General features: G+C 42.7%; 1 protein-coding gene across 3 annotated transcripts; it reads right to left on the bottom strand.

Annotated features, from left to right (window-relative positions):
* Positions 1 to 39,374: 39,374 nt before the first annotated feature.
* arhgef37 (Rho guanine nucleotide exchange factor (GEF) 37) lies at positions 39,375 to 62,725 on the bottom strand. Of its 3 annotated transcripts, none has more exons than XM_072663579.1 (13): positions 62,210 to 62,725; positions 57,442 to 57,803; positions 55,109 to 55,238; positions 54,361 to 54,508; positions 52,858 to 53,057; positions 52,564 to 52,694; positions 51,488 to 51,592; positions 51,102 to 51,215; positions 50,402 to 50,719; positions 48,692 to 48,820; positions 47,267 to 47,462; positions 44,593 to 44,765; positions 39,375 to 41,506 (listed from the first exon to the last, which is right to left on the bottom strand). In XM_072663579.1, the coding sequence occupies exons 2-13, from the start codon at positions 57,790 to 57,792 to the stop codon at positions 41,297 to 41,299; spliced, it is 2,205 nt and encodes a 734-aa protein (XP_072519680.1). In that variant the 5' UTR covers positions 57,793 to 57,803; positions 62,210 to 62,725; the 3' UTR covers positions 39,375 to 41,296. The 3 variants fall into 3 exon arrangements, with proteins under 3 accessions (XP_072519680.1, XP_072519681.1, XP_072519682.1); XM_072663580.1 differs by lacking the exon at positions 62,210 to 62,725 and adding an exon at positions 59,469 to 59,937; XM_072663581.1 differs by lacking the exon at positions 62,210 to 62,725 and adding an exon at positions 58,133 to 58,878.
* Positions 62,726 to 72,089: the final 9,364 nt, after the last annotated feature.

Here is a 72,089-nt window from a genome sequence, read left to right as displayed (position 1 = left end):
TGCAGAACAATGACCTTCAGTGGGCATGTGAGCATCAGAGCTGGAGCAATGGAGAAAGCTGGCCTGGTCTGATGAATCATGTTTCCTTATACATTATGTCACATGGACAACCAGGTGCTGATCTGGGGAAGAGGTAGAGGCACCAGGATGTACTATGGAAAGAAGGTAAGTCAGCAGGGGCAGTGAAATGCTTGAAACCTTGGGTCTGTGTGGATGTTACTTTGGCATTATGCATGTTAACATTAAATCCTTAATGGCAGTGGCCTCTTTTAGCAAGATAATGCACTCCGGTAAACTGCAAACAAATGGTTTCCGAATTGTTTGAGGAACATGGCAATGAGTTCATGGTGTTGACTTGGCCTCCAAATTCTCAAGATCTTGGTCTGATCAAGCCTTTGTGAGATGAAAAAACATATCTGATCCATGGAGGTCCCACCTTACAACTCACAGGACCTAACAGTGCCATATACCACAGGACATCTTCAGAGGTCTTGTGGAGACCATGCCTGCTGTTTTGTTACTATGAGGGTGACCTACACAATATTAGGCAGGTGGTTATAATGTTATGGATGTTCAGTGTTCAGTCATCTGTAAGTACCTATGTACCCATATGCATCACTGAATATCCTGACACTGTATATATAAACAAACACATGTCCAAGCGTCTGTGTGTGTGTGTGAGTGTGTGCTCATGCTAGCTGCTACCCCAGCTCTGTGAGGGATGGTGCTGTAAGTCTCTGCTGTGCTGCAGTGGTTAGTCATATGAAGATTATACAACTACTGGTACTCACTCCATTCCACCTCATGCTCATAAAAGGGGGAAAGAGCTAAATATAAATGTGGGCAGCAGCAGCATCTCTCCTGCAGTTCCCTGCAAAAGGTAAGCGCCACACTTCCGGCAAGAGCGGATTTCACATGCAAACGTGACTCTTTCACTGCACGCACTGTAATAGCACAGTAGTAATGGGGGAAATATGGATAACTTTCAGAACTGTGTTGCATAAGTCGCCCTACCAGATTAGTCTTTTTCCCTAAAGAGTTTTTTTCTCCTCACCCACAGAGTCATTGTGAGAAAATGCCTTTTGTAACAGCTGAAAGCAGCTGCATTATGGTGCATTTACATGAAAGGGAACCAGCGAAAGTTGGGCCCCAGTTTACTGAAGGGAGGCCTCCAGGTTTAAAAATCCCCATTTCAGTATGGGGGCGCACAACAAAAAGATGGCAATGACAGAAAGTCAGTTCGCTTATCGTCTTCCCTTTTTTCTTTTTCTTTGTGCAGCAAAAGATTCACAGCGCTCCTTTGAAGATAGCTTTGCCAGAACAAGCTTTTTTCACTGCAGAAGGAAGAAAATAATTAAAAAAAACAACAGAAAACAGAAGAAGTGATAAATGAACTGAATCCTCCTCATTCCTCATTTTGACTTGTGAGCTTCACAGCGAACATCAGAATCAGAATTGCTTTGCCATGTGACTAGCTCCAGGAGAATCTTTCTCAGGACAAAAAAAGCTGTTTCAGCATCCAGTCCTCAGCTGACATGCTTGGTGGACATTCCGCTCACATGTGCACATATACACACATGCATGCTGACACACAGGGTCTTGTAAAACGATTTTATGGGGTATTTGCATTGACTCATGTGACACAACATATATGATAATGGCACGTCTGCACCTGAACCTAATCCTAACCTAAACCTAATACTGTTAGGTAGATGCTTGCCAGATGTCTTTTGGAAGATTTATAGATGTCGGTGTCTATATAACTCTATATGTATGCTAATAAATTTGTTGATATTAGCTGTTAATTTGTTCATTAATTTGTGATAGGTGTGAACTCAAGTTGGAGTAAATGTTAGCTAGCTAGTGCAAGCATAGAATAAATGAGAATAAACTTAGAGGGAAGGGTGGGAGGTGGTTTGAACAGGAGGTGGGAGGTGGTTTGAGCAGTGGCTTGTTATTACTTAAAGGAACAGATACTCAAACCGGCCGTTCCGAACAGGCCTGTTTTAGACAGAATGAGAAAAGGTGCTGTGATGCTGGATGAGGTATTTTGACCAAAGCATGTCATACGTTTCATTAAGAGAAAGACACAGCAACTTATTTATGGGGATTTATGCACAGTTCTAAGATGGACATAAAGTGCACTGTTTACTTATGAAGTGTAACAGCTTTGAGGGTTGGTTTGTTTTTTGGAAGCTAACTGTTTTTTGTGGGTTTGGCTAGAACCGAGTCTATTTAGCTTGATGCATTACCTCCAGCATTTGTACTTGCTGTAGCCAGTATTGTCAGCATGAACAAAAAGCCACATCCATACAGCGGATGAATACATTCATTGGACTGAAGTGCAACGGCAGGAACTGCCTGGATGGTCTTTTCTGAAAACGATCGGATTGTCAACAAAATCATAACAAAGCACATTAAGGTCAGTGTTTGCCAAAGCATGCGCACACAATATGTGTAGCATATCCTTTGCCATTCAACGGACTTCTGCTGGGTTTTATGTAAATTATGTAGTGGTTTTATGTTATTCATTAATTTCAAGAAATTAATTAGATAATTGACGTTACTAATAATTCATCCTGGACTTTATCATCCCAGATGTTGCAGTTTAGTTGCAAATGGGGTTGACGTCAAAACCCAATGTTGTACACATCAAAGTCACAGATTGGTCAAAGATCATCATTGGATGTCAAGCTTTAACGTTAAATAGACATTTATTTTGGTTACTTAACACCACAACAAAAAACCCACAACATATCTAACAGTGTTAAAACATTAGGAAGTTCACTACTACCTTACATCACAACATACAAACAACAACATATCAACGTCAGCTGTCGTCACTATTATACATCAAACCGATGTTGGCATTAGACCTAATATTAGACCTGATGTAGAATTCTGGTCACCCAATATCACAGCCTACAAAAAACCCACTAGCAAAGTGGGTTGGTGGACAGCTGTGGTATACATGTATACACACACATAAACACAAGCACTTCCACACACACACACACATGCATATCGTCAATGTCATTCAGAAATCCTGTATCTCTAAAATAGCAACTTTACAGCAGAAGGAAAAACCCTGATGTCAATGGAGAAAGATTTTATTCCAAGTCATTTTGGAGCATTTCTATTGGTCCATTCATTATGAAATTCTGACACAACGTGAAGAGCAACTAGCGGGTTCACATAATGCCAAAAAGTGAAAAACAGCAAAAATGGAGATATAGGATTTTTGCATGATGGTGACAGTATTCACACAGCCAGTGCTTCCACTAAGCACTGGTCCTTCAACTAATGCAGCACATGTGTCTGTCAGCTCTAGTGCCAGTCTGCCAGGGCACTGATCGAAGCAAATGCCTCCCACTCTGCTGGCTCAAATGTCAGCCTATGGGCTTTCCACTGGGAGGCCTGCTACAGACACGCAATGCCAATGGACAAGCGACTTTAGTGTGTCACTAGAGAACTAGGCAGTAAAGAAAAGCCTTTTCCTATAACCTTTTTGGTGCTAAAAATGTCAAATTACAATGCAAAAGCAATCTAATGAAGCCCTTTTCCTTTTGTCCCCTCACCCTCTCCAAACACTCTCTCTCTCTCTCTCTCTCTCTCTCTCTCAGACACACATACACAGAAACAGCTGTTGTTGGAAGCGCACCAGAACACCAGCTTACTGGATCTGCTTAATGTGAGCACTGCCCTCAGGGGGCGGGGCTTCACTGAGCACAAGACTGGCAGTTCGGCCTTGGCAGAGGATCCCCATGCACACGCTAATGTGTTAAGGTTTATCATCTGGACTTGCACTTCATATCTCTTCGTTCATGGTTTTAAAGGGCCTGCATCATGGAAAATGCCATTTTCACTATATTGAAATATTAAAACCTTTTGATTAGGAATTTGTAAGAAATAAATATAAAATTTTAAGTACATATACTCATATTTTTCATAAATGGAAACTAAGCCACAAAAAAGCTGTTTATTCGGCACCTATTCAGCTTACAGCTGTTTAATGCCGTTCATTACATTGATGATTTAGACAGTGTTTAAGGAACGATTGCTTGTGGAATGAGGCTCAACACATGACAGCCAATCAAAACAGGGAACGTTTACAAATATCTTTATGTCTTAAAGGCGTAGTAATAAAAATAATAAAATAATAGAAACGTTTTTGGTACATAAACCTATAGAAATGCCATACGTGGAGGTCAGGAGAAAAATGTAGAATATGGGCCCATTAAAAATAAAAATGTCTTTAAATATGATGTCCTGAAGGCTCTTTATACTTTAAAAAAGCTTCTTCGTCTCTCTTTTGAGAACCATCCATCAAAAGGTTCCTTAGGGAACCAAAAGTGGTTCTTTGCTCCAATGAACCCTGTTTTTTTGCCACTTTTATTTTTGTATTTTTTAAGAGTCTGGACTAGGCCTGCACTGAGGTTTTGGGAAGAGGGAAAAAAAAGAGAGAGAGCGAGAGAGAACCGGGGTGGGATGAGGCCGAGTATACCAATGAGACAGAAGAAAGAAATGGGCTTGTGTAAGATAAGGATTAGTCATCTGCTGTAACCCTGAACACACTCCCAGTGAAAGACTCCTCTCTACTGCAGCACTCGCGCTGACCCGCTGCTGAAAAATAGAGGCTTCCGAATGGCACAGGCACAAACATTATGAAGCTCAAGACCACAGTTAATGCTCAGACACTTACAATCCCTGAAACCCACAGCATGCACACCGCTGTGAGATTGAGAGAAGCAAGAAGCGGACTGCTGTGGCTGTATGGCTGGAAAAGTTGTGTGGTTAGGAACAAAGGAGCCATGCAGATGCGAAAACCAGGACTTTCCCTCTAGAGACCAGCCGAGAAGCTCAACTGGGCCATGAAAGAATGCGCTAGTGCATGCGCGGCCTCGCTGAAGGCTGTGACACACATTCCCACAGAGGAGGAACTGAACCTGATTCATGAACCAAGGAGGAAGTGCTGCAAGTTTACGCGCCACTACCCCCTTAACCATGTCAGACACTCACATGATGCAATGCTCCACAAAACTCATGCAGATGTACAGTGTCTTCTGTCTATGAATTTGTACAAATCCTCAAACTCATTCTAAATGGAATAGTTTGCAGTAGATAAGGTAACGAGCTTTCTCTGACATTTTGGTGTTTTCACAGTTCTTGTACAGCTAAAGCAAACAGTCAATAAGCTAACAGCTCACCAGAAAGGAGAATTAGCAACCCCATCACAGTCTGTGGGTCCGTTCTGCTGCGTTCATCACTCAGAACTTCCTACTTTCCACCTCAGAGTGCTTATAAAACTTGCTTGAGGTTGAAAAAAGCTTGGACTTACTGTTCCCTATGAGCATCACTGACCAATTTGTTTTTATTTTATGGTATTTTTTATAATTATATTTAGTCACATCCTTATAATTGGTCATTTCAGGCTCCTGCAGGTGGCGTTGCACGAGAACGATCTGGAATTTTCGATGTGCCACTGCTGGTAGACCCATATGACCACATGCTTCCATACACCTGCAAATCAAATTCAGCTCCTTCCCTCACACTATGACCTTTGGCATGCCCAAATCCTATCACTCCTTTTAGCCAATCATTAACATCTGCTTTGCGACCCATTTTCTACACATTCAACTTGACACTCACTGCGCTGTAGTATTCTCAATGTATTAGTCTTTTAAATGTTTTAAGAAGTGTGTGTAAAGGTTGTAATAACTAGGGTTACTAATTTAGAGGTTCTTCATATTAAATCACAATTTCCTTTAACAAAAATGGTTCTTTATGGAAAAGCAGTTATTCTATGGCATCACCCTGTTTAACACACTTATTTTTAAGAGAGTAGGTCTAGCTGGGCTCAGTCTACTGTTCTGTTAATTTATCGCGGCTAACAAATCAAACCACATTTCAGAAATGGGCACTCGAATCCAAGGTCTGCAAACACAGCAACCAGTCACAGAGCTTTCAGTCACTCTGTATAGTGATGAAGGAACTAAGATCTGGATCTGAATATCACACCAGATAAAATTCAGCCAATAAAAACAAGCCTAACCCTACTTTCCATCCCTCCATCTCCTTTTTCACTTCTGACTAGTCAGGGTCACAGTGTGAATCCCACAATCCACCTGGAATCACTGGGTGCAAGGCAGAAATGCCCCCTGGACAAGGCGGCAGTCCATTGCAGGGTACCACAGACATCTATTCATTCACACCTAGGTGGCAATTCAGCATAGCCAATTCACCTACCATCTGTTTTTTTGGGAGGTGGGAGAAAACTGGAGTACCTGGAGGAATTTCACATGGACACAGGGAGAACACACCAAAATCCTCATGGTTAGAGACTGGAGCGAGGATCGAACCCACAATCCCAGGCCCCTGGTGCTGTGATGACCAAAACCTAAGATGTAAACATTTTTGGGGGGCAAAATAAAGCAGCGGTTTCAGTTTGAATGATGCAGTGTGTGACTCAAAATAGCCACATGTCACATGGTTGCCTGCAACACGGCACTGAGTGGCCTTCTGGTTGTTTTAGGCATTTTTATGACAGCGTTTTTGTCGAAAGCTCAATTCTTTCATTTGATTCATTCATCGGTTAGGGTACACTGCCTCAGCATCACAGCAAGGAAAACACTACAATGTGCAGGACAGGGCAGCACAGGATTTGTTAAACTGCTATAGGCTGTTTACTTCTGCCACAGTGAGTGAAGCTCTGAGATCTCATGAATCATGACTTGAGACTGGCAGCAAGGATGAAATGTGGCCCTGCCACACCAAAGGCTAACATGGTCTAGATCACGAGATGGGTTTAGTGTTCATTTCCTGTTATTAGTGTCACACTGATACGCCTGGAAGACACTGATAGTCCTGCTATGTTGCAATATTACCAGGCCAGTATATTCCAACATCCCACTCGTGAAGTCCCTGCGGAGTGGATTGCTTAGCTTCCTGCCACTCAAGATGATAATGAAAAACTAGGACAGACAGTGAAGAGGCACTGTTTTTCTTAAGAAACCCTTTGACTTTCATTTGCTAGCCCCAGTATTCATGGAACGCTAATCAGTCAGGTTTCACAGGCCTATATGTTCCCAGGAATACTAAGATAAGGATTAGATTACTACTAGAATGGGGCAAAAGGTTAGAAACATGTGTGCCAAGCAGGAAATGGGCACACAGTACTGTACTGTGTTGGCCACATGTTTTGTTGGTATTAAGATTAGGCTATTCAGTCAAGGGTTTGGATTGGTTCATCATCATTAATCAAATGTCCGGTGATGAAAGTGGTTAAGCACAGGCCAACATGGCAAACAACCCTTAATGAAGGCTTAGGCCTTCCAGAGCCTGCAAAGCTAACACCTGAAGCTGCCGTAGGAACTAAGGCATGGTTGACATCTCATTCTATCCCTAGGAAAGCAGCTGTCTGGTTGACCATTTGTCATAAGTGGCAAAGTTCTTAAGTTCTTCAGACACCAATCAACACACACTTAAACTCTTAAGCTCAGAATTTGTTGAAAGAACTAGCTGTATCGTAGCTTACTGCTGCGACTGCTTTTGTTTTTTTAAAGTTAGTCCAAGTGAACTGGCTGACCCTCGTGTAGTGTGGATCACTGACCTCTCTCTCACAAGCGGTAAATCTTATCAGTCTCTCAATCCAGAGAGACCTAAGACCTGCCCAACCTACCCAAGTCGGAGTAAGCTGCCTAAATCCTAGGTGACTTTATTCTGCTCTGGGTTCTGTGTTGTGATTCCATCTGTGACAGAACAGAACACATCCCGGGGCACCTTTGCTTTTCCCACATCCTACTTGTTCTAAGCCCTTCATTTAGCTTTCTCAATCGTAGTACTATTTGTGAATCGTACCACCTCTTCTTTAAAAAAAGGTGGGTAAAGTGGTGGGGTCCATAGGAGACGGGTACAAATCCTGCCCCAACTACCTCCAGTCGGTTTCTCTCCAGAGGTCTTTGCATTCCATTCCATTTCTTTCCATCCATAGCATGACCAGTGTGGTGAGCAGAGAGAGGACAGAGTCCATGTCCATGTAATGCAAAACTGTTGAGCCAAGCCCTGCTACCCTCTTCACTGTGCTATCACACAAAATTGGAATGTTTGCATTAATTATCTTATCTAGCCCGGGATAAACTGGCTACTTGATAAGTTCTGAGGCCTTGACGAAATATTTCATGTTGTATTGCTGCACTTCAAAGAGGAGACTGAACTCATAAAAATGTTGTTTGGCAATTAGAACAACTGGAGCTGGAGCATCTCAAAGGTCTTTCTGAGGATCTCTGAGCAGCTGAACAGAGTGAGCAAGTAAAGTTCTTACTGTGTTTTATTCTGTTGCATACTCTAACAAGTGCTCATGTAACGTGAATGACTTGTTGACCATTATAGCCACCTAGCCACACTCCAATGCTTTAGGAAATTTCAAGATCAGCCTGATTTATACTTAAGTTGGCTACCAACACTCACCACAGTGATTACCGGAGTCATTCCCAATTAAGCATAGCTTTACCTCTGCAATCTGGACTTCTGCCAAAAAATAAAAGCTGAAAGTACCAGACAAGAGCCTGCTGTTTTGGGGTTGTTTATGTTGCTAAGGTTAAAATGCCCACACAGTCCTGAGCAGACATTTTCCAGGTTTTTATTAAGATAAGTTAAATAATTAATTAAGGAAATTAGGAATTTGACAGACACTTTAAAGCAATGTTATGTAGCATTTCACCTCAAAATTACAGTCTCAAAATCATTGTGATCCTCCATTGTTTGTAAAAAGGAGAATAGCATCTCTATCATGGCAAATCCAGGCTCAGCATGCTGCTGGCTGCAGTATGTAACTGTAAAGTGGGCAGGACGACATTCAAAAGAACTGAATAATGCTGCGTAACGCGAGTCATATTTGAACAACCACATGCCTCTTTCACTTTCAGTGATGGTTCTGTAGCTCTCACCCTGTCCAGAAATGCATGTAAGTGTTTCCTAGTGGTGGCTCAGAGCGTGAATTTCAACTCCCGCCTGTTGGGGGAGGCCAGGAGTAAGAAATGCCAATTCTTGCAATGTACTTCTTTAAAAACAGAATGGAGACAGATCATGAGTCATGATACTACACAGATTTAATGCCACAGTGTGTGGATAACTGACTTTAGTAAAGATGGTACAGTATGATTTACTCTTGTAGCCTTCTTTATCCATTTTGTAATCCTGGTAGGCCTCTCTACGTCAGAGGTCACATGATAAGTACTTACACCCCAGCAAGAAAAGCATTTGTCAGCAGCCCAACCAGAGGAACCATCTTGGCTCAAGGACAAACGGTGGCTGGTGAAGGTTAGTTCCACATCAGTGCCTCAAAATTCCAGGGGTGTTGCTCCATAGCTCGGAGTCAGCAGCTTTGTCAGGGTGACCTCCAGGCTCCAGGCATTTACATCCGAGAAGCATGCAAAGGACACACAGCCACAGCAAACGGTTTCTGAGCAGACCAGGATTCAGATCTCCATTTGATGACACCTTCTGCATCCCAGAAATGTTTCTTCAAGCACCCCCCTGGGAAGAGCACTGAGTGGGACTTACCTCCAGGTCAATGGAGGAACGTCACTGCCTCTGCTCCACTGTGCTGAGATGCTAGCCCACAGATCGATGGCTCTGCTGGGTTATGTAGGGAATGAGAGAATGGTGAAGGTGATAAGCTCCCATCTAATTACGCAGCAAGGCCGTTTCAAGGCCATTTAGGCTCTTCTACAGTACAGCTTCCCCCTTAGGAATCAATACATTCCAAAGTGGTGAAGTTTAAAAGCCGAAATAGTGCTGCTTAAAACACAGTACTTTAAAGTGTAATGCGGGGAATACACCCAAGTGGAAATTGAGAGTGAATGATATGAGAGAAATGTTGCCAGACAACCTCTCTGACATGCTTGTGGTGGGACAGGGAGATGTTTATGAAACGTGAAGGGCTATTTCACACCTCCATGTCACCCACTTACTGGTTTCAGCTGGTGCGACTGCCCCAGGCTCTACGCTTCAAAAGGCCCCTAAAGCTAGAGTGGGAAATTACTTCAAATAATAATTCTCTTTTTAAATGAGATTATATATATTTAAGAATATACATAGGCATAATGTGCATGTTTGTGAAGCACACCCAGACACACGGAAACATATTTAGCACATAGTGTCTTGGAACGCTGATGTTATGTGGGGGGATAACGGTATGTTGCATTCCTAAACTGCACAGCCACGACCTGTTTTCTGTGTAGGCTTGAGTTGGCCGACACTCAAACGAGTGAGACTGAGGCAGACCTGAGACCAGTTTATTGGACTTTGTTTTGTGTGAGTTTATGTATCAGAAACAGTCATATTGCTTTATTGGGAACTATATTACATTTGGAAACCTCTACCCTTTAGTATTGAAAAAGCTATTTTTGTTACTGTGTCTTTAACAATATACTGTAGAAGCAAATGACAAATGATGTTCTGCTGTCCTTTACTGGACCCCATTAATCAAAAATGCAGTCTGGGCTGAACTATATACACCAATCAGCCATTATATTAGCACCACTTGCCTAAAACTGAGTAGCTCCCCCTTGTGCCACAACAACAACTCTGACCATTCAGGGCATGGACTCCACCAGATTTCTGAAGGTGTCTCCTGTGGTATCTTGCACCAAGACATTAACAGCAGATCCTTGAAGCCCTCTAAGTTGTGGGGTGGGGCCTCAACAGTTTGCATTGGTGCCTTAGGTGCCCATGACCCTGTTGCCAGTTCACTGGTTGTCCTTTTTAAAACCCCTTTGACTCTAGGTGTGCCCATTTTTCAATAAATCACCTTCAAGAACGGACTGTGCACTTGCTGCCTAATATATCCACCTCTTTACAGATGCCACTGTAGAGGAAGAATGCTTTTCACTTCACTTGTCAGTGGTAATAATGTTATGGCTGATCGGTATACACACACACACACACGTGTGGAAAATATATGAGGAGAAGTACAGTGCTGCTGATGCTGCTGAAGCCAATGGAGGTGCTAGCTAGGCCCAGCCTATCCTTCCATCATACCTCTCTAGACTCACACTTCCACTGTTCCTCACAACCATGCTTCACAGCTAGAGGAGCTTGGGCCTAGCTTCCCGGGATATTTGGACAGTTGGAGCACCGGAATTCAAAACAAGAGCGTGGCGATCCTCACCAGGCCCATGCGATCTTCCCCCACCGCCCTCTTTGCTCTACCAAACGCGCCATCATTAATTGTTTTCATAACTGCGTGCAAAGGTTAAGTCCGGCTTTGTTTGTTTAACATACACACAAGGATCGTATCGTGGAAAGCAAACCTTGTCACATGCTCTTTAACCCTTTGCAGGTGGGAGTGAGGGAGTGCGTGTGTGGACGTCTAGGCAGCTGTGCTTGTATTGGGCTGCTGTTTTGACCCTCTCTGCAGGCGTGGAGGCTAGAGAGGGCCAGCTCTGATCTGGACCCGCCTAGGAAAGGGGACTTTTTCAAATGGGGGCTCTGCTCACCCGGAGTGTGCCAGACATTTTGGTATATTTACATTTGCTTGTCCACCTCTCTGTGTGCATGGGTTCAACTGTGAACTGCTCAGCTGTGAGAGAGATCAAGCTACAAACACATATAGAAAAGCATGGGGGGGGGGGGGGGGGGTAATGTCTCTTTCTTTTTGCTCTCTCAATTAACTACATATATATATATATATATATCCAACATCATGATATTATGATATTAATCATACTATCTGTGTGTGAAAGAATGGAGTAAAATAAATGATATTGGGCAGCTACAGTGTGAATTAGTTTTGTAATATGCAATGTAGTGTGTGTGTATATATATATATATATATATGTATACTGTACATATGTAGTGTATATATATATATATATTATACACATGACACTTTGGAAGGACATTTGTTAATTTTGTTAAAGGGGCAACTGCCAGATTTACAGTATGTCAAAAAATATAAATACATACATATATAAATATGTTTTTTTGCATGACATATCTTCTTGTGACAGGGTGGTAAGTAAACATGGGCACAAACATTTCTCATCAAATCATGTAAAATTTGTAAAAACTAATAAAAGATTATTAACAATAGTATGTTACTCTCCAAGAAATGCTATTTTCTCATATATCATATTTTAATTTTTTTCTGGGGTTATTACAGAAAATTACATCAACTGTTTAGGAATTACAGTTATTTATTTGTTTCATAGATCCAGACTGAACTGGATTCTGGGTTGGATTTTCGGGCAGTCGTCAGTGCTTGGCCATAAGTTACTGGGTTACTGGGTATGTAGATAGAATATGTTGAACACAGACACATACACACATACACACAAACAAAGCAGGTGTCTCTAACAGATGCAGACTCATTAGATTAGCCAATAAAACAGCATCCTGGCTGGTAATTTGAGGAGCTCAGAGCATTAATGCAGCGCATGCATCCTTCTGATACTGGGCCGGGCTGAGGTGGCCACACATCACGCAGAGAGAGAATGGAAGAGGTCTCAGCTTGCTGTTTATTGCGAGAGGGTACAGTGCTGCATCACGCAAACAGGACTAGTTTAAAGTTTAAACATATCAAAGTGCGTGCCGGACCGCTCCGCTCTGGCAGTTGTTAAACAGAGCAGGAAGGGAAGCAGAGGGGAGGGGAATACACACTTACACACACACACACACACACTGGCCTATTGTCGTCATGTGATTCGCTCTGGAAATAGCCGCCTGTCACAAAGAAAGAACGCATCCTGGTGCCCTCTCTGGTATGGTGGAAATACAACTCTCAGAGGTGAACCTCAGCTCCCCTTATATTTCACCTCATTCCACAGCAGCACCCGAAATAAAGCCCGCAATACCACTGCCTCAGAGAGAGACAGAGAGAGAGAGAGCAAGAGAGACAGAGAGTGAGAGAGAGAGAGAGAGAGAGAGAGAGAGAGAGAGAGAGAGAGAGAGATGAGAGATGGTTAGGGGTTTAGTGTTTGGTGCAGGGCTAAAGATGAGAACAGATAAGGGTGCTGAATGATTTATTAGAGGGGTGTAGGCAGTGATGTAGCAGTCGAGGGAACACCCCATCCCACTCCACTGCTAGCATCTAACTTACTGCGCACACACACACACACACACACACACACACACACACACACACACACACATTGCAAAGGTCACAACCCCAGATCTTCACACAGCCTGCACTTCTGCACTGTTTGTTGAGTGTTGCAAAAAACTCTCTGAAATCATGGTTCTTGCTAAGAGAAGCTCAAGTCGGGTTTAAATAAAAGAAGAATAAGGAGTGTCTCATTGACATTCACACAAAATTCTCTCAGCGCTGGATGCAGGATTTTGACATTTTGCAGTCAGGATGTTGATGTTCTGAAGAATCTGCAGTGACAGGTTTATTTCGGAAGAGGATTCAGGAGATGTTGGGGGGGTGTGAGATAGAGAGAGTGAGACAGAAAGAGAGAAAAAGAGAAAAGACGGGAGGAATTGAAAAAAGAAGAAGAGATGGGGAGTGAGAGGGAGAGAGAGAGAGCAGGAAAGATAGAGATAGTGAGGAAGAAAGGGTGAATGCAAGAGAAAAGAGAGGAAAGGCAGGACAGGGAGAGCAGGAGAGTGGGACATTAAGGGAGAACAGAAGAAGGAGTGAGAGAGAGACAGGAAGATAGAGAAAGAGAAGCTAGAGAGAGAGAAAAGAGAAAGAGACAGAGACAGAAGGCGAGAGGGAGAGACAGGGAGAAGTGAGTAAAAAAGAGACAGAGACAATCAGTGAGAAAGAGACAGCAAAATAGAGAGAAAGAGAGAGAGAGACAGAAAGCAAGAGACACAGAGATAGAGAGAGAGACCTGCAGTCGCTGTCTCTTCCTTTGCCTTTCTGGAACAATTCCTGTCCAGAACAGTGCGTCCCTGCTTTTGCTCAGCCGTGCTGTTCTTGGCCAGCCAGCCAAGCAAGAAGAGCAGTGTCGCTGCGGCAACGTCAGCCACCTAAACACCTGCCTCCATACCTCTCATTAGAGGCCGGCAGGGCCCCTGCATCTGTCACACACAACGTCGACATGCAGGAAGGCCCACTTCCCTGCATACACCCCACACGCACACACACATTCACTAAGTCACTTTGACATATGGCCATATCAGACACTAAAGGTCACACAAAGCATTAGCCGCTTCACAGCGGTGCTTTTTAGTAGGCGCACGGCAAACACACATTAAGTGCACATGTGAACCAGTGTGTGTTTATGTATGAGAAACATGCATGTGCTCGGTGTGAACAGGAACGGCAACATATCCTGTTACACAAAGGCTTAAACACAACGCTCAGAGACGCATGCTAGGACTAGAATTGTTGTAGGCGCCTATGAAGACACACACACACACACACACATTCTCACTTCAACCTTTCATGTTAATATCATTACTGCATCTTTTTTCAGCATGCTTTTCAGTGTTGCTTAAACTGTGCGTGTTAAGGCAGCAAACATGACACACATCTTAAGCATGCCTTTTAGTTTCTGATTATGAATCATACCTCCCTCCCTTACTTCAGACGAGCAGCAGACCTTCCTCTTTAGAGTGCATGTAGACTACATATATATATATAGTCCATAGTCTATATATTTCACACACACACTCATACGCTCAATAAGCACTTTATTAGGAATGGGCTACAACAGCAGAAGACCAGGCTCCACTTCTATCAGCCGAGAACAGAAAACTGACGCTGCAGTGGGTCTAGGCTTTCCAAAGTAGAAGACTTGAAGACTTGAAAACACTTGACCTTGGTCTGATGAACCTGGTTTCTGCTGAGGAAAACAGATGATAGGGTCAGATGCATTCATGGCCACAATTTACACATGTGCATGAATCACTAACGCAACCCAGACATGCAGAAATCAAACGATTTGGACAGAGGATGTTACAAAGCAACCAGCGTAATTGTATCACCTGAACCCACACCTCAACTTAAACCTAAACTCAAGCTACTACACCTAAACCTAACAAAGGCTAAAGTTAACCTAACCCTTAACCTAACCTTAACCATAACCATAACCAATCAAAAATAACTAGTGAGGTCAACCTCAAAACTCATTCCTTCATTTGAAGCCTTGTGTTTTCACACATTTCACACAGCATTTTCACACATCCCACATATATAATGTTATGAATATTGTGTTATAAATGCTATATTCTGATTATATTTTATGTAATTATGGATGTATACACATGCATGCGAAGACGTGTCAGACTCTGAAGTCTGAATTCGCTCATTGTATAATGCTCTTTGTCTCATTGTATAACTGACAGCATTTTTTGCCCAAAAGCAGTAACCCACACCTCGCCACGCCCACACCTCAGATTTCCATAAAATCTTATCTCGAAATCACAAAATTGTCCTCTTCGATCCATTATTGTGACACCCTGCAACTGCGCATATTAGCTCTATGATTGTCCAATTCAGGGGAGCCGCTGTCCGGCCGGAGGTCCTAACACAAAGTAGATGGTCAACCCCATTGTTTAATGGAAAATAAGGTGGATAAGACGGAGGTTGTTGTTTTGACCACTGATTGGCTTCCAGATGTCACTGTGGTGCGATAATTCGAAGGTTTCTTCGAACATGACAGGCTGTGTTGTGTGTATTTGGCACAACAGCACCACCAGTGGACAGGAAGCAATTGTAAGGAATATTGGACAGGGCTCATGCAAATGTTACGAATGTCTGGAGGAGCACTCAGAGAGGTATACAGATGTTCAAATGTTATGTGACCCTGTTGGACAATGAGTTCAGTGTTCTTCGGTGTCCTTTTCAGTAACCGGATCTGAATCCAATAGAATCCCTTTGGGATGTGGTATAACGAGACATTCGATGCATAAAAAACATTCGATGCTCCTGAAAAATCGGTAGGAACCAGAATCTCCAAGGAATGTTTCCAACATCTTATGGAAACCATGGCATAAAAATTGGGCTGTTTTGAGAGTAAAGGAAGGCCGTAAGAAGCATTGTCATAGTGTTCCTAATAAAGTGCTCAGGGAGTGTGTGTATATAGTACATGTATAAGTATTGGGACGCCTGCTTATTCATTGTTTCTTCTGACAACTGGGGCTCTTTACACCCCTCTAGCCCACGCCTGGCATTAGGCATGGTGTCAATAGGTTCATGTTTCTCCTATTCTATGGGCAAGACTTCTCTACAGGGACTGGACAAGCTGTGTGTGCGCATTTGCACATCTGTGTCAGCAATGGCTGCAGCTTAAAGTAGCTGAATGAGAGAGAGAGAGAGAGAGAGAGAGAGAGAGAGATACATACCCTAGTCTCTTACCACTTCCCAAGCACCAGCACACCTCTCTCTTTAAAGCGAGAGCATGTGTAGAATATACATGTGCGAGAATGTGTGAGAATATGCATGTAGACTGAATGTCTATATATGAATCTGTCTGTGTGTGTGTCTGTGTGTGTGTGTCTGTGTGTGTGTGTATTTGCGTGTGTGGGTGGCGCAGCACCAGAAAGAGCCACCCTAGCCTAAATGCAGATGACTAATGGATAGCTCACAGCCCATACTAACAAAAAGGAGAAGGAAAATAGAGGCAGAAAGGGGAAAATGTGGGGTTACGAGATGGTGGGCTTTAAAAACAGCACTCAACCCAAACTCTCTGTTACGGTATACCTGCAGCCCTGCATTTCTTGTAAGAGCGAGCTAATGCATTATTGAGCAGCAACTGCTTCAGGCCATGGCTTAAGGGTCGTCCCATCAATAGAGTGAGCAGGAGTAGCCAGCAGTCAGAACACACACACACACCCATGGCCTCACCCTTGAAGAAGCCGCTTTCAACCAACCCAGTTCTTAGCATGTGCAGGAGGATCACTCTCTCAGCCATGTTAGCACGGTGCCACTGCAACTGCTTTTTCCATCTCTGGAGGAAAGAGGATGGAGTCATCTTTTCAGAATGCAGTATAGGAAGCAGTAGACATCCTTCCATAACATTTATATATGGATATATATATATATATATATATATATATATTTATGATGTGGATCCAACACACAGCCAATGTAGCTTCCTGTTTGAGCAGCTAAGGCTTTACTAACATAGTCACTATGTCTAAAAATCATTGTCTGAACCAGAAGGGACACTGCTATTGCAATTAGGTTTGATCAGGTTTGGACATGAAATTCTAAATATTTGTCATGCCCAGGTCAGGTTCATGTTTGGGTTTCTCACGGCCCACCTTGCTTAGCATATTTTATCCTGAATTTACCCAGGCTTGTTTTCCTCCTTGCTTTATTTTGCCTGCCTACTCTTAATACCCTAAACAGTTTTTAATCTGGAATGCTGGAGTCACTCATGCTTTGGCAGCAAGGTCCACTAAGGGCAACAAGGTCAGTTCAAAAACAGCACGTTAGCTACGTGATGTACTGTAGGGACAAAAGTATTGGGACACCTATTCTTTCATTGTTTCTTCAGAAATCAAGGGTATTTATAGAGTTCATCCTGCTGCATCCTTCTGCAACTGTGTCTACTGTCTACTGCAAAAAGAGCATTAGTAAGGTCAGGACGACGGGTGATCACCACCCCTCCTCATCGCCAACTCCTCCACTCATCCCAAAAGTACTGGATGAAGCACCATCATTCCAGAGAACACAATTGAAGTGCTTCACACATCAATGCTGGCATGCTGCCTAAAAATGTAAAGATCTAATGAACAAAAGCTGAAAAAAAAACTTGGTGAAGAAAAAAAAAGGGTGAAGAGGCCTCTAACCATGCTAAAGCTAATTACTTGTCCTGACGTTGGTCTCTGTAATCTCATGGTATTTAATCGTACAACATTTGCGAAGGGTTTTGTGGCCCTTAATAATCCCAGCACAGTGGGATTGTTTGAATTCATGTATAATGCGAAATGCTATGCTAGGTAACACTCTGGATTCCGCTTATTTCAGTTGGTCCACAAGCAATGCTTTACACTGGCAGTGCAAATGCATGGATTTGGGGGGCGAAGTTTCTGAAGGAGCACTGAACGGAGGGGTGTGTTTGTTTTGCTTTTGAGTTGTGAAGTAGCTACAGTTGTTCTTCAGCGTTTTTAAGCTTTTGAAATAGCCTTCCCAAAGTCCTGACTTCAACCTTATTGAAAATACATGGACTGTCAGGTACGAGGCCAGGAAACCAACAATTTTATTTGAACTTAATCTATTCTGGCAAGACACTTGGTCAAATATCTAACCGGAATTGTGCTAATTTTCTAATAAAGGTGTGCATTGTACACTTATTCTGTCCCAGAAACCAGTTCATAGAAGGAGTCTGAAAGAATTTCCCCTCAGAAAATGACTGTATTCTCACCAAAATTTCAGGCCAGATTAAAACTCTTAATTGCTACACATGATTTTGCAATCAATGAAAAAATATAATGAAAGCTAAGCTTGTTAACTCACATTAGGCAGGCATAGCTTCAGGCTATTCATCCAGTGGGTTAAAAAGCCCATGAACCCATTGTCATTAAGAAAAGCTAACTGTAAACACACCATAGGGGTGACTTTGCCTTCTAGAGGTCAGTCTTATCTCAAGGATATAATCTTTACACGTTTTGTCAGAAAGATTATGGGAGCCTGAACAATCTGGCTAACAGAGTGCAGCCTTCTGTTAATGGTTTGCCTCACACCGAGCTGCAGCCGTGAGCAAATACAGTGTAAAGGGCGACGGAGCTAGCTACCATTAGCATGAAGGGCAAGCTGGAGTCGAATGGGCCCAACAATGGCACCATCAAACATTAACTCTGGTCTTGCCTGGGTTACAGTTCGCCTGGGAAACAGCCTCTTGCTGAGATAATATAAAAGGTATCTGTAGTTTACAGTGGGGCACAGCAATGACCCTGTTGCCCCCTTGAAATATGGCAAATGCTGCATGGCATGTGAGCTGGTATCTGATGTCACGGCAGTATCCACTCTGGGATTATGCTCAGCAGCAGCTGGGGCCGGGTAACATCTGCAGGCTTGCCCAGCAGATTAGCACACAGGGATAGAAGGAAAAGAGGGAGTTTGGCAGTGTGTTTAACTTGCTCCATTTAAAGTCTGATTTTATGAAATAATACAGTCTGCATATTCAGTCCATCAAAGAAGAGCGATCACAGCAGTGCCGACATGTGCTCATGTGCCGACGTCAACATATGATGAGTCAGATAGATATGCTGTAGATACCTCAGTCAAGTGACCGATTGTGGCAAATCTAGGTCCACATTAGAGCCATTCAGACAGTTGGAAAAAATCTTGGGCTGGATTTTTACTTTCTGGACCTGGATATGCCACCTCTGCAGGTGCAGATTTAATTGCAGTGAATTAGTGAGCAGTGATTAGTGGTTTTACTCAAGACATGCATGCATTTAGCATGCATTATCTCTTAAAGCAGCATTTTGTAATATTTTCCTTAAAATAACAACTGTAATACTGCACTGACGATTGATAGGGTGAATAGCATCTCCATCATTGCCATGTGTGACTCGTCATGCTGCTAACTGCACTATGTCTGCTAACTCTGGTAAAGTGGGCAGGACAACAATCATGTGAACTGCGTAATGTTGAATCATATTTGTGTAAAATCCTGTAATATTACTCTACTGCCTCAGTCTACATATGTCTTTCACTTTCAAAGATAGTTCTGTACCTCTCATCTTGTCCAGAAATGTGTGTGTAAAGCGTGTCCTTCAGAGGTGGCTTAAAGCAAGACATACCAATTCTCGCATAATGCTACTTTAAAGCATTGGGAATTGGAAATGCCAAACATTGCGAGAAAATATTAGAAAAAAAATAAATAAAAAATAACGTACTAAAGTTGTGCTATTTCACATGTTTGTAGATGGTGTAACAGCTCTGTGCGAATGAATGATTGTCATTCTGACACATTTGTGTTGCTACAGTGATTACTACACATCATAACAGTGGTGCCCGCAGGGATGTGTTACATTGCAGTGTATGCCGTGAACACCTCAACCAGGTGTGCAGTGGTTTTGCTTAGTGTGTTTGCTTAGTTAGGGTTTTACCATGTTCCATCCCTTAAGGCGAGATTACAGCGTGAGAACGCACTGCCCTGTTCTGTCCTGCACTGTCCTTGCTTTGCTGGGCTCCCGAGCACTGGTGTGTGCGCTCTGCTGGGGGCCTGCGGCTGTGTGTGACGAGTGGGCAGCGAGGCGCTGAGCCAGCCGTCCTTTATTCGGCTCCTAGGGGGAGGAGGCCGCTCCATCTCCTGGGATTAAGCACTCAGTGGTGACAAACACACATCTCTCTCTCTCTCTCTCTCTGTCTTAGTCTCTCCGTTTTTCTCTCGCAGTATAGCACACAGGGTGAAAGAGCGAGGAAGAAAGATGGGAGAGAAGGAAAGAGAAAGAAAGAAGGTGAAGGAGAAGGACGGATGAAGGGGGTGGGGCAAGAGATGAGAGAAAAAGAAGGACTGAGAGAGAAAGAGAGAGATTACATGCACATCATCTCCCCAGAGCGCCATGGAGCAACGGCACAGAATTCATACCTCAATCTGACCAAAGCATCTCCTGCTGTGGAACATGACAGGAACATGTGACTGAAAGGCTCAGAGGAATAAGCAATCACTGGAGCTTGTGTAGTATTGATCCAAAGAGCAGCCTGGACAAGCTATTGATGGAGTAATCATCTATGCTATAGTCATATAGTCTCCGAATGGTCCCTGCGTGCTGTAAGGGTCATGATTAAGATGCCAGCTTAAATAAATAAATAAATAAATAAATAGCTTGTTGGAGAGAGCAGTAGTCGTGTTACCTGCTGGGCTCAGGTTTCTTGAACTCAGCAGTACTGCTATTGACTCATCTGTATGCGTATGTTGCTTCTCTGCATACGCAGGAAGTGAAATGAACGTTGTGCTTTGAGGCCTGTGTAACCAATCCGACAGCTGAGATGCGTTACAAGCAGTAGCATTCAATCGCTAGCATTGTCTTAAAGGGGCCATATCATGGAGGACCACATGGTCACTCTCTTGTTTATACGACCTTGTTGTTTAGAAAACATAGCTGCAAGCATCGTTTTTGTGATGTCACAGAAGTCAGTGTATTTGCATAAATCCACCAATTGTCAGCCAACGCCTGTAGAAAACACGAACGCTGTGGTTTCACTCCTTTCGCTCTACAGCAATGAAGCCAACATTGTCCACCATGTTGTCAAATTCGCAACCAGAGTCTGTGCAGTAGAGACCAAAGGTGGGTCCAGACTCATCTGCTCATTTGGTTTCAGCCAAGGCTGGTCTGTTCCAGCCAAGGTTAGCAATGAATTCATTCCTAAGTGTAACGGTAAGGGTTATAAGGGTTTATTAGCACAGGGGGAGCTAACTGTTGGAATTAGACACTAGAGATAGAAAGGCAGTTTAGAGGAGATAAGAGGAGCTACACATCATTCTGCAACCAGCCAGCAGAGGGGCCACTGCATGGACGGGAAAAACAAAGCCAATTCTAGGGCCTTATGACTGACAGGGCCCTAATTAATGTATTGATTGAGAATTGTTAGAGTTGTCGGGCCCAGTCTAACATCTTTCCATGGGGAACAGAATCCCTAGCACACCTCTAGCTCTAGACGTGTGGTGCCTTCACCTTTGAGAGACATAGCACTGTTTATGTCTTTCTAGTCATTGGCCGCAGCCATTCACATTGAAACAATAATGAGTGTTTCAGCCTGGCCTGATTTTTAAATGAGGTACAATTATTCAGGACAGCCAATCAGAACAGATTCCATTTAAATATATCAGTCTTAAGTTCAGACCTGCAGACACTGTGGTTTTAATTGTAATAAGAGGTCAGAGAAAAGGTCAGATCTTCAGAAGCGGAGTCAGTACTACAGTAATGAACTAAGTAAGGGGTGCAATACACAGACTGTGCCCTTCCGATGATGACATACTGTTCTTTGAGAGAAGCCACCACAAAAGCCATGTGTTTACATTCAATCTGTGAAAAATGAGGGTGCTTCCTGTTGCTGAAGACTGATATACACCACTTCCTGTTCAGTTTAACTGTAGCTGTGAGTCAGAGCTCACATTCTGCCTTATTAAATGCACTTCGTCTGAAAATGGAAACATAATATGTAGTTATTTATTTGTGTATTGCTTAAGTCATGAGCAGACTGCGTGCGAAAGTGAAATTATCTTAAAGGAATGGACCCTGGAATGGAAAATCATAATAGTTTCCCAATGAGAGTTGTCTCCTCCTTTGAAGGGAAATCTGGCATAACCAAAACAGAGCTATAAAATGGAACAATTCCTAAACCCCAAAACTGCTTCACAACAGAGTTGACTCATTTTATTGCTGTCCACACAATTCACACACACCCAGCCTGCTAGCAAAAAGCCTTTTAGGCCCTGAAGCTGCTAAACAGTAAAGCACAATGGCCACTGTGGGAGAATCTGCTGTTACTGAAACTAGAGAGCAGCACACCACCTCCAGACTCTAGTTATGGAATATGTGTTGCTACATAGACCAAGTTATGTGACCATGGCTTTTCCTGTGACAGTTTTCACAGTAGGGGAGCTCAAATTCAACAAGCTACAACATAAAAGCCAGGGAAGCGAACAGACATCTGTGCTAGGCTAAAAGCGAATGCTAGCTGACCGGCTTTTATCATCTCTTTTCTTATCTCGTCTGCTCCCTCAAAAACAACCGGGACTAACTTACCTCGGCTCACTACCAAACTGGAGCTAAACACACACATAAAGGGAAAACGCTGGATTATAATTTTTTTTGGGAAGACCTGAGAAGGCCAAACCTGAAGGCTAAACGCTAACCCAGCTACAATCTGCCTTACCAGAACTGCCTTAACATAACTTATAATGAGAGGGGTTGAACTGCTGAAGAGGTGGGTATATATATTAGTGTGTTGTTTATGGTGAAATGAATTCAGAAGAGGTTGTTTAAGCAGCTAAGCTTCTATAAATGGACTGTATGGGCTGGGAAGTAAACAGTGCTACATCAAACTCATATGACATATTTAAAAATGGTGGAAAACGGTGTGGCATATGTGGTTTTCATGATATTGGGGCCGTTCAGCTGTAACAAATTTGATAGACTTTTATAAGAATTAACTGCCACTGTCAGTAGAATGAGTATTTAAGAAGATTTAACTTGGCTAAATAATAGCAGGTTAGCAAAGCAAGAATTTAGGGTGTAAACTCATGCAATGCACATGCTTTCTTGTGAGTTTCTTATGGATTTGGATTCTGACTGGTTCGTCGTCCTTGGTTTTATTGAAGTCTGCAAAAAGAAGTGCCTTGTGTTGCGTGAATGTAGAACAAAGCTGAGTCTACTCATGGTAACCCAGTCTTGATTCTTTTACCACCAACATTTCATCATCTTCTTTTTTCATTTCAAATGCAGCTCTGTTTCCTGCTTCCTTCTTATGAAACCTTTAACTGTAGACGTGACTCATAATATGAAAGACAATGGAGTCTATAGTGTCAGCTAAACAATTTTTCCCCCTTTACACAAACTTCTCTGCGCCAATCCAATTGCATTCCACTCTATTCCAGAGCGAAACTGGATTTGATCCAGACGTCACGGTGGCTGGAGTCGAGACTAATGACAACCTAAGAGGAAAAGCTTCCGAGCCGCAGCTGAAGAGAGGCTGGAGGAGAGAGAGAGAGAGAGAGAGAGAGAGGGCTTTTAAAAGCCCCAGACGCAAGCTCATGTTTAATGAAGGCAAGTCGCAGCCTAAATTTAGTCCTGCAAGTGCATCATTGTTGCCTTGGTGCAACACATAGCTGTGGGCCCTCGCAAGATGGATGGTGGCTACGGTTCTCCGTGAAGGCGACCTGCAGCCGCAAAACAAGAAGAAGGCAATATTTACTAAGTCCCATTATGGGCCTCAGATAATCTCGCAGGATGTTGATCATATATAGCCCCAGCACCAGTCATACTTAATAGAAAATTCCATCCATTCCATCTTTTTATTCCCTGTACTTTGTGGGTATTACCAGAACACTGGCATAGCCAGCCCTCAAGAGTGGGAATCAAATCCCGGGAGCTTGTCGGACGTGATTGCTGTCGATCATGATGTAATCAAATCAGGCTTAAGAGCCTTAATGGAGGCTTTGTTGGAAGGGCCAGGCCTGCCATTGACACAGCGCTACCTGTGTGTGAAGGGAAGTGCGAGTGACGGCAGTGCCCACGCACGGCTGTAATCTGTGGCAAATCCAAGCTGGTCAGCCCACAATGGGCACTGAGATTACCCGGCTTCAGTAACACACTGTGCTCAATTACCCTGGTCATCCTGACATGCCCCATGGCTGTCTCCCTTTTAGGCTTACCACTTAAAGCTGACAGCAGTGACAATACACCTTAGCAGGGCACAATTTGGTGTCTGGTGTGAGTCGCGTAGCTGCAATTTTTCAGTGGAGCAGAGACAGGTTCCATATTCCGGGCTGGGAACTGAGCTCTAACTTTCCACTGCTTCTTCTCTCTCTCACTCACTCTCTTCTCCACCTCCCCTTTCAATACCCAAGCCTGCTGAGAATATCTCCATATACTGCAGATACAGGTTCACACACTGCACAATGTGTCAGAAGCCATGGGAGACTGTTGCTCCTTCCTTTTGAAAGATACATTATCACCTTCTTGTGATCCTCTGGCTTATTATGACAGATGAGACACATAAAAAAGGAAGTTTGTCTGCTTCAGCACTCTGTGGGAGAAAAGCCACGCGCCCTCTAGTGGCTGCTCCGGGACTCAGATCAGGCTAAAGTAGAAGCAGGCACTGACAGTAACCTGAATTTACGGCTGACAAGGCAGAACACAGTGTCACTTCAGTCAGCTCCGGATTCCAGTGGAAGCTCATACATCACAGAGGGAACCCTTTGGCTTTTCCAACTGCCATAGATATCCATATCCTATTATACCTACAGGTATATCACAAAGACAAAGGTTTGTGGACACCACTTCTAATGAATGCACTCAGCTACTTTTTATGTTTCACCCATTGCTAACATAGATGTGCAAATGCACACACGCTTGTCTAGTTCCTGTGGAGAAGTACTGCCAATAGAATAGGACTCTTTGGAGCAGATAAATACCAACCTCTTGGCACCATGCCTAATGCCAGGCATGGGTTAGAGGGGTGTCAAGCCCCCCAGCATGGAGATGTTGAGCAGTGCAACTGGGTTCTCTGGAAAGATGGTTGGTGCTTCATCCAATATTTTTGGGATGACTTGGGGAGTTGGGGATAAAGTGGGGTGGTGAGCATCTTACATCCTGTCCTCACAAACCTTCTTGTTGCTGAGTGCAATCAAATCCTTACAGTAATGCTCCAAAATACCTAGCAGAAAGTCTTCCCTGGACAGTGGAGACAGTTACTCCAACAAAAGCAGGATAAATGCCTTTGATATTAGAAAAACATTGAGCAGGTGTCCCAATACTTTTGTCCATATAATGTATGCGTTGTGAAGGGTTCATACACGTTCTAGACTTTAACTTAACTTTGACAGCAAAATTAGACTAGAGAAATGAACCCAGAAGACCTTGTCTGGAAGTTCATGTCACCTGAGAGCCCCGCTCCTGTTGGCAGACTTTCCCAGTTTATTATCACCTTTAACATCGTCAGTTTATCATCTCCATCCGAGCCAGTGTTTTCGTTTCTCGGTACCTCTTGCACGGATTATTTACACTACCAACACTGTTTACTACGTTACCACTGTGAGTTCTGTTGACATGTAAGCATATTACAGTAAAGGCAAAACAATCACTTCCCGTATTTGGAGAGTAATTACAAACTAAACGTAATAGACCTGTTTTCCCTGGCAGCAGAATCCTTTCATTTTCCCTGAGGATTACGCTGGGAGAAACACCAGCTGTTTGTAATGTGGTCTTTTAGCTACAAGGTGAGAGGTGACCCTTGGATCACTCTTTCCCTAAATGTGTGGAAGAAGAGGCTCAGAAATGCACCACCAACCAACCACCTTTCCTGAACTAAGAAAACATGGAAGGCCATCTGATGTTGACCCCTGAAAGAGCTCTCAGCCTAACCCCCAGCCCCCTGCTTCTGACCGACTACATTTTTATCCGGGTGCATTCCAGTCTGTCAGCTCGATTATGGAATCGACCTTCACTTTCTCACCAACCTTGACTGGGCAGCCAAGGACAGAGGAGAGCTACTCCTGAAGTCTTGAGGCAGGAAAAAGGGGGCGGGGGGGGATGACAGCTGAGGCAGGGGACAATAGAAATTGAGGTCAATCGCAAGGTGAGGAAAGAAGGGAAGAGGGCCCAGGCTGGATTTCAGGGTGTGGAATCAAGTAATATCCTGAGGTTAAGACTACAGTCAGTGATTATTTCTATAGACCAGGGTTGGGCCATATTGCGGCCACTTCTTTTAAAAAGAGATGGGCCTGCAGAAGGAAATTCTTAGCTTGTTAATGAAGAATTACATGTCATTAGCGCATTCCAGCTAAAGCGTGCTAGCGGAGCAGCTGCTGACTGACTGACAAATGGCAGCTTTTACTTTGACTGAGAGAGACAACTGGGCCACTGACCGGAAAAACTCACTTTCAGCACAATATATAGCCTCTGTCAGAGCTATAACATGTTAACATGTCCCAATAAATATTTTTAGTGTTTGTTTTGACCCTGCATGGGTTACACCTTACTCTCACCATGTTAGACAACATCTCAGAAGAACAGAGATCTTAGCGAGTTAGCAGAAAGAAATACAGAAACTGACATTAATACACTTCCCACTCCCATTTCATTGAACACGACCTCACACTGTTGTTACTGTTTGGGAAATTTCCCACCCCAAATTTAGACTTTACTGCCTTTGACTGACATTGTTGCCCCGCCCCTCACTTAAACAGAGATTCCAATTGGTTCTGGCTTCAGGGTTGACTGTTTGTTGTCCCGCCCCCAGGTGAAGTAAAGATTCTGATTGATTTTGCTTTTGAGTTTGACAGCCTATTGTCCCACCCCTAGCTGAAGTAGAGGTTCTGATAGGTTCTGGCTTTATAGCTGACTGTTTGTTGTCCCACCCCCGCCTGAAATAGCAATTCTGATGGGTTTTGCTTTGACAGTTTTTTTTTGCCGCCATTTGTAATAGAGGTTCTGATTGGTTTTTATGGCTGACAGTTTGTTGTCCCACCCCTAGCTGAAATAGAAATTCTGATTGGTTGTGCCTGTGAGTTTGATTGTCTGTTTGTCATCCCGCCCCCCAGCTAAAATAGAGATTTTGATTGGTGAATCTGAAAGAGTGGATTTCTTGTAATAAACAGCTGAATTTGATTAAGAAGTGGCTGATACTGATGCTATGGATTCTATATATATTTGGCAGGGTGATTATAATCCCAGCCTGTGGGCCATATACCTGACACCCCTGCTAGTCTATGATTAATTGACTAATTAACCAGGGTACCTTCTGTGGTTTCTTCTCCTTTCCCTCTCCGTACATTTCTATCATCATTCAAAGTTCAGAACAAAAGAAGCCATATTGCCCCCAATTCTTCCTGTGGTGTATTGCAATCTGTTGGAATGATCACACGCAATCTGTGTGCCTCATATGGACGCTAAAGAGCATTCTAGAGCACGGGTACCACAAACCCCCATGTGACCTACATAATCACACTGCATACTGCTCTAATGACGACAGGGGTCAGATCAGGTAGAAAGCCTGAGATTCTCTGTCTGCACTATTGTTTAGTGGATAGAGTGTTTGGAGCGTCCATCACTGTGTTTCCATGGCCAACGGCCTGCCTGGGTCTCCATGGTTCTGTTTGGGAGTCCGGTCGCTCTGCTCTTTGTTAATCTCAGCCACTGTTTCCTCAAAACATTCCCAGAGTTCCCTCCCAGCACATTCTCAAAGCAGCATGCCGGGACTGCCTAAATGAAACACATGCAAGACATGCAGTACACAGCGCAGACAGTAGCTGAAATGTCAGCACACATTCCCTGCCTCACCTGTCACTTTCAAGGCTGATCCGGCTGGACTGAGACAATGGACAAAGCTGCTAATTAAAGAATGAGGTATGAGGTGGGGGATGGGGGAGCAGAAAAAGGCAGCATATGACTGGCAGGTGTCAGGTCCGAGCTGTGAGGTGGACGCATGAGATGGACACACGGATGGCCATGGAAGGGTGAATGGCAGGGCAATTTTCCCCACACGAATATGCAAAGATCATTTTCCTGGAGAATGATGGATGTCTGGAGTCTCTTCCAGAAATAACGGAGCTCAGCTGGTGTAACGAGAGCGAGGGAGACTGGGGTCGTCCAGCACGACATGAAAACTAAAATGAGAATCAAATGGATACAGTTTTTCTCTTGTCTCTGATGTAGGCAATCATTTATTTGGTCTAGGGGAACTACAAGCATAGTACAGCTAACAAACAGCAAAGCTTGCACCACAACAATTATCCTAAATGATGTATCATAAAAGCTCAGTTTGAAATATCGATCAAGTCTAAAAATCCTAAAGCTTAAAGAGGAATCTCTAATATTCAGTGGTTGAGATGTAAACAAAGCCGTTCAGAGGGGTCTGGCAGACATCCTACCGCATATACAACACAGCTATATGTTACTATATGTATGTAATGTTGATCATGGTATAATAGTGTTACATGGTAGAATATTGACTATTGTCTTTTGGGCAAAAATGCTTCTCCAAACAATAATAAACCGGTGTCCGAGTCATCATATGTAGCTAGGAGGCAGTGAGCTCCTAAAAAATCTGCTTCCCATCTCCAACACTACAAACAACATAGACGATATTCAGGCACACATGAAAGCTGCTTCTCTATTTTTTACCTCCAAAAGTCTGTTGGTGATTAGATAACCGCTTGGAAGCATCCTGGAACAGAAGTGTGCTGCATAGACAGCTTGACTATAGTTACGGTATGTAGCTTCAACGATAGGTGGCTAGCTAAAGGATAAGCATTCTAACAGAAGGGAATGTCTGCTGATGGTAAACATAAAGCAGCACCAAAAACTGTGCCATGCGACAAGAAGCCGTGTGAATGAACAGCAGTCATGCAGTCATTTTTTAAACCCAAACAACTATTTAAAGCAGCATTATGTGGTATTTTTATGTTAATAACAGTTTCAAAATATTATAATCCGGTAATATTATTGTACCGCCTCTGCCCACGTTCTTCTTTCACTTTCAGTGACAGTTCTGCATCTCATCAGCTCGGACAAAAATGTGTGTCTTCTTTACCTCCTGACTGTAGGGGGAACCCAGGAGTGAGAAATACCAATTCTCCATAATGCTGCTTTAATGCTTTACAAATCTGTCTCAACATGTGAATAGACGTGAAGTGTATTCCACAACTGTGGGCTAGAACAGGATAAAAAACTGAGCTGATGATAATTGGATTCGTGATATCCTGAGGATACTGATCCATTGGGTCTGCAAACCCTGTTGATAGACTCTTTATGGAAGGGCCATCAGAGAGGGCTCTCTTCAAAGACATATCAACACTTATTCCTTTTATGGTCAGGAGAGATAGAAAGAGCATCAGTTAAACATGGCAGCTTTAAAGGTGGGCTCGAACTGGGTGGAATCAGGGAGGCATGAAGGTCACAGAATTTAACAGTATATAGCCAGAGAGGGAGAGAGAGAAAGAGAGAGAGAGGAAGTGCATGTGTGCATGTGTGTGTTGGTATAATTGGATGGATTCCCCTGTGAGATCTTTCCCACTATAGCATGAGTCTGTGTCACGTTGCACAAATCCTGGCCGCCTGCTGTGGAAAGGCGGAATGCTGGAGGAATTTTTTCGTGCGGATGTGGAAGAGAAATGTGTGTGGACATGGAAGACAGTATCTCACCCTAGCCTGCATTATCATGCAGTACAGACACTGTCAGAAGCTCCGAGTGGCTCCTTCAATCAATGCTGGTGCCATTTAGGATACATTCAGCCTTGCCAAGTTCCCGCACAATGGCGTTTTGGAGTTAGCTACTTCATGATATATGAGACTTTAAAAAAGAAAATGGAAATACTGTGCAATATGAAATCTGACCGAAACCCGAGACAGAATACAAATCACTTACATCGAATGGAACATTGTACGCCGCCACCCACCGGTGTGACCACCAGGCGCCCCTGACACCCGTGTCAGACTAGCTGCCCACCCCCCCGCCACTGCTACCTTGAAATTTACACAGACTCTAACTATTACCACCATTAACCTTCATCACGTTCATTATTCTAATCATCACTACTGTGATTGTATGAATTATATTATATTTAGATGATTTCAGCACACCAGAGGAGAAGATCAGTATTATGTGGTGGTACAGTGACTTTTATCTGGGTGACTTTTATCAATAACTCATGAATAGCTCTGACCCGAAGAGGACGGTCCTGCCTTGTGAGTCTTGGTTCCTCCCAAGGTTTCTTCCTCCATTTCTAAGGGAGTTTTTCCTTGCCATTGTCGCACAGAGGCAAACATAATTATTATAATAGAATTGGATGTTGTTTGAAGTAGAAGAAGCTTTCCAACCTAAAAATCTCAGCAGCCAGAGCCTGAGAGAGCACAACAAGCCTTGCTCTCTCCAGGTGGGTGGATGACTCTCTATCTCTCTCTTTCTCTCTCCACAAAATTTTCAGTGTGATGCTGGCCGGCATGGGGTCTGCTAGTCAACGCATCAGAGCTGGGTACCCCTGTGCTTTCCTGCAAAACTGGCGGTAGTGCGAAAAAAAAGTGGTCGGTAGCCGGTGGTCAGTGGCCAGTTGCACACATGACGCCGTCAGTCACATCCATGTCACTCCAATGTATTATAGACCACTTCCTTTTTTATACCGAGACAACAGCACAAAGACTTTGTTGTGATTCCATAGTTTTGAAAGAAATAAAGGGGGAAATGTGAGTATAGTAAAATCTAAATACGGTTGGCAGTTTGAAAGCCAAGTGAAGGGCTAAAGTTAGCTCTTTGAACTTCACATGTCACCCTTTAGCTCCAGTGTCATGTGAGGGCTGTCCTTTAAAGTTCGTTATCAGGTTTCCAGCAGGGCATGTTATGAGCCCTCAGCCTGGGCATGAGCCACCATACAACTCCTCCAAACCCACACACATACTTACACACACACATGCGCCAAACTGCACACTCTGGAGCTGGAGCAAATACCCCAGCACTACTGCTGATGACTGACATCATTTACATTCTGGGTCAGCACTGTTTACAAGAACCTCAGCAGAAGAGAGAGAGAGAGAGAGAGAGAGAGAGAGAGAGAGAGAGAGAGAGAGAGAAAGAGAGAGAGAGAGGAGTGGCACCCTTTGTCGCACCTTAATATGTAAAAGTACAAGAGTCAATTGCCATGTCCTGCAGAAAGACGAGGCAGGACTTGAGTGTCCCGCCATGCCAAAATCACACGCATTAGTGGCCCCATACACCCCCGCCAACACACACATCTACAAGACAAAACAGGAGCCAGGTGCCACATTTCACAAATAGTGCTAGAAATGAGCAGGAGAGGGACTTGTGTGCTTGTCTAGCTCAAAAAGAAAAGCTAATTAGAAGCTGTCGGAAAAGCCATGGAATGAGAGAAGGAGGCTCTCTTGCTGGAAGCTGGAAGCACAACACAGAACTCATAGTGTGTAGTTTGTGGTATTTCACAAAGCAGGGCTTCCCAGTCAGCCACAAAACAATGTCTAGCTTCTCCAAAAGTACAAGAGTCAATGACGTTACAACTGAAAAGGCAAGAGGAGCAATCACACTGGGACCCATGGCGCAGGTGGGAGTGAGATAACAGAGCCTCCTAAAATATTTATTGGGCATCCCATATACATACTGACACAACTGTACATCCATGACTCACATAAAGATCCAGTTCCCCAACAACATAGCAAAGCAGTTAGCTTCTATCAACACTACACTCTCGGCCCTGACGCCTGTTTATCCCACTCCTATAATCATCTCATATCACGATAACCAATTGAAATCAGACCAGTCATAACCTGCATTATATTATAGATTATTTAGAAGATTAAAATAAATTCCAGTTAAATAATGAATCAAAATGCCATCTGGTAAGAGTTCTTAAGAATCAGCTAATTTGTCGGTCAGCTAAATACACTGTATAATGATTGTGATCAAAGTTAGTGCAAATTAATAGCTAGTGTAGGGGGACCATGAGTCCTATTAAAGGGATGTGAAAAATGCAACCGGCCATTATTGGTAATTGGTCATCACCACTACTGGTGTCCATGTACCTGCATCTACATCAACCATTGGTCAAATAGCTTTTCTTACATTTACGGCATTTAGCAGACGCTCTTATCCAGAGCAACTTACATGGTTACTTTATTACAGAGGCGGGCCAATGTAGTGTTAGGAGTCTTGCCCAAGGACTCTTATTGGTGTAGCGCAGCATGGCCACCCAGACTGGGAATCGAACCCCAGTCTCCCACATGGTGTGGTAGCTCACTGGCAGGTAGTGGTGTTATCTGTTGCGCCACTCCAACCACGTTCTTGCCTAAACAAATGTAAATAAACACAAAACACAGTTTGAATTTGTTTTTTATTTTATTGATGTATTTATTCATATGTATTATTTTTGGTTAGTAAATGTTTATTTGTGTTAATGTTCATTATCAAATTAGAGTAATTTTATAGATATTTAACTCTCTCCTTCACACACACAATGCCACGGTCCTACAATTTAGGCCTACTGGAAGCCTCCCAGCCACAGCATCCTAACCATGACGGACGTCTGCGTGTCCTTATTGTCCTCTATTTTGAAAACCAAAATATGGTCACCCTAAGCTAGTGGGTGGAGTGGCATGGTTTGAGAGCATTCACTTTGAGACTAAATAGTAGTGATATTATCATCTCGCATACAAACATTGTATGAAAAAACAAATGACAAACACACAACACAGCAATTTTTATATAGGGGCCTGTAAGATGCTGGAGAAGAGAAGAACCCTTACCTGCTGAACAACCCTCATATATAGTAACTGCTAGTTCAGCAAAAAAACAACAACAACTGATTTACACTGGGTCAGCCAAGACACTTTTAGTCTCTGAAGTTTGATTCTCTAGTTTAACTAAAGAGCTACACTGTTTAAAAGTAGATTATTCAAAGGTTCTTTAATAAAAGGAACCCTGACAACTCAAGGATCACATTATTATATATGGTTCATTTTAGAAGCTTTTAAAATGGTACTACGCTTATGGTTAGAAGTTTGCATACCAATCAGCCATAATATTAATCCCACTGACAGGATCTGGGATAATATCCTCAGTAACAGCTGTGTACATGTATGTTATAAGATGACTGCATATAGCTGTATGCCATAGCACGTCACATAAGCATCTCCAAAACATCTTGTGGATTTTTTTCTCGTATGCAGTGGTGAGGACCTCCCAAAGGTTGTCCAGGACCAGCAACAGGGAAATGGGCACCTAAGGCTCACAACTTACAGGACTTCAATGATCTGTTGCTTACCATCCACTAGCAGTAAAACAGCCCCAGAGCATGATACTACCACCACCATGCTTAACAGCTAGAAGCGTTGTTGGGGTTCAGTGTCTTATCTTATCTTGCCTTATCAAACAAATCTTCTCATGTCACATCTAACCAGAAAATTTTCTTCCAGAAGGTTTTTTCCTTGTCCATGTGCACAGCTACAAACTTTAGTCAAGCTTGAATCGGTCGATTTTGGAGCCGAAGTACCAAAAACGGTTTAAATACTAGGATAGTAACCCTAAAATTACTGGATGGAGCACCATAATTCCTGAGAACACACTGAATTCCACTGCTCCACCGCTCAATGCTGGGGGGGTGGGGGGGTGGGGGGCTTTATACACACTTAGTATATAGGCATGGGGCCAATAGGTTAATGTTTATCTGCTCCAGAGAGTCCTATTGTAGTGCCAGTACTTCTGTACAGGGCCTAGACAAGCTTTGTATGTGCATTTGTACATCTGTGTCGACTTAAAGTAGCTGAATACATTCATTAGAACAGCTGTCCACAAACATTTGGACATTCTGCACCAGGAAAAAATAAACAGCTCAATTACTGAAAGTCCAGCATTGGCATGACATTCATGTCCATAATGAGTGCATGTTAATTTCTGGCCACAGCTGTATGTAACTATATAGAGCTTCTTTTTAGCTTAGTCGTGTAGAGTAATGGATAACTAACAATTATCACTGCGCAAACTGCACACCTCCATCATCACACTCACAGCTTAAACCCTGTGAAGTTATTAAGCAATCTCAAATAGACTTGCTTACATGGTTTATGACAGTGTATGCAGAGAAAGCAGTGGCGGCTTAGTACTGAATACACTGCTCAAAGTATATTTGATAAGGCCTTTGTCACAATACATAAGAAAGGACATCACGCACATGGGAACAGCTCTGCTGTTGTGATTTTGACTTCGTACGCAGTAGTCTTGAGGAAGAATCTGCATATCATTTCAGTTGCGCTCAGAGATTTCTAATCAGCATACACTGGCTTGTGTGGGCTGGGCTGCTTTTATGTCTCTGGCTGTAGATGGAGTGACTGATAGGATTTACTGCATGTGTGAGAAAGGTCAGTGATGAACGCTGCATGAGGGTCAACAGGTCTTTTTTTTATTATTGTCATTTGTGTGGGTTGTCGAAGTCTCCTCTCCCATCCGAACATGATCTCACATACACACACACGGTAACCAGAGTGTGTCAGTGGGTGAAGGTTGCATGGGAAGTGTGGCTCACGTGTAACACACTCAACCTTGTAATGAGAAGCTGGGGCCGCTCTTAAGGTTAGAGTTGCCCGTCAGCTGGACAGCTACTCAACATTCACAGCAAACGGGCCAGAAAGGTCAACAAGCTACAGTAGGAGGAAAGGTCAATTAACCAATTAATGTTTATATATATATATATAAACATCATCACACTCACATATATATATATATATATCAATAGACCAAATCAATAGACCAAAGAATTTCAAAAAAGGAGGTCATATATATATAAAAGGAGGTCATATATATATATATATATATGACCTCCTTTTATATATATATGACCTCCTTTTTTGAAATTCTTTGGTCTATTGATTTGACATTTTTTTTGCCTATGTTGCCTATGCTTATGTTTAAAGAACAAAAGGTTCTGTAGAAATAAGACTTACTTAAAGAAGTACTCCAGTGATTTTCACTCTAATCTCTATCTGCTGCATCTGTAGTACTGACTGACATCGACAATGATACTAGATACTGATTATATTGTGCATGATTAAGTACCTTTAGTGCCCCTATACTTGTACAGTGTAGTACATTTGCTGGATAGCTAGGGTCAGAGGACCTACACAAGGGCTCGACAGTGGCAGCTTAGCAGGTGCAGGCATCAATAATCCAGCACTCTAACCACAAAGCCACCACAGCCCCTCTAACTGACTCCTGTCCCAATTTGAAAGTTGCAGAACAGTAAATATTTAAGTGTAACACCTTTTTAGGGACACTTTCGCAAATTCTATGGCCCAGTGGTGTAGCCCCTCCCCCCCCAAAACCTTTATTAGGCCCCTCATATAGATGCTGGTGTAATAGCACAAATATCACAGAAGCATCCAACCTCTTAAAAACCTTCACTTGTCAAAGGGTTCCTTGAGTGATGGCATATATTATATTATATTATATATATATAATATATAATATATATATATATATATATATATATATATATATATATATATAATTAATATATATATATATATATATATAATTAATATATATATATATATATATAATTAATATATATATATATATATATATATATATATATATATATATATATATATATATAACTTTAGATGTTACTGGGTGGATGGAGTGACATGCCTTGAGAGTATCAGCTTGTTTAAGATAATAATAGGGAGTAAACTAGCAAATTACACTGTAATGTAAGCTACACTATATAGACAAAAGTATTGGGACACCTGCTCATTCACTGTTTTTCCTGCTTTAGTTGGAATGACTAAAAAATGTGGAGCATTGCTGGGAGGATTTAATTGCATTTAGCCACAAGAGCATTAGTGAGGTCAGGATTTTGGACGGAGCACCAACCATCATTCCAGAGAACCCAGTTCCACTGCTCCACAGCTTAATGCTAGAGGGCTTTACACCCCTGTAGCCCACACTAGGTTCAAATGTATCTGCTCCAGAGAATTCAATTCTATTGGCAATACTTCTCTACAAGTACTAGACAAGCAATAGATTAACTACTTACTAAGCTACTTTAAGTAGCTGAATGTAGCATTCATTAGAAGGGGCGTCCACAAACATTTGGACACATTGCGGTGTAGTTCTGTTTAGGAATGCCTACATTTTAGAGATATTTGCAAAGATGGTCCCATAATCAGTTCCAGACCAGAGTCTGGACTACTTTTCCAATGGAACAACAGCTGAGGGACAACATGACTAGGCTGTTTCTGTGTCGATCCAGTGTTCAGAACTGAATAACACTTCAGAATGGACCCTGTTGTTAAGATACTCACGTCTGTCTCAACCTAAGTCCTGTAACGTTACAAGTAAACCGGCAGTAGTGTTAAATTCCTGTTAATTCATTAAGCATTTCAAACGTTTAGTCGCAGAATTCAGCAGCTGCCCAAAGGCTTCTATTATAAGTGTCCTTCGAGTTCATGAGTATTCTCCTCTTTTCGAAGAACACAGAATGGCATTGAAATTATTGTATGTGGTATTTAATGGTACGGTACGCACATGGTAGATATAGAGACTAGGTTGAAAATTGTTGGAGTATGCCTTTAAGACCGAGCTGGGGCCATGGCTGCTATTCCTGTACGGCAGCCCCCAGCAGATCAGCTCCTCTTGATTGCGCCTTGCAGGACTTCCACAGAAGCAGCAGCAGCAGCAGGGCCACTCATTCAAGCAGGACTAACGTGTCATCCTGGCTACTGAATACAGATGAGCCTTTTCAGTGGCCAGACCTGCCCCCAAAATGGACAGTAAATTCAATCCGTAGCACTGGAGACGCTACAGCCCTATAAAACCTCGCTGCACAGCTGATCCCCACACCGTGCACGCATACACACACACACAGGCCTGAGGATGAGGCCTAGACAGCACAGAGGGCATTCGACTTGTTTACCCTCACTCGAAGAAGCCCTACATAGTATTTGCTATTAGAAGGGAAGCAAACTATCTCTAATTACCTTCATATGTAAGCCTGGCATTGAGATGAGGGCTAAAAACATAGGGGAGGCACGATACACTGTTATGTGATCCACTCTCCTTCCCGCAGGGGTGTGTGTGTGAGAGTGTGGGGGGGTGATAAGGGGGTGTAAAGGATAGGGTAGGGATGAAAAAGGAGGAAATAGCTACACTTCGACAGCAGGGGGAGCTCTATAAGGCAGAGGGATCCTGCTGACAAGAGGCTATTTTTAGACCATTGAATAGAAAAATGTATTTATAGAGCATTGGGCTCTGCCACAGTGAGGGAGCCAGAGCTGCAGGGAGTCAATGCATCAAATCACTGCTGACAAGCAGCTCTTAGCTGAGGGAGGAGATACTGACAAACGCAACATACATACACAGGGATGCACGCGCATGCACACATGCACACACACACACACACACACACACACACACACACACACACACACACAGAGATACACACAGCCTCTCTGCACAGCACGATGCACGAAAGATACAGCCATCATCGGCAGAGCGGTGACATTCACACGCTCTCTGAGGAATAGCGCTGCTTGAGCTAAATGCAGCATCAAACCCTCGCTGCTGCTTTCCAAAATAAACCCCCTAATCAGAGAGAAATGCTTCTCTTCCATCACGTCACGCTTCTGAAACACCAGGAATCGCTAGTGCCGAGAGGTCGAACGGAAACAGGGCCCTCACTGCGTGTCCAAAAGTCACACCATTTCTAATTAGTGACCAATTAGAAGCACCCATTGCTGGCTAGTGTCTGTCTAATACATGTCCAAATCAGCTCATTCCCCCATATGCATTTAAGAAAGCCACAGGGTGGGGCTGCTGTGGGAGCTCACCAATCAGTGATTTAATGCTCAGAAAAAACAGGTGTAGTTTCAAGTTTAGCGACATGCTGCTGAGATCGATTGAAAGGGACAGGAAGCAAACCTGGATGCACCAGTCTAATCCATGCATCTGACAACAGTCGAAAACACTCCTAAGACCATTCACTCGACCTTGTGCTCTCAGGTATGAGGCTTTATCCTCTAAATGTGCAGGATTTGAACCACAGTTAGCTGGAACACCGACTGTGCTGTGGTGTGTAGCCTGCTAGCTAGCTTCTCTAGACCAAGATAGCTGACAACGAGTCCAAACACTTTGCTCCCAGACACAAGCTTTTATCGTTTAATCCTGCACATCATGGTAATAGGGTATGAAAAAAAGTGGATACCGCCCAACCCTATTGCTGACACGCATTAGGGAAGGTTTTTTTGCTGGATGTCATACAGCAAAAGAACCATTTGTGTTCTAACAACCCCAACAACCCTTAAACCGGTACAGAACCTAAATACTGCACATTTGAAAAAGGGCTCTTCAATGGTTTTTGTGAACCATGGCTACTGAAAGAACCATTTCAAGGTAAAAAATAATTGTCTGCCTGTTTAAACGGTTCCTTAATAAAAAAAGACAAAAAAAACCCAACATCTTGAGCTCTACACAGCACTACTGTTTTGCGTAGGGTGTAATGTGTATATGTGTATAATGTTCTTTGCACATTCACAAATCTTACACTGAACCCTTTTTTTTTGTTCTTTAGGAAGCCAAAAGTGGTTCTTCTATAGTATCGAGAACCCTACATATCTCCAGAGAAAAGCATATAGAAATGCCAATGAAATGGGATACACTTGAGCAGCCACACGAGCCTGAGGTCACCATGGCCAATGCCAGGCATCGTCTAGAAGGGTGTGTGTGTGTGTGTGTGTGTGTGTGTGTGTGTGTGTGTGTGTGTATATATATATATATATATATATATATATATATATATATATATATATATATATATATAGCCCCCAGCATTGAGCTGTGAAGCAGAAGAATTACATTCTCTGTAGTGACAGAGCTCCATCGAACACCTCTGAAATGAGTTACAGTGGCAATTTAACTAAACATACAACATCAGTGTCTGACCTCTCTGAGGCTCACATGGCTGAACACAATACAAATCACACAGTAAACATTCCAGCAAGGAAAAAAGGAGGGGAGGGGTGGGGTTGAGCCAGTGTCCACAAACTTCTAGACAAAATCAGAAGAATTAATGCTAACTTCACATTTGTGTATTTGATGTTTACTGCACCAAAACAACCCTGGCCAGCAAGAAGCAGATATGAAGATGGATGGATGAATTAACGAATGCACCAAAAACAATGCAGAGCAAATGCTCAAGGGAAAAAAGAAAAAACAACAACAACAACAACAACATGATGCATGCTTTGGGCAAATTGGAGATTTTTAATGCAAGATCAAATTAGCAATCTAGTCTCATATTCTCCTCCATTGCAGGGCTTTGGCAATGTAAAATAAATAAAAAATAAATAAAAGGAAATTCACTTCTGGATCAGAGCATAGCTTCACCAGAGAACAGAAGGCATGTGATTGCTTCTCAGTGGAGCCCTGTAAGGCGATTGTGAGAGAGAATCCGGGCAATGTAGCCTACCATTCTGTTTTCAGGGATTAAGCTCAATACTGACGGAGGTAATGCTCTGGGCAAAAGCTTGCAGTGCCACAAGCGCTCAGTGCACATCCCAGTATACCTGCTCACCAAGCAATCTCACACAACACTGTGTAGCGTAGAGTGTTCACGCCTATTAGCCTACTGAGTACACACTGTGAGTACTGAGTGGACAGGGTGAGCTTCTGGCTAGTGATGCCAGAGAAGGCTCTGCAGATGGTGCTTCGCTGCCTCTAGTGGTGAGCCGTTGTAACAACAGGGAGGCTGTCTCAGACCATGCAGTACTCACACTGCAGCAAACCAAATGCCACCTCTACAGCTCTATATTTAATGCAATGGTGGCTTTCTCTTTAAATCATGTCAGAATGGTTACTCACTAGTGAGGAGCCAGTTTAACTGGAATTGTGTGTATGTGTGTGTGTGGTGTTTTTTTTTTGGTACTGCAACAAAGTACATTCTGGAACAGCAAAAGTACCACAGCATCACGGCACTAACTACAATGTGCAATCTTTAGCATGCTATTTAAATGCTATTGCGCTAGTAAACTTAATAGGTTAGGGCTGCCTTCAGCGTAGCAGCACTTTTGGGAATCCTTCAAAAAGCTTCAAACAGACCTTCACAGTTGGAACACCACCTTGTATCTCCATTTTCCAGTCTTTTGATAAAAACGCCAGCTGCCCTTAAGACCATGTCAATCAATATAAACAGTCCACAATTACTTCATATAAAATCGGGTCACATTAACTTGCATTAAAAGGTTAAGAATAGTTGTCCCTCTCTTGTAGGGCCACATTTTTGGAGACACAAGGATTTGTTTCCACAAAGTATTTACAACATTTGAAACCATGTTTGCTTCTGGATGCATCCGATTAGGAGCAGAAAAGCTCTTTAACATGTATGCATTACCACAGAGTCATGCAACTTTTTGGTACAGTCAATAAGACAAAAAGAACAAAAACTATCAGTAGTATTTCCAGTCGGTCTCCAGTCATTTCAAAGCCAGTGTTTAAAAAATAAATAAAAATCCAGTGCCGCCGATCATCCCTCCTCCTGCATGTGAGTCAGTGCTGAAATTAGAGCAGGAGAGCGCTGACTCATGCCCTGAAATCCATATTCAATGGCAACACTTAAGGATCGTGAGCTCCTCTCCACCGCAGAGCAGGGCACGGAGCCCAAAGTCTGTCCATCACTCCATCACTCCATCGCCCCGCCCTGAAGCAGCGTCCCGCCACCCTTCATCGCGTGGGAAAAGAAAGAATAGCCCGACCCACACCGACAAACAAGGCTGCCTGAAGGGCCTTTAAACACACCCAGAGCGCACAGCACGCACTCCATCAGCGCCACGCGCCTCATTTCCACCTGTTAGCATGGTCTCCCCTGTAGCAGCTCTAAGCAAGGCTGAGCTGGAGGACCTGAACGACCTCTTCATGGCGGGGCCCAAGCACCACTCCAGCTCACAAACCAGTCAGTCGAATCATCGCCCACCCCCACAGCTGTGGAGAACCCTTCAGTAAGAGTGCTCATGGTGGTCTATGTGTGGGAATAGGTTGTTTGTGTGCGAGTGTGTGTGTGTGTGTGCGTGCAAGGAGAGCAAGAAAATGTAGAGGTTCATCATCAACTGCAGCAGCAGCATCAGCAGCAGCAGTCACAGTTTCCATGGTGACAGTCCTCTCAGACAGACGCTAGTGGTAGGGCAGGGTGGGCGAGGCGACCACAGAGGGCAGCATGGCCAAGTAGTTAGAGGGCACATAGCCCCTCTGCCCCCGGGCCTCCACCAGACTCCACTCAGCGTTCCCCCGCTTGTCGTGCGGCTGCACCACCCGCACAGGTTCTCCTGCACGCAGAGAGAGCTCATGGCTGCTGCGAGCTGTGAAGTCATACCCTGCAAAGACCTGGACAGAGAAAAAGAAGGGGGTTTAGATCAGTTATTCCAAACAGAGTGTTTCAAATCTGCACACTGCCCAGACTGCTTATGTGGCCTCTGCAGATGTGGTAATCTGTGACTACGAAAGCCCCAGGCCTTTAAAATATAGTTTTGGCCATAAAATAAACACATAACATTTTTATAGTAATGCTATTGTCCACTAGCCCCCCTATGCTGTCCTATTTTACATGGTCCTTTTGGGTTATTGATCACAGGGTTGTGGGGTCAATACCCATGTCCTCTACACTGCCACTGTTGGGCCCTCAAGCAAGAAGACTTTCATTGTAATGTACAAGTGTAGGGCAAAGTGCTTATAGGCAAGTCTGTTTACTCTGTGGCCATCTTTGCAACACTGCTCTACTCGCAGCATATCCAGCAAGCTGATTGGCTCATTTCGTTGAAAGGCAAGGCTTAAACAAGCGCCATGCTGAGCGTTACCAGAACTCCCATTCATTCCACCAGTGGCCGCTCTACTCATTTATAATGCCTCTGGTGTATAGTTAGCTATGGGGTTTCCCAATAGCATGCTAGTGCTAGTGGTCGTTCAAGATTTGAACAAGTATGCAGCTGAAAGGCCATTCCATCCATTGTATCTGAAGCTTGTAACAGACACTAACATACACCAGTCAGCCACAACATTAGCACCACCTGTATGGTATTGAGTAGGTCTCCTGTCTGCTGCCACCACAGCGGCATAAACTCCACAAGTTGTGAGGTGGGGCCTCCATGGATCGCATCAATGGGCCATAGTTGTCCATGACCCTGTTGCCGGTTCACTGGTTGTCCTTTCTTGGACCACTTTTGGTAGGTACTGACCACAGAATACTCCACAAGACCTTTGCTTTATAGATGCTCTGACCCAGTTCGTCCAGGAATCACAATTTGGTTCTTGTCAGAGTCTTGTCTTCTTCTGCATTTAACACAAACATCACCTTCAAGAACTTACTGTTCACTTGCCGCCTAATATCTCACCCCTACACAGATGCCACTGGTGCTTCTGCCACTGTTTTCCATTTCCAACAACTGACTAAAAGTCTAGGTTGCCTCATAAATTCACAGTCAGTAATGTTTCTACGACTTCCAGAAGGTGTGACATTCTTTGCCCCTTACAAAACTGGTTCCACCCACTGGAAATGAAAACATGTTTGATTGATTCCTCTGTTCCTTTGTCCTCATCACAATGATAGTTAATCCTGCTTTATTCATCTGACACACACATTCATGTGTTTTTTATGTGACAGAGGCAAAACATGTCACATGCAATATTGATTGTTGTAGCCTATTCACTATAGTTGGCATCTACCTGTTTTGACCTGCTGTACAGGCGCTTGAAACACAAACTGGGTGAACTGTTACATACGTTACCATTATTTGTATTTATACAGTGTAATTTAATTACTTGTCCATGATGGACTGTCCGCTCAATTCCGCAGCATTGGTTTAAAATAGTAACACTGTGGCCAATTTGTGCTGCAAATTTACAAACGATTCGACTTTGACAGGTGGTAATGTGCCAGTTGTTGGCGGGATGCTCATTTTTCCAATAAAACTGAGACCATGGTACAGAAGCCACACAGTCCAGTTCACACCACAGTTCCAAATTTCCCCAGACAGCTGGTTTTTAAGCAGCAGGTGGATCTTCGAGATCCTGTATGTCATTTGCATTCACCATAGTCAGACAACAATCAGCTTGAGCTAAGCTTAGCCTGACCTGGTAGGTTGCTAACTTGCTAATGGCTCACCACAATGTTCAGGCATGCCCCTGAAGGCCTAACCAATGGGAGAACTTGCTTGAGTGTTAGAGACCACAGAGAGGGGGGTTTAACACTTCTGTTTCCAACTAAAACTTGATAATGATCAAAAGCATAGAGTTCCTTTTGAATAAGAGTTTAAGAACGAGCTGCAAAATCAAAGGAGCAAACTCTAGACACTAAACAGTGCCTTAGGTGATTAACTACATTTTTATTAACGGGGAAAACTGCAAAAATCTGATTTTTTCACAAAACTATTTGACTTCAATAGCCTTCGGTAAGTCTTTTAGAATGAACTTAAGGACCGCTGACTGTGCATTTGCATTCTGAACCCCACGTTCCCGGCGCATCTGTCAAGTGAAATGTTTCAGTGAGCTGGAACAGCATGTTCGGTGGATGCTGGAGTAAAGTGCACTTTGGAGTGCTTTAGTGTTGCCATCATTAAGCCTACTTGCTCTAGAAAACATGCTTGAAACTGAAAGTGTCCTTAGCTGACTTCTAATCCATAATAAAAAGCAATGATGGTATAAAGAAAGTGCGGTTCACTGAAGAAAACAGGGACTGAAGACAGCTAATATCACAACAAGGACCAAGCACTCCCCCATGTGGTGAACACTGGTCTGGTCTGAGTTTGGTCTACATCCAAACAAGAAAACACTGCCAAGTTTTGTTTTGTTTTTTTAAGCCAAATTATACCTCCCACCCCCACCCCCACCTGAGCTTGTAAAAGGTGAAGGATACAGTGCATCTTTGAGATTGGATGTCACCTGGCTGTGTTCTCTGTACAGGAAGGATTCTGCACTAGTGCAGTGATTAATGACCCTGAAAGGTCGGGCACAAAAATCTGCCACCCTTTTTTATGGTCTCATGGGCCATATATCTCACCCTCCCACTCATCCAGGCGCACAGCAAATTGTCTTGGCTTCAGTTTTCTCACCAGTACAAGCTGGCCAAATAATATGCCACTATTTGACAGCTAAACCACATAAATGAATAAATCAGAGTGTGTGGGTAGCAGTGCAAAATTGTAATCTAATACAGCTGACAAGGCTAGACTGCTCATTTCTGTGTTCATTACATTAGTTCTCACACGCTGCTGCTGCTGTTGCTGCGACTGCTGCTTATTTGTCCTTGCTTAAATGTTTGTGTGTATGTGTATGTGTGTGATTGATTGATGCTCTAGAGGCGGTACAGAATCACCATCAATCTCTTCAAGCCCCCTTCCATCTGACAGGACACTGGACCAAATAAGCGGCCTTCAGAGCCTGTCACTCATACCCAAAATACAGCACCTGCCACTCACCTGGAAGCAGGGCAGAGCCATGGTGACCACAGGCTGAGCTCCGGGTGAGTACGAATGTCTCCTGATTCCTGGCCCGCTGGATGTGGGCGTCAGGTGCGGGGATGGGGGAGGTGGGTCCACGGTCACATGGTGGTAGCGGGTTAGCTTAGAGGCTGGAACGTAACCCCTGGGACCTGAAAAACAGTCACATTTTTTTAACCAAAAATAATGAATATTTGATATGCATCATATCAAAATCTTATGACCACCCCTGGTTTGGAATAAGTCTTTTGTGTCTATAATCACAGACTGTAGTCCATCTGTTTCTCTGCACAATTTGTTAGCATCCTTCCACCCTGTTCTTTAATGGTCAGAACCCCAATGGGTCGAGTTCATTCCAAACCAGATGTGGTTATAATATTCTGATATGACTCTGTATTAGAATAACGCACTGTTAAACTATGCAGTTTGATCACCATATTGAGGTCAATGCTTCAAAATGCGTTCTTATCCCTCTGCAAGAGAAGACGCACGTCCAGGCAAAGTGCAGTAACAGTACATGGTCAGTAGATGTCTCTGTTGGTGTTTTAAAGGCTTTGGACTCCAATTACTGCAGTTTTACCTCTCTATATCTAAATAAAATTATAGGGACAAAAGTAACTGACAAAGAGTAACTGTCTCTACTGTCCAGGGAGGTTTTCTACTAGATTTTGGAGCATTGCTGTGAGGATTTGATTGCATTCAGTGACAAGAGCGTTAATTAGGTCACAATATTGGACGACGATTACCACCAATTTTCATCCCCAACTCATCCCACCACAGTTCCACTGCAACACAGCTCAATACTGACATGCTTTACACCCCTCTAACCCACACCTGGCATTTGGCACAGTGCCAATTTGTTCATGTTTATCTGCTCCAGAGAGTCTATTGAGAGAGTCTATTCCATTGGCAATACTTCTCTACAGGGACTAGATAAGCTGTGTGTGCATTTGCACATCTGTGTCAGCAATGGGTGTAACTTCAAGTAGCTGAAAGCATTCATTAGAAGGGGTGGCCACAAATATTTGGACATATAGTGTATATAATATCATTCAAACATTTGGTCACCGTTGGCCAAGTGAGATGTTGTTGTTTTTTTTATTAAGAAGTGGTAAACACAACTTCCACAGCTAATCAATATTTTCAGCCAGTTCTAATGCACAGTTGCACACAGCTACTCTATTTAATAATAAAACCCTCTGGCAGAAATAACAGCTTGCAAATGCTTTTTGTATCAGCTAAAAATCTGAATACCCTCCCCCTCCCACGCACACACTTCTTTGCAGAAGGCCTCTAGTTCTAAAATATTCTTGGGTCGTCTTGATGTTTTGTAAATAAATAAATAAATGAATGAATAAATAAATAAATGCAAGTGCAGCCACTGACAGAACAGCGCTCTGCTGCAGGGAATATGAGGAGGTGCTTTGCATTTGCAAGAACGGATCATACTGACCCTGAAAAGGACATAAACACATTACGTAGCACAACATAAAAAACAATGGGGAACCATGGAGCGCTTCAAACAATCAGCATTATTCTTCTCTTTCCTCCGTCTCTAATGTGGCTCAGGCTGGAATCATATGTCGACTTGCACTCCGCTCCACTCAAACAGTCCCGTACATGAAAACCAGTTTGCATAGCTATCCAGCCCCCCTCTATTACTAGATACGCGTAATCATCCAGAGAGCCAGTTTTCCACAGTGTACGAACTAGGATCACACTGTGTGGCTGCTCCTGGATCATAAAGCGATAACACGGTCAACTGTGAATTACACACTGCAGGCAAATGGGTGATAAAATGTCAAAGGTTTATCACCTATTATCAACCACTTCCAGTTGACTGTTTATATTTTATTGTTTCCCCTATGGCCTTGAACCTAGAACACCTGCAATTTTAGTACACTAGGTGGCAACGCACACATTCTATTTGCAAGACGGAGAGGGAGAGGTCTAGCCATTCACTTGCAACAGCTTTTTTCAGTGCTTAAATTATGGAATATTAAAAAGGCTTTGAGTTTGAAGAACAGCAGGCTGACTGAGGCAAAAAAACACATGAATTCTGCGGTATGGAATTTGTACTGGATTCTTAAATCCAGAGGAGAACCTGGAAACACGTGTATATATATATATATATATATATATATATATATATATATATATATATATATATATATATATATAATATATAATTTTATTTATTTATTTATTGCAGAATCATATTTGCTGTGAATATTGTAGGGTTGTTTTCTATGTTATATTGTGTCATTGGAAAAACTTATTAAATCAGGATTGTTTTGATAAGTTCAGATTTATCAAATCAGGATTGTTTTCCCTTAAAATAAATAAGTTTTAGTCACAGCTCAGTCATAGCATAGCATTAACTTACTACTAGAATTATAAAGGGGTGCTCATATTATTATGAATATTAGTATTACCATCAATTATTTTTTCTTATTTTTGCCTGTTTTTTTTTTTTTTTGGCCTAACTGACCCACAGTCTAGCTCCAACAGTAGCATATATGCAATTCGGAGAAACCCTAATCAACTAAGAATGATTTTGTATATGGATTTCCTAATATTTACCAACATTAAACATACGTAATGCTTATAATGAGATGATTTAAGGCCACAACTGTTGTGACATATGGCATACCTCCTGCATCCACCAGCCAGCGCCGGCGGTCCCCTCGTGTGTCCATCTCACTGATAACAGCCACCACCTCGCCTTTATTCAGGTTGAGGTCAAGGTCGCGGGTGGCCACCACCGGGCCGGTCAGCTGGTAGAGCTTGTCTGAGCTGTGCTTGTCCGTCAGAATTTTCAGACGCTTCTCAGACACAACGCCGAGGGCCTGGCAGATCAAATACACACACATGAAATAAGGCTACTGGGGCACCAGCATTTACGGTAATGGCCTCATGCCAATCATTTCAGAGCACAGACAGTAAAGTCATCACAGGTACCACATGAGATTTATGAATGACGACAACAATGTCACAGCTACTTATTTACAAAATTATTATTGTTATAAAAATTACAGACTGCTGTGGACCTCAGCTATCAGCTGTCAGCTACAGACAGTCAGTCAGTGTTGTCACTTTGCACAAGGTATCTTACTGGGTGTTGTAATTATTGTTTGTAACATTGGACAAGCCAGAATCACATGAGCTCTCACCAGGCTGAATTGAGCTGTGAACCCAGACAGCATAATATTCAGAATTACAGTAATCTGTAATGACATACCACAGCAAAGGTGACATCACTAGTCCAGCTATATGACAGTAATTGCAGTTCATTTGCCACAGCTGTACTAGCATAGGTCCCACTCAAAACAGGCCTCCATATATTCCCGTGGAATGATGCACCACACCCAGCGTCGAAGGTAATAACCATCTTTCATGCCTCAAATGAAATCAAGCAGCATCGATCAGGCATTGCCCTTACTCTTTGATCAGCCATGGCTTACTTATAAAGATATCGGTGTGAATATGTCAGTGACAGCAGAAGACATGAGGCATTGATTAGAATCTGCACTCAGATAAAGCAGAACCAGTCAGATGAAACTCATCTGTCAGAATCAGCCTGTTCAACATTCTCATCAGCTGACGTAATGGCCTTTTGCTTGTCATCAGAAACCACAGATGGAGAAGTAATGGCATTTACAAAAACGAGAGAGGCTCACCAGTAAGAATAATGACTACAGTGTCAGGATGACTTATTTTGTCAACACAAAATGTAAGGATTAGAACCTTGAATTTGGGGAAAAGAAAAAATCATCATAGGCTTCTCCTCTCGTATTTAAACAGCATGAATAGAAGACAGCTGTTTGCTTCCAGCAGTAACACAGTAGGCCTAGTCATAAAACATTTGGCTTGGGTTGCGAGATCCTTCAAGGGTGGACTCATCCAAAACACATGCCCACATGAGGGCTAAATTAAGGTGAATGGCTGCACTGAGTAAAGTTTCTTTTCCACCATGGCTCACAAGCTCCACAACAACTCGGAGGGTGGACAAGCTGTTGCCTAGCAACTTGTCCCCGCCCAGCAAAGGACAATGGTCAGACTCTGTGTCGGGACAGACCTGCACAATGGGTGCGTTGAGCTCGTCCTGAACGCTCTGACACAGCGCCTCCAGCTTCCTGGCTCCCTCCAGCACCGAGCCCTCCGCCCACTCCCAGAATGCACTGCTGTCCAGATAGCTGTGTGGGAGCTATGGAGAGACAGAGAGAAGCATGTAAACAACAGCGTGCAACAGCTAAATGCAAGTTCCACATTTCCACAGCAAACGTTTGTGAGCTAGATGGTAGTTTACTGGGCCAAAAATTCCTCAGCACATACCTGTAACTTGGTAATGAAAAGCATGGGGTTCTCAACCAGTGTGATTCAAGGCAAGGCATGAATGCCAGCTCATTACTCCCAAAACAAAAACTGTTTGTTTCACCAACAGCTGATTCTGCGAAGTTGTCCCAAGCTGCACTTAAAACTCTTGGCGGAGGATTGCACAAGAGCTAAAGTGCTCAAATCCAGTTCAGAGGCCTGTCTGATGAAGCGAGTCCCTGATTAACCTAACAAATGTGACCACCATTAACCGTTACGCTGGTTTTGCTACTCTAAAATAAGAAAGCACAATGTTTATGGTAAACAGCCAATTGGGTGAGACACAAGTCAAGCAGCTTAGATTTTAAAGAAGGAAGCAGAAATCAAAACCCTAAATGGTAAATACATCAAAAAGAAAGCATTTATGATGGTTAAACGCAACACGGTTACAACCATCATCATGGCAGAGGTTACATGACTAGGAAATGCTTTGTTATCTTGATATAAATTATATAATATATATATATATAGCACTTTAGGAGTCTGCCCCTCCCTGAAAGCTGTCCCTGATTTGTTCCAAGAGCTGCTTATGATCCAAAACCCTGAACTTAATCTTCTCTGGAGCAGGTTAGGACACCTAATGTTGCGTCCATAGGGAGGTATCCTGGCCAAAAGTGTTCTACCATCTGTATTAGGGGAAACTCCAGAGTTGGGTTAAACTAAACTGAAAAGTTGGTTAAATACAAACTCCTGCTTCTTAAAACAGGCATCTGGAGGATCAGAGTTCAGCACAGTTGGTGATTTCTCTGCTCAAACTAGCCTGACTTCACTACTGAATTCATTATTTCATTATCAGGTTTACTTGGAGGAACTCTTTAGGATGGTTAGGACATACCTGACACAAGACCTTTCTCAAGCTCAGTATCCCACCTTTCTCAATCTCCCACCTGCCTGCATAGCAATCAATTAATACAATGGTACAGATTCCTAAATTAGTTTTAGTCTTAGATGCTCTGCCTGCACAGGTACAAAAACTATATTCAGTAGATATCCAACATTCTGTTTATTTGCACTTTCATACACCACCCGAGAGTTTGTGATTTTTTTGGTCTGTTTATCATGCCAAATCCTTGCTGGTTGCCTTCAACTTGAATCCAAGTTATTCATGATTTAAAACATTTGCTTTTACTTGCTTCAACTTTGTATCAAGTGGGCCTGTTTTTGTTGTAGCACTGTTCTGACAATCAGTCTGTTGGCTGTTCTGACGCCAGTCGAATAACCTCTTTCGGTCAAAGCAGGCAGCTCTTGACCATATTCAACAGTGAAACTGATTAGACTGTGTGGACCTTATCCTTTGCAAAACAAAATACAGATATGGTTGGAGCCTGGAAACGGAGAAAAATGTAGAACATTTTTGGCTGAACCCCCAACAACTGGGCTATGAAAAGCTAGTCTATCTGCTCTGATTTCCCACCTGATGAGTGAAGCTGGTGGCGAGCTGCTCCATGTCTGCAGCCAGGTCCCTCTGCAGGCAGCTAAAGGCACCTAATGTGGCCCAAAGCAGTTGCAGGGCTTTGCCGTTGAACTGCGGCAGCTCATTCAGCAACAGCGTGTTCATGGTTTTGTATGTGTTGGCCACGGCCTGTTCGTCATAGCTCAGGTTGCTCTTCTCCTCAATCATCTCAAAGTCCAGCAGCTTGTCCTGCCGCTTGCGGATCAGGTTGCGTGGACCGGTCATCAGCTCCCGCAGAGAACTGAGGGGCTTGAAGACCAGAGTCTTCAGACGGGCCTCCTGCAGGAAGAAGTAGGGCAAGAGGTAGTGTGAGCAGGGGTGGTATTTATAATTGGTAGGGGTATGCAACTGCTTAGAGCTCTTTAGAGGAGTCAAGGGTCCAATAAGGATTCTAAGTCTATACAGTACATGTACTAATAAGCTATTCTGAAATATGTAATACATGTGTCATATACTCTGATACACTCAAGCGTGAACCACTATTCTGAACCACATTATTCATGAGGATCAGTGCTGGTCTAACTAGGTCAGTGAACAGAATGTTCCCAAAAAGTAATTTCAGATACAATATAAGCAAAAGAAAAAGAGATACATGCTAATGAGACACATGAGACAAGCCTGAAACTTAATTTCTCACAACTGCCATACATAATCCACTTACATATGTAGGATATATCCATTGTCTGAGTGCAACAGTGATTTCCTTTGAGAACAGGGCGGTCTTCTCGCCTTCCAGGTCCAAGTCAGCCTCCTCAGGCTTGCAGCTGAGGAACCGCTGTAACAAAAACAGAAGTTCACATCTCAGTACACTTGATACACACTCTACCAGTGCACAGCTGTGACCCGAGCTTCAACAGAGCTGCCTTTTCCAGAATGGCCTGTCCTGGGGTAAACCCCATATTGATTTTTCTTGGACTCAACAGCTGAAAAAGCAATGGAAACTGACCACAAAAAGCAAAAACACAAATGAATACATAATTTCAGTTTTCAGATATGGAAAATACAGCCCAGAGGGCCCAAAGCAGAAGGACGGCTTTATTTGCCCACCTGCAGGTGGCTGAGGTAGGCCTCCATGTTGTCATGCAGCTCTGTGATCCCCTTTTCCAGAACACAGAAAAAGCCAACAAGGGAATCAAATTCTTCATCCTTCAGCTACAATAGAGAAAGACATGAAAAAAAGTATTAAAACCTCTGTTCAAAAAGTGAGTAGACGAGAGTAAGGTTGTGCAAGATGAATTACTTTAGTCAGTAATGGTAATCATATCTTGGATAGACTATAAGCAAACACACACATAAATAAGACAGTACCACACAACCTATACACACACACACACAGACACACACATTATATATATATATATATATATATATATATATATATATATATATATATATATATATATATATATAATGTGTGTGTCTGTGTGTGTCTCTGTGTGTGTGTGTATAGGTTGTGTGGTACTGTCTTATTTATGTGTGTGTTTGCTTATAGTCTATCCAAGATAAAAGCTTATATATAAAATATACTGTCTTATATATATATATGTGTGTGTGTGTGTGTGTATATATAGGTTGTGTGGTACTGTCTTATTTATGCGTGTGTTTGTTTATAGTCACCCTCACCGTATCCAAGATATGTTTTCCATTACTGATTATTCCATCTATATGGAATATCCTGATATATATATATATATATATATATATATATATGACATCTTTATTACAATTATTACATCTTTATTTCATTAAAAAAGGTAATTACTGCAATTTGAGGGCGGGGTCTCAACTACTGGTAGAAGGCCAAGAATTCTGACTGGAGCAATCCTAAATGAACCTTTGCTTTTGTGGAAAGCTCTGTTCTCTTGGATGGTGCATTCAAACTTTTGACTGTCTGGTTGTGTAAATGTCAAGAAACAGATCTGATCTGCAGGGTCGATTGTCATGTACCGTATTTCACAGCACACCAGATGAACTCTGAGAATTCCATTAGCATACATATCTGATTGCCCAGCAGATGGTGTTCACGTCATACAACTGAGCCAATCCCTCCGTTTAAAGATTAAGCCATCTTTCAGGATGTAATCTCAGTTCATGACAGAACACTTTAGTAAACAGTGCCCTACCTTTGGTACCATTCCAGTCTCATGTTTAATGTACTGGCTCAGCCTGGCTGTCTTCTTGGCAATGCTGTGGCCACTCAGTCGGTTGATCTTGTCTTTGATTGTCAGGTTTTCTGTTTTCTTATATTTATCAGCTTTAAAAATGGGAGGAAAATAGTAAAAGCAAAATCAATAACATTTAATGAACCTTTTTTCCCTGCGAATGGTTCCTATTACTTAAGTAATCAATAGAAAGCCATTAGCAGTTATATAAGCTAGTTGCTTTAAAAGTTCCCCAAACTCAGGCCGTGTCCTCACCCACTTCACGGAAGCGCTTGTACTCATTGATCCTGCAGTTGAGCTGGACAGCTGTGTGGGCAGTCTCCTCCAGCAAGGCATAGGCAGGGTGCTGGGGGTCTGTGTGCTTCTGAATGGTCTGCAGTAGCAGTGGGTAGCGGGCAATTCTCTGTACAGGCATTACCAGGAAAAAGCTCAGCGTGGAGGCATTCACCTCCGGCCTAAAAAGGGAAATCAAGAGAAATGGAGAGAAAGGATATAAAAGGTGAGCTCAGGTGTCAGTTTTTCACCAATGAGGAACAACCTGGTTGCCATTAATAGGGGACTACACAATAGTGGTACTAATGAGAATTTTTTTTTGATTGGGCCCAACGTCAACCTTGTCGGACATGGGGCATTTTATTATTAACTAATATTGTCTTAGATAGCCCATGATGTATTATGTCTATCTGACACAGCACAGAATGTTTGCAGTGGTCTGGCCTGAATATTTACATTACAATTATTGGTGAACATGCTGTTTTTTAACGAGCCTAGACTGCAACTGTTTATAAGCCTGCATTGTTAACTAATTTTATCTGATACTTCATTTTGGTTGGTCTAATTACATGTTAATTATTTTAGCACCATCAATTTGAGACTATATATCCAACATCTGGTTTGGTAAATCAGTGCTTAATAATGTTAATTCAGGTGAGCTGGTGATGGAAATATCTGGAACAAAGCTCGAAAGAGTTCAAATACTTTCCTCAAAATGAGAAATTCTTACTTTTTACTGCAACTGTTCTAATGTGATCTGGAGTTTTTCCAAGCTCAAATTCTCTCCATCTGTGAATTTGTATTTCCATTTTGTACAAGGGGGGTTTTAAATATTGTGTGTAGGTGCCTAAAACCTTTGCACAGAATTGTATAGTTTTAGAAACCCCTGTTCTGATTGGCCTTGTACTGAAGCCTATTAAAAAGCAGTCCAGCCAGAAGCACTCCTTATAAACTCACTGTGATTAACTAAACTGCTAGAGGCTAAATAGTTAGATAAATGGAAAGATGGCGCATGGCACCACAAACACAATGAATTCACAGCTCACATTTTGCAGATCCAGTTCCATGTATGGCTTGTAAAAGCCTGGGAGTGGATGTTGTATGTTGGAATTTGCATATATACTATAATAAACAAATCCTCAGGGATCTCATATTGAGATCAACACACTGTCATATTAATGGTTTTGGATTTCATAACTGACAGAATGTTATATCAATCAAATATATAATACATTCATTTTTGACCATATTCTGTGGTCATGACAAGACCATGTGCACATACTTGTGGGCCTTTCATCCAACGTGACTTTCCAATTATTTCTGTTTATCACTTGCTAAGCATGCTGTCAATTATGTCACAGCAAAACACAGCAGGTGGCTTTTCCGCTGTCGAGGCATGCTCATTATAGAGTTCAGTACAAGCACTGGGCATTCAGCAGTGCCTGATAATCAGCAAGATCATTAGCTCAGAGTTGTGTAACTCACGCCGAGGACTTGATTACTTTCACCATCTCCATCCACAAGGCCTCCTTCTGCTTATAGCCATTCTCTATTGCCGTGATGTTGTTGTAGTTGGCCAGATACTCCTTATAGGCCATCTCTATGTCTCGTGACAAACTCAGGAAAGAAGCACCTAGGAGGAAAAAAAGAAGAAAAAAAAACAGTATATATTATTGAACTCTCACCGTTATGGATGGCATCAGCAAATGCATGTTTTTAATGTGCAGATCCTTCCAGCTAATGAACCTCAGAATCTACATTCATGTCAGCAACACTGTAAACAGCATGACGAGCATTTAACTACAGTACTGCACTCTAAATTTAGAAAGTACAGGTCCTGCCAAGCACAACTTTCCTTTCAACCCACATATTCAATTAAGAGGACAATTAGTCAAGCATGCCCAGAGGCAAAGTATAAACTTTAAGACTTCCTGTAAGTTTACCCACATCATTACGCAGTACATAGCAGTTTAGCAAGTGTGCTAACTAAGTTGGTCCCAAGACATCATTACATTCCATTAGAGTGCTTCAGACAGCTGACACAATAGATATGCCTACGGTCTACATAAAAAAAAAAAACACTTGATAGAATCTGAACCTGAAATTCCAGTGTGTCTTAAAATATTTACATTTTTTCATGGACCTGGAAACTCCAGACTACATGTGCATTCATTCGAGGAATGTACGCAGAGTTCCCTGAACCTGACATTCCAGTTGAGCCTGTTACACTTACAGAGAGTCTCTAGATACTGAGGATCACTAGGCTTCATATGTGCTTGGTCCAGCAGGCTCAGGAGTCTCCCAGACACGTCCATCACCTCGTCGATGTGCTGGAACATCCCATCCAGATTGGCCAGCGGAGGCTACGGGGAAATGTGAAGGATGCAAGACTCATTAAACTTGCTTATGATCAGAAGTTCAATTCAAATTAGCTTTAGTGATCCGACTGTGTTACGTAAAGTATTTCACGCCTGTATAAAAAAAATAAGCAATTAATATATATTAACATATTAAAGCCATGATTTGGCCAGAAATCAAATTTACCCAATATCTGATCACTCAAGACACGTTTGTTGCCCTAATTTTGCTTCCTTGGTTTCACATATCAGCAATGAGTTTAATATTGCTAAATATACTATATGGACAAAAGTATTGGGACACCTGCTCATTCACTGTTTCTTCTAAAAACACGGATATTAGGGGACAAAAAAAAATAATACTAGATGTTGGAGCATTGCTGTGAAGATTTGATTGCATTCAGCAACAGGAGTGTTGGTGAGGTCAGGATGTTCAATAATCACCAGCCCACCTCATCCCCAACTCCCCAACTTATCCCAAAAGTACTGGATGGAGCACCAACCATCATTCCAAAGAACACAATTCCACTGCTCCACAGCTCAATACCCCTGTAGCCTAAGCCTGGCTTTAGGCATGGTGCCAATAGGTTCATGTTTATCTGCTCCTATTCTATTGGCAATACTTCTCTAAAGGGACTAGACAAGCTATGTGTGTGTGTGTGTGCATGCATGTGTGTCAGCAATAATGGGTGAATGCATTCATTAGAAGGGGTGTCCACCAACAATTGGACATACAGTGTATGTGCAAGGCCCAGAGTACACGCCCCAGTATCCCCGTATGCACTCTTAAATGGCTTTTGACTTTAGGTAGATCGAAGTTCAGCTGTGGAAAACAGTAGTAGAAAGGCAGTCCCCGTCAATTAGATGTAATTAGCCTTATTATTAGCACTGGCTCGCAAATGCTGCCCTGCACTGGGACCAGACACGCCTGTGGCAAGACTTTCTCCAGACCCTGGTCACTGTTGAGTGGCTTTTAGACAGTGAGACATTAAGGTGTGAAATGGTCAAAAAACAGCAAAAGGAAAGCAGTAGCCATGAATTAACAGCGATTAGCATTACAATTGGCTTCAGCTTACACTCGCCGCCCCATTGTGCATCTCAACAGACACTTAAACGCAATAATTTGTTATGTAGAAACTGCCAGCATGAATTATCACACCCCTGCCACTAGTCCTGCCATACCATTTCCTTTATATACCTGGATTAGCATTTCAGAAAGATGCAACATTTATTTTTATTTAAAAATGCAGTAAAATGAACCAGATGCAGAATTTTTTGTGTTGTAGTCCAGCTTCACCTAATCTTCTGCTCTTCGGTTGTTATGCAAGTCTATCAGAGATAACAACAGGCAACAGGCGTGTGATAAGTTAAACATACAGCTGGTATGCTTATAAAACGACCACCAACCAAGACCTCCCACACTAAAGATATCCTGTAGGAGTGTAAGAAAATATTGGTATATTGAAGTATTGCGATATTATGTTTTGCAATACTGTACTGATTTATAATTAATGGTTTACATGTACAACTTGGTGGCAGATTCATTTTGCGTGTTTAAACCCAGACCACTACAATGCAGTCTTTAGATTCCACTGTTCTGATTGGATAAAAAGTCAAGTTTTTTTTTTTTACTCAGGTTTTATGTAGATGATGTTTTTCGATCAATTAAATTTGTTCTTGTTCTTACACGATCGCAATGCATAGCGATATTTACTTTATATCGTGATACGTATCTTGCCAATACACAGCCCTAATATCCTGTTTAGCCCCTTAAACAGCCTACGGCCTGTCGGACGGTCAAAAGTGTTATTACAAACATCTGTTACTAAATATCAGCCCTATCAGTTTGTACAGAAGTTCATATAGCTACTAAATAATAGGCCTTAGAGTAACATTGTGTTAAGGGGTTAAAATTGGGGGTAACATTGTGTTAATTGATTACATTTGTGAACGTTTGTGTTCACTTTTGACTGAGCAGCAGTCAAACATATGACACAGACTGTTCAGTCACAACACTGACCTTCTTTACACTGAAATGAAACCTAGCAGGATTATTAGTAATTCAAAGCCAGGACTGTTGATGTGATTACACAATGTCTACCTAGTCATATCAGCCTGTGCTGAGGGAACAGAATGTGCTGAATGACCTTGGCCCACTTCACAACAAACACAACGAGCAAAAGCCCAAACTGCCAGGCATCCGGCTAACCTGTAGTTTCTGAAGATTGCTGCGGATAGTGACCGTGCAGATCTGCAGGTGTTTCAGGTAGTTCTTCTCTGTGTCCTCCAGCTCCTGAATGGCCATGAGCTGCCTCTGGGCTGCCCGTTCTCTGGCCGCTGCTCGCTCTCCAGCAGCCTTCTTTTCTCTCACTGCTTTCTCATCTTCTTCCTCTGCTAGATCTTCAGTGAGTCCATCCATGTCATCCACCATCTCCACAACTGTCCTTGGGCGTCTCACCTGGCCGGCCACCTCTTTGACCTCCTTGGTGAATTCCTCTGGTGTTTCTTGTCTTCTCAGGCTCTCTGCTGGAGATCCATTGGATCTGAGGGTGTAAGCCATGCTAGGACTATCTGGGTTCAGAACAGACAGAGAAGCAGAAGCAGAAGCAAGATTTAGAACACAGCAATAATGAAAGAAAGGAAGGATGGGATCAGCATTAGCATTTCCCCCATACACAGTACTCTCTGTCCCACGTGCATCAATGGCTGCACAAGTATGTTTCAAACCATATTAGCAAATTCCAACAAAAACATATTTCATTATTAATCAGATTCTGAGATGTAAAATAAGGCAGGAAGGCATTGAAGGTTAGTAATCTAGCCTTCTACTTCTTTGGGTAAAAATGCTAATAGCTCATCACACAGCTAAACGCTCATATCTAGCAGTGAACTGTCAATACCTTGGCCTTCTACAGCACGGACTTTTGAGGCAGTGTTGGCTGCAAGGCATCAAGCTAGCTACCTCCGGAATCAGACACAGCCGAGTGTACAACCACTGCACCATTAAAACCAATCAGTGGAATTTCTCAGGAACATTCACCTCATTGATGCTCTACTCAAACAAGATAAAATGAATATCCATATTACCATATAAAGACAACCACCCCAGTAACCTTTTACAGGCTGAACAGTAACCTTTACTCATTTGTGTTAATGTAAGATGATTTTTGACCACTCCTATTGGCCATTCGCAGTTTCAGAAAGTTTCAATATGACAGCATTAAAATTCAAATTCATCTTAACTAAAGTGACAAACACCGATTAAAGGGATTCAAATTAGCAGCGGAAGCTCTTAGAATGGAAACAATGCCGATGGGTTTGGCTGCCACTTAGGAGGTAAGTGGTGAGAAGCTGCTAGTAAGGAGGCTGAATGGCTCTAAAGGACTAGGGTCTGTCTGCATTGTTTCATTGATGTCCTCTGGGGCGGAACACAGTGGGCTCCTGTGGGCTCCCGGAGGAGGGTCTTTAGACTCTTGAAAAGATGCCACATGTGTCAGTCAATCTGGATTTCACCTACTGGATGTGCTAGGCTTGCGAACCCAAAAAACATGGACGAAAAACAAACAAACAATCAAACTGTTTGAGAGTTGTCCATGACTTTCTGCAAGATGAAGAAGAAGATGAAGAAGAAAAGAATAATATTAATCTTAATAGTATTTTAAGTATTTTTTCTGCTTACTGTCAACATTTACCACAATAAAAAGCATAAACTGCTACTTTTTGCAAGCACCTGGCAATACGATACAAATCACGATACTGGGTCATGATTATACTGCATTATATTGAGATCAATCGCAAGGCGATGATCAATTTTACATGTTTTAAGTATAAAAAAAAAACACATCTGAGAAAAAGGACCATTTACTTTTTATGCAAGCAGAGCAGTGGGATCTGAAGATAAAATTAACCACTGTCTGCCTCCAATCTTTAGAAATAAACTATTAATTCAAATCTGATACTGTGATTTTAAGAATCAATACAGTATCGTAAAACATAATATTGTGATACATTGATATATATCGATATTTTCGGCTGGGTTTGTTACTCAACAGTGTTCACAGGGGCACAAACAGAAAAAAAGCTGCAGCTCAGCATGTTTCAGAGCCTCCCTCTAAAGCCTGCTTTAAAGTGCTGCAGTGCAGTACCCCATCCCACTGGACTAACCGGGCAGGAAACGAAAAGACAGGTTAACAACAAGAGTGATCGCATTAAAGATCAATTAAAGGGCATCATTACCTTCAGCTGCAGAGATAAATCACAGCTCGATCTCCCGGCACAGAGAAAGAGAGAGAGCCACAGGACGGTGGTGCGCTCCGACAGGGCAAAAGCCTGGCACGTAAACACATATACGCACACTCAGACTGGGGTAACTTTCTCCACTGAGTCAGACTGCGGGGCCTCGTGTGGCATGGGTGTGTGACTGGAGGGGGGATGGGTGGGTCAGCGGAGGAGTGTACTGGGGGGAAGGAGGGGCTGGTAGCAGCAGGGAATGGGATAAGGCCAGAGAGGACACACACACACACACACACACAAACTCTTGCGCGCCCAAACATACTGCTGAATAGGCTGATTGACTGCACCAGCTAGTGGAAAGGAAGCGTCGCCTGCTGAGGAAGCGGCCCATTTGCTGCGGTCTAAACGTCGCCAGCAGTAGAGAGCACATGCACGGCGACAGGATGCTCACATGCAGGCCATCAAGACAAATGAAACAACGTCCTGCGAACTACTAAGGGTGCTAAAACTGTCACCACAATGTGGCTGAGAAGCAAACTGAGAGGGGGCCCAAGCACTTTACAAATATGCAACAAACTGCATGAGCTTACAACACAGTAGCTGAAGCCAAAAAGGACAGAGAGCAAACCATGCAGCAGGGCTCCCACTTCAGTTAGACTGTTCATGCTGCAGAACATAAACCATGAGTGGAATCACAGGGGTAAGTAGTAGAAGACCCACCAAAGACATCACAGAGGCTGCAGAGAGAGCCTTCAGATAGCTTTGGGATAAAGGCAGTGAGCCATGGATGACTTCTGGGATTTAAGTCGGGCCTGATCAAGCCTGACCGGGGCGCCAGGGTGAAGGGTGAAGCTGATGCTGCAAGACTGGGAAGACTCTTCCTAAGATCACTCTCAGTACCATGAAGACTGACTTGGCAGGGTCTAAATAGTGATACTACTAATACTTTTGTTGATTTCTTTGCTTGTGTGGACAATTCCGGTCCTGGAGGGCCGGATTCCTGTAGTTTTGTGCTTCTCCTGCTTAAGCACCTCAGTTTGAGACCACCGCTGAATAGCGCCAACCAACACTTCAGAAAGGGAACTCAAAAAGGGCCAGTCTGGGAAGACAGTCCCAGCAGGCAAGTACTAGACTAAAAGCTAACGCTAATCAACCAGCTACATTCTTCAAGAGGGCACTAAGAGGACCACACCAATATAACAGCAATGCAAAACATGCAATGTTCTTGTTGGGGTGTTAAAAAGAAAGCTATGGTACGCTTTTTACATGGTTCCGGTTAGATGTCGCTGTGCTGGACAACAGCCAATAAGGACAGAGCTCATCATAATCCCATAATCCCACCATATATGAAAAAACAGCGCGTTTCATTCTCCGCCAAAATAACAGGGCATTTTTCACCCCATCTAAAGTTAAATCCTCAAATATTCATCAAACAACTTAAAATTAATTCTGTGCAGCTTTAAAAGCATTATTTGTAGTCATATGCATGCATACGCAAATCGTTTCAGTATGACTAGTGACATATCTATATAATGTTACATTCATAATGTGTTCATGTCGCTTCATTCAATGGGCTGCTCTGATATTCCTTCAGTGTTCATCTGTGCTCTTCCTCACCTCACTGCATGACTCTGCTTCTGACTGTTTATCTACAAGAACTTTATCATCTCACTCACATTTGTTCTTAATTCAGTTGTTTTAATTAATTGTTTTATTGCTGTGTTTAATCCTGTTTTGCTTTTTATAATTATCCATTGTCAACCTGAGGAGGATGGGTTCCCTTTTTGAGTCTTGGTTCCTCTCAAGGTTTCATCCTCCTGACCCGAAGGAGTTATTCCTTGCCACTGTTCGCACCAGCTTGCTCTTCCTAGCCCAACTATACACTTTTACAGGAGGTCACTAGTATTTCTAGGAAATCTGAGCCACTTTCTCAGCTTCTCCCAGGACGTATGGGAATCCTGATGCAGGCTACAACTCGGTCATGCAAAAAAACAAATTCCCAGGGTGCACTTGGCCAGCTCTCGGACAATGGCACAGACTGCTGTCCAACACAGGGTCTGAGGAGTGGCCCTTGGCTCCAGAGTGGACGGAAATGTACATATGCTCATGCTTCCTGGAATGCAGGAGATGCGGTCTGTCTGGCTGATAACATCCAGCAAGAGACACAACAAGTAAAATGAAAGAAACAGCAAAGAGAGGTTATTTGGTGACCATATAGGGACTTGGAGTGTGTGAGGAACTTTAGTACTAATTAATATGTAATTAGAAAGGCTTCATTAAAACTGCATCATTTAGCTGTACCATGTGTCAATAACACAAGTATAACATTAAAAGGCCTGATCATAGATTTGAGTTTTTAAATAAAGGAGAAACTCTGAAAAGAAGTTTCATTTAATATATAAGGGATAAAGTTTGAATAAATAAATCAATAAAATCTCAATCAAGCTACACACCGTATTGGCCTACATCCACCTGTTCAGCCTGGAGCAGTGCTGAGGTTATGGGCAGAGTTTTAGCCAAGGCTGCAGTACAGAAATACTTTTAAAAAATATATATTATATAAAAATAATGAAGTACATAAAAAAAACTAAACTTTATAAGTGAGCCTTAGAGAAACCTAGCTAGCTCGCTAATAAGAAAATGTAGGACACGGGCCCTTTAACCGTTTAAGAAACTGAAGAAAACTCCAGCCAAACCGTGGCTGTCTAGCTAGCCCACCTGGACCCCACTCGGACCCCACTTACCTACACCCTGAGGGAAATCCAAAAGGAGAAGATCATCACAGCCTCACAGAGAAGTTTCCAAGGAGGAGTCGCGGCTCTTCGGTCCTGTAGAGGAGTGTTTACATCAGGCTCGCTGAAACAGTGAGGTAGCACCTATCTAGCTCTTCAGGCTTTCGCCCACATACTGATCCCCTGACGTGTCCATGTTCCTCAAACTCAGATCCACTTCATTCACCTGCCGGCCCACAGTCACGCAGTCCGCAGGAGGAGGAGTGAAACGCTGTAGTCTGATAGGAAACGTCTCCTCTGATAAGACACCATGACACCACCATCCCTATCTATCAGCGCTCTGTCAGGTGTAGCGCCCTGTGGGCTTCACTGGCGCTGCAGTGATTCTCCGACTTGGTTCCCACCTATGAAAAGTAGCAACGATTCCAGCAGGATCACTGATGTTCTGGCTCATAAACTCTTTTACTACGAAGCAGTGTCACGATGAAGGCTGTTTATCCTACCCTGTCGTTACACATATGTCGCCAAAATAGGATTGCCGTAAGCTCTGAGAAACCGCGGCATCGTGTGGTGATGTGTGGTAGTACATGCCGGCCATGACATGCTGCAAAGACAGTGGCTGTGTCCCAATAGTTGAATACAGCTTCATTCCCTATCAACTTAATTTGCCCTGATCTACACCTCACTAAATATAGGGCCTTTGACAGAGCTGACTAGTATGTGGTTCCACATGGTTACCGGATCAGGCAAAATTAAGGCAAGCAGGCCGGAAAAGGGGTTTCAGTCACCTCTGAGGGAATAAACAGTGGCCTGAACTGCTCATCAGTGTGTTTCCCTCTCATACACCCATTTCAACGCAGGAAAGGCTGATTTTTTAAACTAATCTTGAAACAGATGTCTGATTATGGAGAAGTAATGCTTGCAAAGGGTAGGGATTAGAAAGCTGGGCTACCAGGGCTGCGTCCAAAACCCTCATATTAACTATTACCTCCTATTGTAACAGAAGCAGAGTCCACTAGCAACCACTATACAACCACTAGCTTAGGAATACTTAGAAAATACTGTGCTATGCTAAATCAGTATTATACAACAATACACCAGTATTTATAGCATAGTATAGTATTAGTATAGTATAGTATAGTATACAATAATATGTGGTTTGTGACTTAGTACAGGAGTGGCTACCTTAGTACAGGAGTGGCTACCTTCTCTCCAGGAGGGGTTGGCGGTCAACTCAGTGTGGTAATTTCCCTGCTCAAACACACCTGATTAAACTCAGCTTTTCACCAGTAAGTTTGGTCAGTGCGTTTGAACAAGGATCTGAAACTGAACCCCAGCTTTTGAGGAACAGAGTTGGGCTCCCTCAACTGCTCCCTCAACTAACATTAGAGTGAGGTTGTGTGCTGATAAGCGAATCTGGTTCTTCAGATCTCCAGCAACAGCTCTCTCTACGGCCTCTGTGTTCAGTGTTGACTCTTTTTATCAACGTTTGCTTCGAGATTGACCTTTACTCTGATTCAGTCGTTTAGAAAAGTGTTTAGAAAATAGTTCCCTTAACTCCCCTGAATATGGTTTTAATCACCATAAGCCAATACATGCCCATGAAGAAACATACCATATGTATCAAGGCAAATCAACAATGATCATTAAAAGGAAGGATGAGCTTTAGTATGTTATATTGATGCAGTTAAATATTTTTATTAGTATTTTAACCAAGATGCTGTTTGTGGTCAAATGTACCAGTTCAGCCTGTAGTCAAAAAGTATCGGGTTTATGAGTTCCTGCCAATCCCTTTTAGAACTGAATGGAAAAAGAACATTGGACTCTCAAAAATGAGTGACTCTAGTTATATGTGGGCCTTTTATTAATTCCAACATGAAAATGAGATTTAAATAAAGTGTGGTTATACTGACCAATACAAACACATTCATATTCTAAATTTGTCAAATTCATAATCCTAGGAATAAGCTAGCCTAGGCTAGCAATATGAATAATATATGAGGAGAAAGCAGGGATGGGTATTTGCAGCAAAGCTTATGTAGCTTAATTAAATTACATGCTAGCATTGGTGTGTATTACTGTCCCTGCTGCACTTAACTGCAGAACCCAGTTAACACCTCAGTCCTCATCCAGGCTATTGAACGTAAGGGTCCTGTATCAAATTCTTTCACATGGAGCCAAAATAAACTTGAGTGAAAGTCAAAATTTAGGTCCGCTAAAGTGCATAAAAGCAAGAAGTAAAGGTTTTAACAAATGGATGAAATGAAGCGGTGTGTGGCAGTGTGTGATGAGGTGGTATAAACTGGTGGTGTGGTGATTAATGGTCCTTGCACGAAACCAAATTAGCGTAGCTGTGGGCAGTGTCAGTTTACACTGATAGGATTTTGGCTGTGTTTCTGGCAGTGTTTTAATAAAAACATTAAACTGAAATGTTTGACAGTGTTGGACAAGGTACTCAACTGATTGTTGAGAGAGAAAAAGAGACAGCTTTTCATGGTTTTGAGATGTATAGCAAGTACTTGGTATGTTTTTCTTCTTGGAAATGAAATGAAGTAAAAATATTTAATGTCAAAAACACTTGAGAGGAGTACAAATCTCACAGTAAGTTACAAAGTGCAACCATTCACAGTAGGTAGTTTTAGGCCCTATTCTGCATAAAGATGACTTAGAAGGTGTTGGAGATTCAGACTTTAAATACACACAGCTTGCATTTTACAGTGCAGTCGACATTATAATATTACACAGCTGCAATCAAAATCTTTCAACCCCCATTTTAAATTAGGTTTATCAGCAAAATGTGCAAACTTTCAGTGGTTTCTCCAAATGCAACATAAAATACCCTGTTTTTTTGTTGTTCATTTTTACCCAATTTTCCCCCCTGTTTAGCTGAGCCAATTAACCCACCCACTCACTAGGACTGCCCCCATCACTTGCACTGCTGCCAATGCAGCATCACTTAGCAGCCAACGCTCTCAGAAGAACGTGCCGGATGCCTAGTTTCGATGCATCAGCCAACAGACGCCTGTGCCGGCCAGAATCACAATTTAAATGAGATGGGGAGATGGCACCATCCACCAACCCCCAAAGAGCATGGATAGTTGTCAATGGCGAAGCAGAATTAGCAGGGAATCGAACTCGCAAACAAAATGCCACTTTGAATGACTTTTAATGCAGCCTCAGAATGATTATTATAGTATAGCATCCTTTTGCTGTTATGATCTGCTGCAAACATGATGCATAGCTTCTGGCAGCGTTCCTCAGGAATCTTAGTACGTTCCTCATGTATCGGCCCCCAATTCTCTAATATTCTTGAGTTTGCTGCTGCAACTGCCTTATTCAAAAAGCCCACCAAAGATTTCCTATGGAGTTCACGTCAGGTGACTGTGAGGACCACTCCAGGATCTTCCAGGACTTCTTCTGAAAAAGTCAGATTGTGGCTGAAAGACAAAACTGATGGACAGGGACCGCCGGCAAGCTACGAAAACCCCTTCTGGACGTAATTCTGACTGGGATTTCTGCCACTGCTGGTAGACCCGTATATTTGTATGCTTCGATACACCTGCAAATTCAGTTACTTCTGTGGCCTTTGGCACACCCAAATGCAGTCCCTTCTGCGGTCAATCATTAACATCAGCTTTGCGGCCCATTTTCCACACATCAAACGATACATTTACTGCACTGTACCACCTCCTCTAGCACACCTCTCAGGTTTTTATAGCCTGATCATCCTTGTGCGCCTGAAGTTACTACCACCTTCAACTTTTTCCCTCCTTTACCTTCATTATAATGAAAGCAAATCTTAGTATTTTGGTTTGTGATGGCATATCTTTGAAGCTTCTGACAGGAGTTGTACTTAAGGATGAATGTGCATCCAATAAAGAAGAGGCAAAGAAATGATGCTGATTGCCTTTTTGAGGTTAACCTCCCAGTCTTCCCACCCAGCTAACCGAGCAACTTAACCCATGACTTTACATTTCAAAAATGTGCTTTGCTCCTCGGAGACAGAGTTTGAGCCATTGAGGGGGAGTTACAAAATGCAAAACTGTGGCTCTCCACACATTCTGTCTCCTGGCAATGCGACGTATTTCGACATAAGCCTGCCATGCGTGCTTGACTCTCGTCTCCAGTTTGCGTCTGTGGTTTCTGGGTTATTGACGTTGGAGAGGTAAATTGTGGGCCGTTCCTGTGGAAGCTATGCATTTTGACACAGCGAGTGGAGCCGTGGGTCTGTCAGACATCTCCCTCAGCCTCTCGCCTCTCTCTCTCTCTCTCTCTCTCTCTCTCTCTCTCTTACACTACGGCGCTGAATTAGAGCCCAACCTGCAAAACAAATGAGCGCACCCAGAAACAAGAGCCTGTCATTTCACAGCCCGCTGAAACCGCAAGTGCAGTCATCTCCAGACAAGGCTGGCTTGTTAAGAAACTGTTGTCCTTATTTTAAAATCAACATGCGTTTTCATGCTTTCGAAAGAAAATAATAATCAAATGGACTATGGTATATAATCATAATAATACGTTCCAGACCAAGAAACAGGCCTGCTGGAGGCCTTTGAAATAAACATATGGTTATAATTTTTTTAAACTCTGTCTTGTTGTTTTTTTTTCCTCCGTCTTCTTCTTCTGCAACAATGTCTTTGAGATTGTAAATTATGATCTGTAGCTCGACTTCACCGAGCAGTTATTAGGAAATTTTGCATTGTATATGTGCACATTCTCCCCAGGTAGTCTGGAATCTGGAATGTGAAGGGAAATGAGTGGGAACACAACCAAAAAAGTGTGTGTGTGTGTGTGTGTGGGCTGTGTGTGTACTTAAACACACATTAAAGCTGCAATCCAGGATTTTTTAGAACAATAAAGTGCCAACCCTCATATACCACATTTTGGCATTAAAGGTAAAGGTAAAGGTAAAGGTGCACGTATTTGTCACTGTACAGTGTACACTGTACAGCAAAATGTGTCCTCCGCATTTAACCCATCTGGTAGTGAACACACACTCACACACACACATGTGTTAGGGGCAGTGAGTACACACACACACCCAGAGCGGTGGGCAGCCAACTCCAGCGCCCAGCATATGGACACAGACACACACTTACAACAGAAGCTAATTGGCACTAGTTCTAGTATTTGCCCATTAGCCTCTATTCTAAGAGTGCTTTTTAAAAGGATCTTTATTATAATTTTAAGTACTGTGCTGAGTAGGTGCTGAAATTGTTAGCTGCGGTAATTAGCTGCAGGGATTAGGCTGAAAAACACATCTGTATTCCTTTGAGTGTTTGGAATAATTGGAGAGATTATCTTCAACAAAGCAAAATATGATATTTTAAGTGAATTAATGTTAAATCTAAACACAGCACTTATTCCTAGACCCGTGGAAACAGGACCCAGCACTCAACATGAAGGTATACAAATGTACTAGTATCTTCAAGACTCAACAGATGATTTACTTAATAAATATTTAACACCTGATAGACTATTTCTCTGGACAGTATTACTATCCTCATCCTCAAATATGACCATCATATGCAAAAGTTTGGGTACCCTGGTCACCCAGTTTACAGTTTTGTTGATTTTCTAAGTGAGAATAAAAGAAAAGTTCCACATCCCACATATTTATTGTCTATACTTCTGTTCCATGATGTCCACTTATGACTTTAAATATTGGTTTATGTGCCAAAAACATTCTTTTTTTACATAACTATTTTCCAACCTCCCTTCCCCCTTTTGAATTTAAACAGGCTGCTGAAGGAAACTGGAGTACCCGGAGGAAACCCACATGGACACAAAAACTAGAGCAAGGATTGAACCCACGAGCCCAGGCCCCTGGAGCTGTGTGGCACACACACTACCTTATTAGGACTTTATGTTTTACACAGTCCTTTTAGAATATTAAGACCACCTACCTAATAGGCGGGCCTTGTCCACCTTGGCTCGGATGGCACTAGCGAGACGTGGTGTCATGGACTGTATTAGGTAACAGAAGGTCTTTATGGAGGTGAACTGCTCCACAGCGGCACGTCGATTGCTCTGGACCGCTCACCTGCATTGTCGTTTCTCCATTAAAAGTTAGCGGTTTCTGAGATGCAACCACCCTTCGCCCACTGTTACAGTCATATCACAATATTATGGCCACCCTTGATTTATAATTAACTTGGGTTTGCTGCACTTGTGAATAAGCAAGCACACCAGTCAGTTGTAGCAGAGTGCAAAACAATCATCATGGGCAAAGGACGTGATTTAACTAATGTCCAAAAGAGCATAATAATAGGGTACCGGGGAAAGGATGGAACCACCTCAGAACCCGCTAACTTTGTGGGATGTTCTAGAGCAGCCACAGTGGAGGACCTCTTGCACATTGAGTGCCTCCCAACGACATAACAGTGGTGCCTCGCAGGACACTGATGCCAGAGGGGAACGGCGACTCCGGCAAGTGGTACAGAGCAATCAATGTGCCACTGTGGACCAGCTAACCTCCATAATGAACACCGTCCATCACCACACTACAATGTCCCGCTAGTGTCATTCGAGCCAAGGGTGGTTATTCCCATTAGTAGGTAGGTGGTCATAATGTTCTGATATGACTGTGTATTTTCCAACATAAATTGAGCAAATACATAAAAAAATTGTTCTCTAAAATTAGCAGGAAATGCCATATGTAATTGTCTTCCTTTCATTTCTACTGTATATGATGCTTCTATTTTTTATGATCGATCACTTGAACAATCATATCATCATGCAAAAACCCTGATTGTTTCTGTTGTCATTGTTGTTGTTTTTCACTTCTTGACATAATCTAAATCTGGCCGTTGCACATTTTAACAAAACATGAAAAATGGCCCGTTCCCATTCTTATACAACTTACTGTCTGCCTCACATGTCTTTTTCTGCCTGTTTATTGTATTTGCTGTGTTTGATATTGGACCTTGATCCACTGTATAGTAACAGATACTGTAAAACCCTGCCCTGTCTAACTGTCTATGCCTGTCTCACCTGTACTGTATGGGCCTGTAAATGTGTGTGTGTGTGTGTGTGTGTTGTACCGAGGCCCTGGAGGATCCACTGTACACTTGTATATGGTTAGAGTGACAGTTTTTAATCTTTTAAAGAGCAAAGAATGAACAGATGAACACTTTTATTTTTAAAAGCACATGAAAAAAAGAAGGAGGTGTAGTTTGTCCCTCTGTGTGTTCAGCAGTGGGCCAGCAGAGGTCAGTACCGCACAGCAAAATCAGGAACGGCTCTCCAGGGCAGAACTTAAAGGCCGCGTAGAAGTTATTCATTTCATCAGTTTAGCTCGGATTTATGAAACACAAAATAGTCGGGAACATGGTTAAGAGCGCTCCATTGATTTTCATACACTGTGACAAGCTCAGACTGGAACTCATTCGCCCCTCTTTTTTTCTTCTTCTTGAATATTTCTCTTTTCTGAGTGAGGGCCTGCCAAGTCCAGTGCGTCAAAAAAACGGCGGCTGCATTTGAAGTTCGGCTTAAAATAAAGGAACCTGGACTAATGCACTCCAGGACCGGCTCCAGCTCACACACATGGTTCTGAGCTGGTACACACACACATAAATAACACTTGTCCCTTCAGCCTGCCGCTCCAACATAAATACCCTAACCAGAGTGAGGAACGTGTCGGGTCGTTGTCGTCGTTAATATGTATATTTCCTTTTCATATTTGGTTCTGTCAGAGTCTTATCCTAGCGTTTGCCCATGTGCATAACTACTGACCCCTGGGAGCTCTGGTGCTGGGCGGCTGGTGCCAAGCTGGAAATGCAATGCAAGTAAACAATGAGCTCATGCGTCCTCGGGGTGGCCATCCTGCTTGACTGCTCGACGCAGCTGTACTGAAGTGCACTGGGCTGTGTGCTCTTGCTCCTCGCCACGGCACGGTCCACATCCAGTCGCATCCATGCAGGTATGGTTGAAAGGAAAAGTACACAGAGAGAGATAAAGAAGTGAAGCGTGTGTCCTAGGCCTCCACGCCTCATCCCCTCAGTGGCGGAATCAGTGTGTAAATCTGTCAGCCTGATAAAGACCCTGTGTCAATGGTCTGGGCAGGCAAAACAGGTAAAAACACCCTCAAGTACCAACTAGAACTTTTCCAGCACTGAGTTTACAGCCAGAATCCAGGTGAACCAGCTTAGAAATGAAGATTGTTAGGTTCCTTTTGGTGAAATGCAAAAAGCTTGAGCGTGAGAGGTGTAAACATTGCTGTGAGGATTTGATCGCATTCAGGCACAAGAGCATTATTTAGGTCAGGTGCTGACTGTTGGTTAATCTGTTCTGGATCACAGACTCCACTTCATGCTATGAGTATGAGTCCAGCTAGTTCATACTAGTGGTAGTGGATTAAGGTCCATCCAAAGTCTGGGGGGCATTTTTTTACCCCTCTTGCCAGTGATTGGCATTGGACATGGTGACCTTAGGCTCATGTGTGAATGCTCCAGAGTGTCCAGTGCTGTGAATGCCTGTGTCAGCAATGGAATTACAAGGGTAATTCCACTTTTTTTCTGAAATACTACACGGTTCAATACATAATTGAGATGTTAACAAGGAAATCGCACAATACAGGGACTTATTGTGGGATGTAAATGAGCCGTTGTCAACTTTGTTTAAAATGATTAAAACTTTGTTTAATTATTTTATGTATTTTTATTTTATGTATTTTATGTTTCATTAATGTAGGATATTTATTTATTTAATATTCATTTTTATTTTTTCATTTATTTGGCATTAAACACTGCTAAAATCTTGTTCCTATTACCACCACTTCAACAATTCGGACCTAGTAAATTTCTCTAGAATCCTGCAGTTCACATTAAACCAGAATGGATGCTTACATTTTAACAATTAAATTAGGCATGGAATTTTGAAAAAATGGGTGGAATTCCCCTTAAAAGTAGCTGAATTTACTAATTAGCATCACAGTACATTTATATAGTGTATACTGGATAAATTTTTTAGTGTATACTGGATTAATGTACGAGTTTATCACTTGAAAATACTCCAGCAAATCCTAGTATAGTACCTACTATTCTCAAAGGGTGCAAAGGGTTCTTTAAGTGATGCCATAGAAGAACCACTTTTTACATAAAAACCATTACATTTACATTTACATTTATGGTATTTAGCTGACGCTCTAATCCAGAGCGACTTACAAGGCAACTCATATTACAGCGTTGGGCTAATGTTGTGTTAGGAGTCTTCCCCAAGGACTCTTATTAGTGCAGCGCAGCACAGTCACCCAGACTGGGAATCGAACCCCACTCTCCCACATGGTGAGTAGCTCACTGGCAGGTAGTGGTGTTAAAACCATGTTTGTAATAGAGGTGTGTGAGTGTGAAGAATTGGTAAGTTGGTAAAGAAGGCGATAATTAAAGTTCTTTAAGCCTTTAAACTGTTTCTCCAAGAGTGGTTCTTCCATGGCATTGCTCAAAGAATCACTTGTAGCACCTCTATTTTACATACTATTCTATATTAAGTGTGGAGTAAACGTAATTATTTAGCAAGAGCTCGTCATCTGTTTAGGATGGCTTGTGTCAGGGCAAGGAGCACATTAATACCCATCGATTCTTGATCAGAGTCCATTGATCAGCTTCTGCTCCTGGGAAAGGGTGAGCCCCATTTGCATTGTTGTTCTTTCTATTTATCAGTCGTTCTGGTGCAATCTCAACTGAACGATGACGGTCGCCACTGAGGGCTGAGGAGGGCCAGTTGTGGTCACTTTGCAGCCAAAAGGGATCAAATCTCCCTTGCTTGTTCGCCTGCCAATGGGGTTTTTTCTTATATGCAGCAAGTCACACGTTTATTGGCTTGACTAATTGTATGATGGATGCTCAGCACTGCAATCAGTGTTGCGTCCACATTTAGCTTGAAGGGAAATGTGGCT

Source organism: Salminus brasiliensis, chromosome 19 (assembly GCF_030463535.1).
Source record: "Salminus brasiliensis chromosome 19, fSalBra1.hap2, whole genome shotgun sequence".
Classification (NCBI taxonomy): domain Eukaryota; kingdom Metazoa; phylum Chordata; class Actinopteri; order Characiformes; family Bryconidae; genus Salminus; species Salminus brasiliensis.
Note: the sequence above shows the minus strand (reverse complement) of the source record. Positions and strands in the feature narration are given on the sequence as shown.

Coding starts and splice junctions, on each gene's coding strand:
- arhgef37 (XM_072663579.1), bottom strand. CDS start 57,792: ATGGCTTACACCCTCAGATCCAATGGATCTCCAGCAGAGAGCCTGAGA. Junction 52,695..52,857: donor CAAGCGCTTCCGTGAAGTGG/GTGAGGACACGG, acceptor CCATTTTTAAAG/CTGATAAATATAAGAAAACA. Junction 48,821..50,401: donor CCACCAGCTTCACTCATCAG/GTGGGAAATCAG, acceptor GTCTCTCCATAG/CTCCCACACAGCTATCTGGA.